This window comes from Chenopodium quinoa, unplaced genomic scaffold (genome assembly GCF_001683475.1).
Source record: "Chenopodium quinoa cultivar QQ74 unplaced genomic scaffold, ASM168347v1, whole genome shotgun sequence".
Taxonomy (NCBI): Eukaryota; Viridiplantae; Streptophyta; class Magnoliopsida; order Caryophyllales; family Amaranthaceae; genus Chenopodium; species Chenopodium quinoa.
Genome location: NW_018742904.1, coordinates 324,325 through 396,413, shown reverse-complemented (window position 1 = coordinate 396,413; position 72,089 = coordinate 324,325). Strand labels below are relative to the sequence as shown.

The following is a 72,089-nucleotide window of genomic DNA, read 5'->3' as shown; positions in this document are numbered from 1 at the left end:
TCCGTATATTAGATATCCGAACTATCCGATCCGAAAACTTTTGGATCGGATATGAATATCAAATATAGAAATTTTCGGATTCGGATATTCGATCCGTGATCACCCCTATACATAAATACTAGAGAGTAAAATAATTATTTACTTTATTTACCCATCTTAAACAAACTTAAATGGTCGGATTGAGTTTGACCCACATGTATTCAATTTGTTCATTTTTGGGTTTTGGGTTTTGGTTTTTAATTTCATATACAAGATTCAATAATACTTCGTATATATGTGTTGATATTTGGTTGTGTCAAAATGTGTCCAAGTCCAAGTAAAATGTATGGAAAAAAAACATTACCCATGCAAATGTGGTATGATATGATGGCTAAATTAAAATTAAATCATTTACATAATTTATATCGACAGATGCAAAAAAAAATCTTCAGCATCACATAACAAAATACTTCGTAGAAGGGAGCCAATAGCCAATTCATGGTTCCTACAGGGGTCTGTACGATGCGCCTGTACGATGTGCATCGTACAGACGTTTCATTTAAAAAAAAAAATGGAAAGAACATATTATAGAAATGTAATGAACATATAGGTATAGTGAAAACAACATACTATTAATATGTAATGAACATATACCTAGAGTGAAAAGAATATATTTGCACCAAAAAAGAGTGAAAAGAATTAAAAAACATATGTCCATGTTCTTTGATTGTCAGTGTAATGTACTTTTATTTGTGACATATTATTCATTGCTTATTGTTAAATGTTCTTTGAATTTATTTTTTTATATTATGGTGGTATATATAAATAATGTTCATTACATAATATTATCATGTTCTTTATTAATATTACAGATGTTCTTTAGATATACAAAAAAAAAACATAAAGTTGGATATTCCTTACAAAACAGCTGTATGTTCTTTACAAAACAGCTATATGTTCTTTCCTCTTTTTTTTGTCTGTACCAAGCTTGATATAGACGCTTGTAATATAAAACTGTAACAAACGATAGAGGTGATTTGGTGAATCAAAGTAGTAGAATTATAACTTTTTTAAATTTTAATTTTAAAAGGATGACTATTATTGGCTAAAATTAAGTCTTTAGATTGTACCTTAATGATATGTTATTACTCCGTAATTCTATTTTTTGAAGAATGACCTTGATTGTGTCCCAACCATCACCATTTTTTTTAGTCTGATATCTTTGGGTCAGACACTTGAAAGTGAGGGAAAAGAATAAGATATCCTCACCCCCAAATACCGCAACTGAGGGAATTGATCAAACTTGTGACAAAAAAATTACAAGGTGAATTACTCATAGAGTAAACATGGGTAAGAATTTTCACCCGGGTTTGGGTGCAACTAGGCGCATAGCAGCTATTTATTTGGGATGCATGCATATAGGATGGCTAACTGACAAATTCACATGACACTGGATAATTTTTGTAATATCTTATGGTTATAATAAATTCCTTAGTACCATGAAGTACAATAAATTAGTCTTTTTATCTTTTAAACTTAAATATAATTAAAACCAATATGTCATTTCATATCGCATAGTCTATTTATGTATATATACCTAACTTAATTCCTTGATCTTTTCCACAGTTTCACCTTCACTCTTTTTTTTCTTTTAAGTTTTAGCAACGAACTTCATGCAACCACCACGGTGGTCGTAAAATAACAACTTCGTTCGTATTTTATATCAAAAGTTTCAACTATTTGAAAGCATACCTACATATACGGAGTATTATATTTTATTATCGAAACTCAAACAACTCATTTTTATCTAATGGATTTGTTTAGTCGTCATTCTCAACGGAAGAACAAAGTGTATCAAGTTTTACTTTAATTTTCTTAGTTTGATGGGTATATAATACTTTTATTATTGATGTTACTCATTTCATCACGTTTTCTATGTGGCTGACCACACCGTGTGGCCGGCTAACAGTCTAACACACACCAGAACACTGATCGGGTAACCCCTAATCGACCGAGTAACCCCTGACCGATTGAGTAACCCATGATCGAGTAACCCTAGACCGACCAACCGAGTAACCCCTGATCGAGTAACCCCTAATAAGTAACCCCGGTCACACGGTGTGGTCAGTCATATATGAAATTTTGTATACTTATTTTAATCATATAACTTAAATTTATTTCATTTTTATTCTTCTATATTAGCATAATTTTTTAAATTATTATTATTATTATTATTATTATTATTATTATTATTATTAAATAACTCAACTCTGATATATATATATATATATATATATATATATATATATATAAGTAAAAAAATCAGAAAATTAATTATTATATGAAATTAAATAAATTAAATCAAAAATATTACCAAACACAGTTTAGAGAGTTTTTCATCAAAACCACCAGTATATAACTCCATAACCTTGACTGCATATAGACCGCAATCTTCACCTTCAGTGGTTAATCTCCATTTAAAATTGTGATATACAGTGTCACCCCAATTAGTACAATTAAAGAACTTTATATTTTTGAAAAATTTAAAAGTTTTTTGGACATAATCAGCCTAAAAAAAAATAAAAAAAATTCATGTCAAATTTATTGCTATAAATTAAAACAATATTTAAAATGAAAATATATAAATTACTTACCAAAAATCTTCTCTATTATTAAATTTAATAACGTTATCACTTTGAGTATCTATAATCTCAATTGCTGCCTTTTTATTCTTGTATCTTGCAATTGCATTAAACACTATGATTGCATAATAATTATTCTCATGAATAGGGAAAAACATCTGCATAATAGGAAAATCATTAAAAAAAAGACAAAAAAATTTACAATATCATCCATTAAATGAATTATAACAGCCAACAAGTTAATGATATCATTCATCAAGTAAATGATAACAGCTAACAAGATAATGATATCATTCATCAATTGAATGATAACATACACGTAATATATAATATCATATAAACAATAGATGATATGACATGGCAATAGATGATATCATTCCACTAATAGGTCTTTTGATCCAAGCAATAGATGATATAAATATATAATTTATATAATATAAGCCAAGAATTTATAATGTAGCAACTGATAAATAAGATAGCAAAGGAAACATGTAAAACAAAATAATTGAACCAGACAAAGAACATATAAGCTATCAAATTAATGGTATAAGCCAAGAAAAAATACATATAAATATAAAATATTGATATAAGCCAACAAAATTATAAGAAAAGAAATATCAGGCAAAAAAAAATTACATATGACCCAACAAAATACTTATATAAGCCAAGAGATATTAGGTAACACAGATCATATAAGCCATAATTATGATGATCTCAGAAAACAAAAAAACTTTTCAAATGTAAACACAATAATGATATAAGCCAACGAAAATATCTTATAAGATAATAAAAGATATACATAAGCCATCAGCTGAATTATATCAGCCATTTGTTGAATTATATCAGATAAAATAAAAAAAACATGTAAGCCAGTTAAAGAAACATATAAGATAAAAGATTTAACAAATACAAGAACACAAAAAAACAAATAAGCAACAAAGTAGAGAAAACAATAAATAATATAGAAGATTTAAGAATTTACCAAATCAAGGTTCCTGAAGTTTATATCTGGAAACTTCATGCACCATCCTTTTATGCCTTCCTCAACCTCCTTAGAAGAACAATCTTCTATCTTCCATGTCTTCTCTTCTTGTGCGCAATTTACTTTTGCATCCAGGTAAGCTAAGCTGCATGATCAGTCTTATACATATCATCACATATCTCTTCAACTACTTTTTTCCTTTTATGATATGCTTCTTTGTTTTGTATTCTTTCAGGCTGCTTAACAACATCTTTCTAAAACCAAAAAATTGATTAAATGATTAAATATATATATGTATATATATTCAGATATAGAAGAAAAAATTTAATTATAAACAAATATGTATATAAATATACTCACCCATATATTTGTAGTAAACCAAAATCTCCGAATCCGCTTTTTTCCATCAGGTAATTTCTTGACATCACCAAATTCTTTTTTAAGCTCAGATTCTTTCAAATTGAACAAATATACACAATAATCAATAACATTATTTTCAAACCAATACCTAGGGGCCATGCTTAATATATCACCCTTTGTTATCCAAATTTCAGATTCTGCGACACCAAATTCTGCCAACGTGTCAAAACTTGCCTCTACATCCAACTCCTTATTTTTGGCAATTCCTTCTTGAGATGGATCAATCTACAAAACTTTATCCTCTTGATAAGTATCAAAGAAAAGAAAATCAGCTTGTTGCTTTTCTAATGGGGTTAGAGATTTGTAGTCTTGCTTTCTATACTACAATGCTCTAGACACAAAAAAACTACTTGTGTCAGTAGATACTTCAACTAGTGGCGAAGAAGCAAGATCAACATTCATTTTTTTAACCCTTTTTTCTTGTAATTCTTTTCTCCTCTTTAAACTCTTATCTGATGAAGTATCATATGCAATTTCCTTAGCAAGCCTAGCTATATTTTCATTGGACACAGAAGTTGCAACACATTTTGACACAGGCTGTGATTTACTAACATCATATTTTTCAGGCACAGCTTTAAGAGAAGCAGCTGAAGCACCCGATGTATGTATGGGCATCTGAATAGAAATTGGAATAAGAGTTACAACAGTATCACCAGATGAAACAGTTGGTCACATACTCTTTAAGTCCCTCAATATCTGACTTGGGCGCCTTAACACATCAGGATCCTTCTACAAATAAAGAAATATAAGAAGAAAAAAAATGATACAATGAAAAACAGCATTTCAAACAAAATAAAAAAAAAAATCAACCACCTAGAAATTATATAAAAAAAAACGTATCAGCCAGCCAAATAAAACATGTAAGCTAAACTAAGAAACATATAATGCAACAAAAAGATTGTATAAACAAACAAAATAGATGAAATTATTCATTAGATTTATTATATGATAATAAATCATATCAAAAAAGTATCAGCCATCCAAATAAATCATATCAGCAAACTAACATAACATATCAGCCAACATAATATCAATATAAGCTAACAAAGATAACATTTCAGTTTATAGCATTTGAGATTTAAGCCAACTTAAAAAAGATGTAAGCCAACAAATAGAGTATATCAGCATATAAGACAGAGCATCTCAGCCAATTAAAAAAACTAGGCGAAAAAAAAATGTTATTAAAAGCATATCAGCCAACCAAATAAACCATATAAGCAAACTAAAACAACATATATTAGCCAAAATAAAATCCATATAAGCCAGCAAAGATAACATTTCAGCTAAGCAAGATATGATATCAGGAAACAACATAAATATTTAAGCATACAAAAAAAAATAATAAAAAAAAGAAAAGAAACATATTACAGTACAACATTTCATAAAATAATCAAAACAATTTCCAAAATAAAAAAATATATAGGAAAATTTAACTCCAAATATTTTAATATAATAAAAATATTATTATATAATTTAAAATTACAACTACAAAAATGTTGCAAAATGGAAATAAAAATGTTTCAAGCAAAAATAATATATTGGTAAAATAAAATCTTAACAGCTTTATAAAAATGATAAAAAATTTGTTTGAGATAATTATTTTGAGGATACCTCTTTCTTATTTTCTACAATTTTTATGGAGGATTAAAAGGATGAATAGTAGGAGTCGGAATAGGATTAGAAATAACAGGAGGGGTAGGAGGAGTTTCTTGACTGACAAATAGATTAAAAGAGGGAATTAGAAAATCAATAGTGTTCTTTTTCAATGATGAACCATCCTCAGGAACTTGATTAAGACTGACACTTTCAGCAGCAACATTAGTCGCACTCTTTTTAATATTATCTGGTGAAAAACTAGATATTTTTGAAAGACTTGCATCATCAGCAGTAGAATCATCTTTGCCACTCTTTTCTGGATTGCCTTCACCGATAACATTGTCACCATCAACCTCCTATATATAATAATGAAAATAAATAAATGATTAATAGAATGATTATATATAAAAGAGTATATCCGCCAAATTAAAATCAAATAAGACAACAAAAAATATATAACAAAAATGTATCAGCCAGCCAAAAAAACATATCAGCCAACTAAGTTAACACATCAGCCAAAATAACAATACATTAGCCAAAATAAAATCCATATAAGCTAACAAAGATAACATTTCATCTTAGCATTTTATGGTTTCGGCCAACAAATTTCTGATATAAACAATACCTATTAGACAGCACTGATCATATAAACCTATCATTATGATGAACTCAGAAAATAAAAAAAAAAACTTTTACATATCAAAAAATATCTTATTAGATAGTAAAAGAAATACATCAGCCTAATGTTCAATTAAATCAACCAATTTTATAAGAGCCAACTAATGAATAATATCAGCCAAAATTAAATAATCCAACTAATGAATAATATCAGCCAAAATTTTATATCTATCAGCCAAATGATTACCTGATCGTTAGAAACACCTAATCTGGAGTAAAAATATCATCTTCAGTGATCTTCAGATCATCTTCTTTTTCATTATGTTCATCATCAACCGGACTATCATCTTCAGTCATTTCCGAATCATCCTCTATATAATAGTTTAATTTCTCCAAACTTGTTGTATGCTTCTTAACTTTATCAATTTTCACAGGATAACCTTTGCCTTGATTCTTTCTGTTTCCTAAAATTCTTTTCGACTGTATCCAACATCTCAAAGAATTCTTCATTCATATCAAAATCTAATTCTGGCTGAGAAGCTTCCTGTGATAATTTATCAGAATCTTCCTTAAGCTCTTTAAGTAGATCCAAATTCACAGTACAAGCTATCTACATATTACGTTGAAGAATCAACACTTTCTTATCAACTTCCTGAAACATATTAAGATACAAATTATATCAATATATATAAATTAATGACAATTAATAAAATAGAATATATAAGTAAAATGAAAGAAATTATAATAATATTAACAGAAAAATTAGGTAACGATAACACAACAACTAACATTTCTTGTAATTAAGCAAACATTAAAAACATATCAGGCAACATATCATCCATATAAGAAAACATGAAATCAATATAAGCTGACAAAGCCAACATGAAATCCATATAAGCCAACAAAAATAACATTTCACCTTATATCTTTGAGATTTCAGCCAAATTAAAAAAAAATGTAAGCCAACATATAGAGTATATCAGCAAATAAAACAGATCATATCAACCAAATAAAAAAAATCAGCACACAAAAATTTATCATCAAAAACGTATTAGCCAGCCAAATAAATCATATAAGCTAAGCAAGATAAAAAATCAGCCAACAGAAAATTAATATAAGCCAGCAAAGGTAACATTTCAGCTTATAGCATTTGAGATTTCAGCTAACTTATTAAAGATTTAAGCTAATAAATAGAGTATATCAGCAAATAAAACAGATCATATTAGCCAAATAAAAAAAAAATCAGCACACAAAAATTTATCATCAAAAACGTATCAGCCAACAAAATAAATCATATAAGCAAACAAAAAGAGCATATCAACCAACATGAAATCCATATAAGCCAACAAAGATAATAATTCAGCTTAGCTAGATATGATTTCAGCCTATTTAAAAAACATGTAAGCCAACAAATAAAACATATCAGCAAATAAAAAACAACATTTCAAACAAAGAATAATCAACCACCAAAAAAATATATAAAAAAACGTATCAGCAAGCCAAATAAAACATGTAAGCCAAACTAAGAAACATATAAGGCAAAAACAAGATTGTATAAACAAACGAAATAGATTAAATTATTAACTAAATAAAATTACTAAAATATCCATAGCCTGAATTTCTTTGTCAGTTTTAAGACCTTTTGGAATCTTTTATTGAACATACAACTCTAAATCTTTGTCATATGACACTTGGAATCCATCCTTGTATTTAAGAATTAAATGAACTTCTTTCACAATTTCTTCAGGAGTTGTAGAATCTTCAGGAAATAATACAGTTGAAGATACATGAATATCTTGCTTCACAATTCCTAAACCAAAAACAGAAGTGTCTTTACTCTCTGCCTTGATTCGAGCATTTAAGGACTTAGAATCCCAATTGCTTATGAATGGCAGCTTAACACCCACTTGCCTCTCTTCAAAATGAACTTCTTGAAAAAAAAAGCCACCAGCAAAGCAGGGGGACAACCACCAATATTTTTGACATTTTTTGTAGTTTTTTTGCCCTCAGTTTGCCCTGACTTTTGTCTTTGTTCTTCTTATCAACAAAAAATTTATGAAATTCTTCAATTGAATGACACATAACCTTCATAATGTAGCCACACCAATCAAAATCCTTAATCTTCTGAACATCAGACAAAGATTTAATAGCATTGAGGTTTAGAGACTTGTCAGAAAATTTGTGAGGGCAAAGAGAACAAAAAGCCTCTTAAATTCATCTCCACCATCTTTGAATTCCATAAGCTTCTCCTTCCAAACATCAAGAGAAACATATTTCTTCTTACTCACAGACTTACCTGTTAAATAAGAAAATAATTATAAATTAAATGATAAAATAATTTAAAGTATGAAGGACTATATAAAAAAAAATATATACCATCATTTTCTTTTGGATCTATCTTTTTTCCTCTACAGCAGGTGATTTTTTTGTACTTGTAATATATAAAAAAACACATGAAAGTTATTATTAACCAATATTACAAGCATATAATCAAACCAACAAAACAAATAAGTCAACACTAGAAACAAATCAGCCAAAAAATAAAACAAATAACCAAGAATAATATTCATATCAGCCATGAAAATGGTACTTATCTCCAAAGAAAAAAAAAACATAATATATAAAATAATACCTAACCCCCTTTCAGCTTGATATTGAACTTCTCCAACCTTATAATCAAACTTCTTTTTCCTTGGCTTCTTATCATTAACACAATCAGTTTTTTCAATAGGGCTTAGCCTAAAATAATCCCTCCATTTCTTCATTATATCCTTGTCAGGATTTTTATCATTTTTCAATTTAGACAACTCAATCACAGGAGTTGAAGTGTAAGGAATTCCAAGCACATTATGTATATAAGCACTATTAAATGATATCCTCTGATCTCTAACAAACAATATCATTGTTGTAGGATTGTAATGTAAAACCAAGTATGGACACAATTTTCTGTTGAGATCTTCACATAGATTGATTTTTAATAAACCACAAAAACCAAAGTCAACAACAACTGCTCTTTGTTGATCAGTAAAACTTTTGACCATGTTGGTGATAGTTGAAACACTGGGTTGACTTCCAATAGAAATATCTGACAAATCATCTTTTGTAATATTGCTAAAAAGTCAATAAAAAAATGTTAATTAAAGAACAACACATTTCCATTTTGAATCAGGAATATGAAAAATAAAATACCTAAAATCAAATAGTTCCTTTTCAATTTTTCTCTTCTTTCCAACTTTGTAGAACATTGCTAGTACTTTTACTGAAAAAACAAGTAAAGTATTAAAAAAAACAGGAAAAATATTATCATAAGGCAATAAATAGAAGGATATTTTAGATTTTAACACCTAACAAAAACCCGAAAATGGTTTTTAACACCCCCAAAAAAAAACTTTTATTTTAACACCAGACAAAAACTATAAAAAAAAGTTTTTATCACCACTTAACGGTTTCCGTCCAAAAATTCCGTTAAGTGGGGTCATGAGCCACGTGTCGCTTTATTATTGGCCAAAAAAGAAAAAAAAACCAAAAAAAAAAACCTAAAACTATCCGGCCACCCTAGCCCCACCACCGCCCCACCACTGCCACCTTCTTCTTCACCTTGACCCACAGTCGCCGACGCAACCACCGGCGCACCACCTCCCCCTCCCTCACCGGCCGACCTAAACCCATCTCCACCCTTTTCTTGCAGCCCTAAACCACCCTAGCTCGACCACCGCCATCACCAGCCACGAATTTATGGTCGTTGATTCGGCCACGAATTCGGCCATTGATGGCCGAAATCGGCCGGTTAAGGCCACTCAGCCCCAAAACCGGTCGATTTCAGCCGTTAATAGCCAAATTCGTCGCCGTTTTTGGGGAAGGAAGGTTGCTCAGCCCAAAAACCACCACCCCTAAAATTCGTCGCCGATTTTTGGGCACGATTTTCGGTGGCAGTTCTTGATTTTTGGGCTGCAGGAAGCGAGGGTACGCTGATTTTCGGTGTAGGGCAAGTTCGGTCAAGTTCGACGGCGAAACCTGGTGGCGGGGGGCTAGGAGAGGGTCGTTCGGGAGTTGGCCGGGGAGAAGGGCCACCGCTGGTGGCTGCCTTCTAGTTGTTTTTTTCTTTTTGTTTTATTTTTTTATTTTTTTTAGTTTTTATTAAATACAAGTAAAATGGTGACACGTGTCACTATGGACCGCACTTAACGGAATTTTTGGACGGAAACCGTTAAGTGGTGGTAAAAACTATTTCTATAGTTTTTGTCTGGTGTTAAAATAAAAGTTTTTTTTTGTGGGTGTTAAAAACCATTTTTGGGTTTTTGTCAGGTGTTAAAATCTAATATATCCTAAATAGAACATATGAGCCAAAAAAAAAAAAAAAGCATATCAGCTAAATAAAAAACAAAATCAGCCAACAAAAAATATATATCAAAAACGTATCAGCCAAACTAATAAAACATATCATCAAACAAAGATAATATATCAGACAACTAAAAATCCATATAAAAAAAAATAACATTTTAGCTTAGCAAGTTATGATTTCAGCCAACTTAAAAAACATGTAAGCCAACAAATAGAACATATCAGCAAATAAAAAAGACCATATAAGCCAAATAAAAAACTATATAAACAACAAATAATATATATTAAAATGTATCAGCCAGCCAAATAAATCATATAAGCTAACTAAGATAACAAATCAGCCAACATAAAATCCATATAAGCTAGCAAAGATAACATTTCAACTTATAGCATTTGAGATTTATTATCAAAAACTTATCACCCAGATAAATAAATCATATAAGCAAACTAAAAGAACATATCAGCCAAAATAAAATTAAAAAATAAATAATAATAATAAAAAATAAAATCAGCCTCTTAAATTTAAACAATCATAATGATTATACAAGGCAACACAATAAATATATCGGCCATCAATATCATCATATAAGCCATCAATGTGATTATATAAGGCAACACAATACATATATCATCCATCAATATCACCATATACAAGCCAACAAAAAAAATCTTATCACACGATATAAGAAAAATATAAGCCAACAACAAAAATATATCAGACAATTAAAAAAGCATTTCACACAACAAAAGATGTCAAGTAAAACGATCAAAATATCAAGCAACACAAAAATTAGATAACCTAAATGATCATACGTAGATTCTGTTTGATTTTTTCTTTTTGAAGTACCTTTTCCCGCTTTAGAGTTTCTGTAAATAAAAATAAATGATCAAAAAACAACATAAAATACATAAAAATTTGAACAAAGACCTAATTGAAACTTTCGATACAAAATACGGTATAAACAAATTCTAAGAAACAAAAGCAAATGCTAAAAATAAAAACAGATACATTAAATTTCAATATCGTAAATCGAAAATTCAATTAATTAAATACAAACAAAGCATAAGTGGAATCATAATAATAAAAAAAAAATGACGAAAAACCTAAATCAAAACCATTCAAAGTAAGAAATTAAGAATTCAGGAAAAATTTGAATACCTAATGTTTGAAAGAAGTGAATCATCAGGATGTTCTTCCGTAACATTCAATGGCGGATGATTAGCATTTTTCGACCTCATGTTTTTCGATTTATGAAAATATTGAATTGAGAAATCTTTCATAAAAGAATAAATATATAGACGAAAATGAAGAAAAATAACCAAAAAATGTAGAAATTACAAAAGTGAAGAAGAAAAGAGAGAAAATTAGTAGAAACTATAGTGAAGAAGAAAAGGAAATGGAGTTGAAAATGGCGGTAATTTTGGAATAAGAAAATAGAGTTAAAAATGGCGGAATATAAGCAAATAAATATGGGCTGACAGTTGAGTTCAAACTTATATGGGACTTTTCTCAAAAAAAAAAAAAAAAACAAAAAAAAAATGGGCTGGACCAAGATTTTAACCCAGCCGCACAAACTGTTGGGTGCAGGCAGACGCACCCAATAGTTTGTGATTTGTTTTTAACTTTTAAAGATATTTCTTTTACTTTTCATGTAATAGTTATTTCTTTTACTTTTACTTTTCATGAAATAGAATTTAATATTTGTCTTTAGTTATATATGAGCTTGCTCCAGTTTCTCAAAATGGTAAATAATAACAACTTTATAAATTTTTTATTCTTTTTTGTGATTGACTCAACCACTCCCTCCTCCTTCAAATTTTCTTATCTTCTTCAACCTTTCCCATCATCAATGGTGGACGAATTGTAATACCATAACAAACATCATATCCATCACCACCAACATCATGCCCAAAACCACCCCCACCACAACAAACCCTTTCCCTGCCATCTTTAAATTAAGTGAACTAAAATAGACAGTGAGTGAACCAAAATACATACACAATATAAATATTATTCTCATTTTTATACATTACTTTAATAGATAATCCTTTTACTTTAATATACAATCCTTTTACTTTAACATATATCTCATTTACTTTTCAAAACTTTTTGTTTACTTTTTTATTTATATGCAAATATATTAACAAACATTTTTTTTGCAATATAAGATACTCAATAAAGAAAATGTTTGTTAATATGCAAATATATTAACAAACATTTTTTTTGCAATATAAGATACTCAATAAAGAAAATTAAAATATATATTACTTTAATAGATAATCCTTTTACTTTAGGATATATTTTGTTTACTTTTTAACTTATATGCACATATATAAATGAACTTTTCTATATATATATAATCCTTAGAAACCAACATAAAAAAAATCAGCCAACATAAAATCCATATAAGCCAACAAAGATAACATTTCAACTTATAGCATTTGAGATTTCAGCCAACTTAAAAATGATGTAAACCAACAAATATAGTACATCAGCAAATAAAACAAATCATATCAGCCAAATAAAAAAAAATCAGCAAACAAAAATTTATCATCAAAAACATATCAGCCAGACAAATAAATCATATAAGAAAACTAAAAGAATATATCAGCCAACATAAAAAAAAGCCTCTTAAGTTTAAACAATCATAATGATTATACAAGGCAACACAATAAATATATCAGCCATCAATATCATCATACAAGTCATCAATGTGATTATATAAGGCAACACAATACATATATCATCCATCAATATCACCAAAAATCTTATCACACAATATAAGAAAAATATAAGCCAACAGCAAAAATATATCAGGTAATTAAAAAAACATTTCACACAACAAAAGATGTCAAGTAAAACGATCAAAATATCAGGCAACACAAAAATTAGATAATCTAAAAGATCAAACAATCTTATATGCAATTTTACTTAAAGCCTAACAAACACATAACAAGTAGCAATGTTCTAGCAAAGTAGCATAGCAATAGCAGGAGGAAAAGCAGAAGTAGCATAGCAACAGCAGGAGGCAAAGCAGAAGTAGCATTGCAACAGCAGGCTGCACAGCAGAAGTAGCATAGCAGCAGCAAGCCATGGCAGGGCAGCAGCTGCAACAGTAGCAGCCTTGGCAAGGTAGTAGCGGCAGCCAAAGAAAAGATAATTACATACCAAGGTACATATTCAAAACGAAATAACAATAGATCAAACTCCCAAATAAAAGTATGAGATCAAAGTAAAGGCATTTCATTTTAAAGTAAATAGAATAATACAAAAAGTAAATACAAAAAAACCTAACAAGTCAATAAACAAGAAATCTTTGCAAGCTAGAAAAAATACTCACATCATGTGCAGCCTCATGTATCTCACTATCTGTCATAACACCATCTGGCAGGTTGAAAGAGACTAATCTTCTCTCTCTGTCAGCAAAATTCCTATATGCAGTCTCAATAACATCACCTAAGTATGATTATTGACCTCCTTTTCTACAAACCGGATATACATCTTTCTTAATTTCTCCTTGACCAAATGATGCTTTTGCTTCACTTGCAATTCTTTTTCTTACTTTCTCATCTGTCCAATGTTTGATCAAGGGCAATGTTGTTGGTTCAGGTTGCCCTCTAAATGAAAGGTGATGAAAGTACACAATCTGAAGAATCAGGACACATCCACTGATTCTTGTTCTTGATTCCTTATGCTTGTCTTTCTTGAAGCTCCCCACTGCTTTGCACAAGTTATTGAGTACATAACCACACTAATCTAGGTTACGTATTTCTTTTGCATTGTCTACATAACTGATTATCTTGTAATCTATCACTCTATTTGCAACAGAGGCCAAGAATGTGCTGCAAACATACATCACAAAGAACCTTTTAAAATCGTCACCTCCTTCCTTTAGACTCTTTATTTTGTTCTCCAAATTATTAACAAAGATGTCATCTCTTTCTGGAATTCCTAGATTCTTCTTCTACTCATTCTGAATCATGATGTTTGCTATAGGTTGCTTCCTTAACTGGTAAGTCAACTTGTCCTCTATTACATTTGGAAGCAAGAAATTAAAACATCTTGAACATCATAGAATCTTACAGAAAACTCCTTCATCATGTCAATCTTGAGCATACAACTTTTTTCATTGAAATGATGACAAAGCTATGTAACATTTTTGTTGAAACTTTTGTCAGTTTTAGTACAAGCAAGCCTCCAAATCCAACACTTATAACATCTGATCTCTGTCTCTCACTGAAGTCCTTGATAATATCAAATACTGCATTAGGTTTGCAGTGTGCTTTCTTGATGTCTAGATTACCATCATCATTGTAATTTCCTTCTTTAACCTATGTACTTCTTTATCTGAACTATCAAAGCTTCATTTTCTTCTTCAAATGAGCTTTGTATTTTTTTTCTGTCTTCTTCTGATGATCCATCAGATTCTTCATTGTTATCTTCTTCTGGTTCGTAATTGCTATCTTTAACTTCAGCTTTTGTTCTTTTTTTGGTTCCTATATTTTGTTAAACTAGAAGATATTAAAACATTTACTTTTAAAATTAAAATATTCAAGAATAAACAACCTAATTCACAACATATCAATCTAACTTTAAAACCTAATACAATAAACTTTTATAAACCTTCTGAAGGTTCTAGTTCCTTAAGCATTCTCTTTATCAGTATTTGCTTTTTTGAAATCCTTTGAAGTTTAGCACCTAATACAATTAAGTTAAACAATGAATTTCTGTTAATACAAGGAGTATATAAATACAAAATATGTCAAATAACTTTAAATACATATATATTTACTTTATATGCATTTTTATTTACTTTATTAAACTTATCATTTACTTTTTATATTCAATCATGTAATTGTATGCATTATAATATTTATATTGATAGCATAAACTTATAAAGGCAAATGGTTTACTTTATAATTGTTTCTATTTATTTTATAAATTGAATCTTTTACTTCAAGACAATATACCTTTAATTGGAGATTTCTTTGAATTTGCAGGTTTCTTTGGAGATATATCTTCTGTGCTGCAAGAGCTTTTTTCCCTGCAGGATCTTCCTTTTGAGGTTTCTTTGCTGCATCAGATTGTGTTGGAGGTTTTTTTGCAACATTTTTCTTTGAACTTTTCGACATTTTAATCTGCATGCAATACAAAACAAAAATGAATTATACTTTCTCGATTTATACTTGATGGTTTTATACTGCCTGATATATATACTTTCAAATCAACTCTTGTTATTATAACAACAACAAATGATTTCTATACATGCAACATTTCAAAACAAAAAACCAATCCTCATTTCAACCACATCAATTTCTTAATTTATACACAAGCCATAATAGCTACAGATCATACAGTAATTCATTAATTTTTAATCAATTTAAAGTCACTTTTAGCCAATTTCTATCTACTTGGAAAAATAAACCACTCAAAATTAAAGGAAACTACTGAAACTCAAAGGAAACTACTCCAAATTAATAATATTATTTTATTCATTTTTTATCAACTTTTATTTGATTTCTTTTAACTATTATCAACAATTACTCAAAAATCAACTAAAATTAGTGGAAATTAGTAGCAATAGAACAAAAATTACTCAAATTCGTAAAAATAAACAGATCTAAATTTTTTATCAATATTCTTTACAAAAATCTGATATAAATTTATACCAAAATTCGTAAAAAAAAAATGATCTAAATTTATGGGAAAATTGGTAAAAAAAAATTAATAAATAAATAAATAAACCTTTGATTCAACTTCGAATTAACTTCTAATCAATTGTAAACTAAATCACAACAAATTTAACCATAAATTAAAAGTAAATCAAACGAAATTGGAACAAAAACAAACAAAATTCCGAAAATACCTTAATATCAAGCAAATTGAATTTCAAAACACAAAATTGAACTTCGAACTACTCCGATTCAACTTCTGCTACTTCAAATTCAACAAATTGGCTCTTGTATGATCTGACGCTAGTGATGAAGATGATGATGGTCGTTGCTGATAAAGTCTTCAAATTTGGCTCCATTGATGAGTTTATATTCTCACTTTTTTTTTTCTTTTTTCTTTTTTCAGATTAGGTTTTCCCCTAGTTTTTATGGGTATGAGTTATTAAGAGGCTGATACAGGTATATGTTTTTGTAAATTTTTTTTTTTTTTTTTGGTATCCTCCAATTTTATTAGCAACTGTTGATGAATAATATGTTGATATTACTCATAAACGTTTCAATTCCATCTTTACAAATTCTACTCACCCCAAACATGACTTGGAATTTGACATTCTAGAATTGAAATAATGATGTTTTCCAAACACATCTTTTGGAATTGAATTCTAAAATTTCAAATTCTGAATTTCAATTCAAGCATTTGAAATGAATTACTAGTATCCAAACACAACCTTAATGTATTCACAATGTATTTGTAATGTGTTTCTAATGTATTTGAGGATCTCAGTCTCCACTTTGAATATAATTCTCACAAGATGTTTGAGAGTAGGTGAATGTGGTGATGATGAGATAGATTGTAGGCTTGAATATTGAAAGTTAAATGAGAAACACAAATTGCAAGATTTATATATGGTCATTAAGGTGATTTTTTTTTCTTTTCATTGTACAGCAAGATTACAAAGTTTTTGTTATTTTCGTATGTTGATTGTTGAATTTGAGTTGAGTGGCGAACGAGATTAAATGAGTTTATGTTTCGGTAATAGTGATTGAGGGGATGAGTGTATCTATAGTTACAATTTGTACTCCATGTCAATTTTTAAACGACAAAAATTGATGTATTTGCAATGTTTTTTGAATGTATCTATAGAGTACATGTAATGTATTTGAAGTATATTTTCAATGTATTTGTATTTCTCACACTTCTCACCCTAATTACTCTTCTCACCGCAACCTAACCCTACCCTATATATGTATGATAACCAAGTTATAATGAGAACCAAAGCTAAAATAAGAACTAAGAACTAATCTAGGCCCTTGAATCATGTTAATCGAACGATCCACATGCTTCCCGTGTCATTAATGACATTTTCGTAATATTTCATCTTTACAAAGTGATTTCCAGTTAAATGAAAAGTTAGTAAAAGTAAATAAAATCAGTCATAAAGTAAATGAAATTGGCTTAAAAGTTACAAAACTGGAAAAAAGTTTGTAAAACCGCAAAATTACAAAAATGCCATTAATGAGTGCGGGTGGAACGTGAGTCCTCAGATAGAGCGCAATTAAAGGCTGAGATTGGTTCGTAGTTCTCATTATTCAGGTTCAATGCGATTTTGGACTTGTTTCTTATAGTACTACTCTTTAGGATATTTTTGATTTTAACACCTGACAAAAACCCGAAAATGGTTTTTAATACCCAAAAAAAAAAATGTACTTTAACACTAGACAAAAACTATAAAAATAGTTTTTACCACCACTTAACTGATTCCGTTTAGGAATTCGTTAAGTGGGGTCATGAGCCACGTGCCGCTTTATTATTGGCCAAAAAAGAAAAAAAAAAATAATTAAAAAAAATTAAAAAAACCTAAAACTACCCAGCCACCCTAGCCCCACCACTGCCACCTTCTTCTTCACCTTGACCCACGTAGCCACCGACGCACCACCTCCCCTCCCTCACCGACCGACCTAAACCCATCCTCACCCTTTTCCCGCATCCCTAAACCACCCTAGCCCCACCACCGCTGTTTCGGGGTTTTTTGATGTGTCCTGCGGGAGAGTTACAATTCCAAGAATGCCCTTCGACGCCTGTGCCTGCAAAATCACGAAGACTCCTGGGGGTAGGAGCTCCGCCTCCGACGATCAAGTTAGTAAAGATACGGGAGGTAGAATGCACGTAATGTAGAAGTTACTTCTCGCGTAATGGGAGAATTCTGCAATTAATATTGCTCGGGGTAAGTGTTTTTCTTTTTGAGGAGTATTCAATGTGAACAACAAATGTTCCAGCCCCCCATTAATGAGAGTCCTTCCACTATTTATAGTGGGGAAGGGATGGTTTCCCTTTTAGGGTTTAGAGGACACGTGTCAGCAGAGGATTGGAGCCCTGCTGACCAACGGCTGGATGCCACGTGTCACTAGGCCATTGGGCCACGTGTTTAGGGTATTTTTACCCCAAACATTTGCCCCTCACTGGTGCTGACGTGGCAGGGTGCCACGTGGCGCCGGTGAAAGGTTTTTTTTTTTTTTTTATTTATTTTATTTATTTTTTTTTAACAACTCTTCAGATTCTTTTTGAAGGATGGAAAAGCAGAAGGCGAAGAGTCACGACTTTTCACCTTCTGGGACAAATTCTATAAATAGGAGAAGATGTCCCCCGAGCTCTCATTTACAAACTGCCAAATTTCTGAAAATTTGAGAGCAGCCGGCAATTTGTGAGTTGAGAGCATTCGGAGTTGAGATTCGTTGAGAGAAACCGGTCTACAGACCGTCTGGGTCGTTGCAAGCTAGCCAAAGGTTTTCGAGAGGGTAATCAGAGAAACCCAGCCGGATTTTGAACCGCCTGCGTCTTCGCAAGCATCCCAGAGAATTTCCAGATTTTCTTCTAGGTACCGTCTCTATTCTTTCTAGCTTTTTCATGTATTTCCGTTTGAGTCTTTTACTCGCATTTTTGTTCATTGGTCCCGTAAGTAGATGGACCCCTTATACCCATACCCGGAACCTAGCTGTGAACTCAGCCGGTTTATTAGTACGGCTGAGTCTAGAACTGGGTCTGCCGCCTCTGTTCTTTGGGACAACCCTTTTTCAACACCCATATCGACCGACTCTGTGTCTGTGCAGGACACAATGGCCAGAATCCGGTCTACTGCCAGAGATCCCAACTACAGAAGTGGGAGCTCAGATGAGCAGCCGCCTGAGGTCCCAGCTTCAGGCGGTGAAGTAGAGCAAGGAGAGGTAGAGCAGAGAGGCTCACCCGGGGGCGCTCCTAGCACCCCGGGTGATAGCATTTTAAACGAAGAGACTGCTCCCCTCCAGGAGACCAGAGAGCAGGTAGGCTCTGATAAGGAGGTCTCCAACTCCCCAGCCGGCTCTGATGCCGGTCACGTTCAAAGTAGCAGTAGCAGCTACTTAACCGAATCTGAGGATAGCGAGGAGGCGGAGAGGCCTTCTTGGGATAGTAGGAACGATCCTCTCATGATCGCCGTCTCCTCTAAGGACCGCGAGCTCATGCGGGCTGCGCTGCCAGATTTTATCAAACAGCGGCCGCTGGGGGGTGACTATACAATAAAAATCCCGGCTGCTCTGGGAACAATATGGTGGGAGGATGGACAACCGAACGCGAACGCTTGGTTCGGGTGCTACGAGGCGGCCTTCGTGGCCGGAGTCCGCTTCCCTCTCCACGACACAATAAAAGCCATACTTAGGGGGTATGGCCTAGGTCTCTGGCAATTAACCCCCAACTCATGGGTAAATATTTTAGGGTATATCGCCGCCTGCGAGATGCAGGGCCTCAACCCCGGCTGGGAGGCGTTTGCCCACATGCATTACTTGAGTAGGAGCCCAGGCGGCTGGAGAGCCTGGTATACCTTGACCACCCAGCCCAAATACCTTATGACCTTGGACAAGCCATCCAAATGGTCGGACTGGAAGCACCGGTTCTACTTGGTTAAGGCCCCAACTACGGCAGAGAACAGAGAATTCCGGATCTACAACCGGAAACCAGAACTCTTGGGGACCAAGTGCTGCCTGCCCCCTGTCCCGGAGGATGATAGAGAGACCATCCTTGACTCCGGGTTTTTTGAGTTAGTTCCTGACACCCTCTCATCCGGAGAGATAGTAAGGGTACCTAGAAACTGGGTGCCCAAACATGAATTTTTTAGGGACGAATGATTCTTGTCCGCTTGTGGTCTAAGCAGCATGTTTAAAAAACGTATGTATTCGGAACTCAGCCGGTTTCTTTCGAACCGGATGCTTTTATTTCCTTGCTTATTTATTATTCTAACCGTGTGCCTTCCTCTGCAGAAGAAGCCAAGAAAATGCTGCCCACCGAGAAGACACCGGCTAGATCGGCTGCCGACATCCGGAAAGCCAATCTCGAGAAAAAACTTGCTGCCCAGGCGGCGAAGAAGGTATAACCGTCTGATCCTTCTCGTTTATTTCAATCCTTTAATCCCATAACTTATATTTTTCTCGTTTACAGGACGGGAAGCAGATGCCCCGGTCCCTTCAAAAACAGGTCAGGCCTCCGCCGACCCAACAAGAGTCTGCATCCAAGGTGCAGAAGACAGCCGACCGGCAAACTACTGGCGGCAAATCAATAAAGGTCCCAGACGGGCCTGGATCTGCAGATGTGCTTTCTGCCATCCCATTGAGGACCGCAACCGGTCCCTCTGAAGGCCGTTCGGGCCGCCAAGGTAACTTTGACCTTACACTGCTTGATCTGCCCATGCGGGTCAAGTCTTATTCACAGTCTCGATCGCAGCCGGGGGATTCTCCAATCAGCCGGCAATCTATAGGCAGAGCATATGCGAGTTTCTCACCGTCTGTTTCTGGTGCAGATAATTCTCCCCGCTGGCCGGACGGGGCACAATATGCCCGGGCCATGCTGAAAGCCGTCCCCAGGGACGAGAAGGAGGCGATCCCTGGGATCAAATCCTTTAATGCCGACCGGGTGCTGGTCGACCTGGCCGACGTATGCTCCAACAACCATGCGGTAATTTTCTTGACGTGCATTTTTAAATATGCAGTATTAACCGGCTGTATTTTTGCAGGCTATGCTGCGCGTAGAGGGGCTCAAACGAGCTTATGCCCGCAAGTCTGAAGAGGTAAGGAGAAGCAAACGGGCTGTTGATGACGCCCATAATGTTGCTGACTACTCTTTGTACATGCATGGCTTAGAATCTAAATCTATACGCATGGAACAGGCGGAGAAGGCCAAGGCCCTCCAACAGCAGATTGATCAGCTGAAAAACCAAGTTGACCAACTGCAGGCGTCCCTGGATGATGCCAACAAAAAGTTGGAGGAACAGAAAGAGCCCCTCCAACGGCTGGGCAAGGCGGAGACTGAAAATGGCCGCCTTGCCAAAGAGAATGAGCGCCTGCGCAAAGAGGCGGCTGCTGCCAATGAGAACTTCAAGGCCACCTTGGAGTCGGAGCAGGAGAGGCTCATTGAAGAGAATGACCATGACTGTGCAAACCGGATGCAACGGGCGTTTTCCATCATCCACCCGGAGGCGGACTTCACCGTTTGGGAACTCGCCTTCAAATATTCTAATCTTGCCATTCTGGCCGAGGAGGCGAATGAGCCGGGGCCCGGACCCTGTGACGCTTGGGTTAGGGAGGAGATTGCGCGACGGCAGGCGGAGGCTGCTGAAGAGGAAGAAGTCGTTCCTGAAGCCGACGCAGCCGCTCACCCTGATCCAACCCAGAACCAACCGGAATAGGACCGGTTCACTGTTCGCCTGGAGTAGCAACTACTTCCCGGCCTGCGCGCCTTGCATTATCTTGTAATAGCACCGGATGAGATGGGCTAAGCTGTAATAATTTTTATTTTGAATATTAACATTTTCACCGGCTGAGCCGGCTTTTGAATGCTTTTTATGTTTCTGCACTTCAATACTAGAATTCTTGTTATTTTTTATACATATTTCTGCGAGGATAACCAAAAGAACCCCGCCGGTAACACTACCGCTTGGGTCTTCGCAAACAGCAAAGAAATTTGCAAAGGTTGCCAAGAGGACCCCACCGGTAACACTGTCGTCTGGGTCTTCGCAAACTAGGCGAAGAAATTTGCAAGGGTTGCCAAGAAGACCCCACCGGTAACACTGCCGTCTGGGTCTTCGCAAACTAGGCGAAGAAATTTCGACCCAAAACCAAAGAAATTTGCAAAGGTTGCCAAGAGGACCCCACCGGTAACACTGCCGTCTGGGTCTTCGCAAACTAGGCGAAGAAATTTACTAGGGTTGCCAAGAAGACCCCACCGGGAACACTGCCGTCTGGGTCTTCGCAAACTAGGCGAAGAAATTTGCAAGGGTTGCCAAGAAGACCCCACCGGTAACACTGCCGTCTGGGTCTTCGCAAACTAGGCGAAGAAATTTACTAGGGTTGCCAAGAAGACCCCACCGGTAACACTGCCGTCTGGGTCTTCGCAAACTAGGCGAAGAAATTTGCAAGGGTTGCCAAGAAGACCCCACCGGTAACACTGCCGTCTGGGTCTTCGCAAACTAGGCGAAGAAATTTTGACCCAAAACCAAAGAAATTTGCAAAGGTTGCCAAGAGGACCCCACCGGTAACACTGCCGTCTGGGTCTTCGCAAACTAGGCGAAGAAATTTACTAGGGTTGCCAAGAAGACCCCACCGGGAACACTGCCGTCTGGGTCTTCGCAAACTAGGCAAAGAAATTTGCAAGGGTTGCCAAGAAGACCCCACCGGTAACACTGCCGTCTGGGTCTTCGCAAACTAGGCGAAGAAATTTCGACCCAAAACCAAACCGGATGGCGTCTGGGTAATTGCCCCTGGATAGCGGTCTGGGTCTTTGCAAGCCAGGCGACTATCCATATGATATAGCTCGAATATACACTAAGTGCCAACATTAGATTCGGGAGCCAGTCGGTTTATACTGAATTACCGGTCGGGACTTCGCAAAAGAATCACGCCAGATTAGGATGTCCATTCACCGGTTGGGCTTTTGCAAGCATACCCCTGAATGAATTATGGCCTAGACTAAATGTTTTTAGGCCTGCTCTTAGAGAGTCAGGCGGCGGTATTGAGTACCGGCTGTCCTTCCAAAAAGTGAGCCGGCTGCAAGTTTGGGGTTGCTAGCCTGCCCTTTTTTGGTGCGAAGGATCGTCAGGCGGATTTGTCCGCCTGTGTGATCGCTTAGAACAATTTACCACCCAAATGGGAGATGTTCTCTTCGATGAATTCACCCGTATGGGTGTCACCGGATGAAAAAATTTTTAGGCCTGCTCTTAGAGAGTCAGGCGGCGGTATTGAGTACCGGCTGTCCTTCCAAAAAGTGAGCCGGCTGCAAGTTTGGGGTTGCTAGCCTGGCCTTTTTTTTTTTTTGGTGCGAAGGATCGTCAGGCGGATTTGTCCGCCTGTGTGATCGCTTAGAACAATTTACCACCCAAATGGGAGATGTTCTCTTCGATGAATTCACCCGTATGGGTGTCACCGGATGAAAAAATTAGTTACTGGTGCCGCTTGTGGTAGGCACAAGACATGGCGGCTGTATACAAAATTGAATGTTATTCTCATTAATCATTTGAAAATTTTCAAAAGATGTACAATACTTAGAAGTAGTATTTTTTGAGGTTATCTACATTCCAAGTTCTAGGCAACTTTCTTCCGTCTGGAGTTTCCAGGCGGTAAGTGCCGTCTCGTACTTCTTCAAAGATCCGGTAGGGTCCCTCCCAATTTGGGGTTAATTTGCCTTGTTCATTGGCCCTACCGGTTGCCTCCATTTTGCGAAGCACAAAATCTCCTTCTTTCAAAGGTCTTTTACGAACCCGCTTGTTGTAGGCTCTAGTCATACGCAGACGGTAGATTTCATGACGCAAGGCAGCATTCCCCCTTCGCTCTGGAAGAGCGTCTAATGCCAACCACATGGCTTCCCAGTTAGCCTCCTCATCATATAACATAATGCGTAGAGTAGGCTCATAATGTTCAATGGGAAGAACTGCTTCAGTGTCGTATGTCATGAGAAATGGGGTCTCACCGGTTGCCCCCTTTTCGGTTGTCCGGATAGCCCAAAGGACATGAGGTAATTCCTCTGCCCATAGTCCACCGGCTCTTTCTACTTTCTTCTTTATCCCGTCTGAGATCAACTTGTTAAAAGCCTCAACTTGACCGTTTGCCTGAGGACGGCCAACGGATGCAAAACAATGGGAAATTCCTTGGTCTCCCAACCAGGTCTTCAGGACAGGCGTTTCGAACTGTGGTCCGTTGTCGAAAACCATGGACATTGGAACCCCGAACCGGGTGATGACGTTTCTCCAGATGAAAGAAATCACGTCTTTCGTTTTAATCCCTTTTACCGCCTCTGCCTCAACCCATTTGGTGAAGTAGTCTACTGCTACAAGAATATAGCGGCGGCCGCCTGATGCAGGCGTATAAGGTCCCAAAATGTCCATGCCCCATTTAGCAAACGGAACCGGACTATGGATTGTCGTGAGTTCTGTTGCCGGTTGATGTATCAACTTAGCAAATTTTTGGCACTTGTCGCATCTCTTTACTAGATCCATGGCATCCGCTTCAAGAGTGGGCCAGAAGTACCCTTTGCCGTCTGGTTCTTCTGGCCAGGGACCTGCCGCCAATATGCGAGGCACAAAACCCCGCGTGCAGATCTTCCAAAACTTCTCTCCCCCTATCCGGGGTTACACATTTCAAAAACGGCTGCAGGTATCCCTTCCGGAGGAGTTCCCCTTGATGCATAACAAAACTTGAAGCACGCTTCTTGAGCGCTGATGCTTCTGAAGGGTCATCCGGCAAGGTACCATCCGTCAAAAAGGACCGGATGGGATCCATCCAGGTAGCAGTTCTGTCCAAGACTCCAATGGGATCATTCTGAATACTTCGTTTTTCAATGACTTCCCAAAAGACCGTCCTAGGAGCATCACCGGAGGCTGATGATGCCAACTTTGAGAGGGCATCTGCCTGATTGTTTTCAGACCGGGGCACCTGTCGCAGATGAAATTCATCGAAGGACCCAGCCTCCTCTTTGACCGCCTGCAAATATTTAATCATAGCCGGATGGGTGGCTTCGTAGTCACCAAGGTATTGGCTAACGATCAGCTGTGAATCTGAGCAGGCGTCGACCTTTCTTGCACCGGCTGCCTTACACATGCGCAATCCGGCTAGTAGGGCTTCATACTGTGCCTCATTGTTGGAGGCTTGGAACTTAAACCGTAGTGCATATTCAAACTTATCCCCTTCCGGGGAATGACAGATAACACCTGCACCACAGCCGTTCACCGTAGAGCTGCCGTCTACAAATAACTTCCAGACCTGATCAGGGTTTTCCGGGTGCACCGGCCTAGTCATCTCGACAATAAAGTCGGCAAACGCCTGACCTTTCACTGCCCGCCTGGGTTCAAAAGTTATCTCAAGGCCTTGTATTTCAACAGCCCACTTGATCATTCTACCGGATGACTCTATAGCTGTCATCGTACGCTTGAGCGGCTGATCTGTGTATACCACAACCGGATGTGCCAAAAAATAAGGCTTCAACCGCTTGACTGCTACGAATAAGGCCAACCCAAATTTTTCGATCATGGGGTACCGGAGCTCAGCATTTTTTAAGACATTGCTGATGAAGTACACCGGCAGCTGAATGCCGTCTCTCTCAGCGAGGAGAACGACACTAAGGGCGTGATCAGAGACGGCTAGGTACATGTACAGAACCTCCTGGGGTAGGGGGCTCACTAGCCTTGGCAAAGAATGCAAGTGCTGCTTAAGCCTCTGGAATGCCGCCTCTGCTTCTTCACCCCATTCAAACCTTGACCTCTTCCTGATTGCCTGGAAGAAATAGAGGCACTTGTCACCTGACCGGCTGAGGAACCTCCCCAATGCCGCCAGACAACCGGTCAACTTCTGGACCTCTTTTACAGTGCGGGGAGACTTCATGTCAATTACCGCCTGTATTTTTTCCGGATTAGCTTCGATGCCTCTTTGGTCAATCAAGAATCCGAGAAACTTCCCAGACTCAACACCAAATATGCATTTCTTTGGGTTAAGCATGACCCGGTGCCGCCTGAGTGTGGTGAAGGTTTCTCGCAGGTCTGCTAGGTGATCCGTCTGTAGCTTGGATTTGACTATCATGTCATCGATATACGCCTCTACATTCCTGCCAATCTGGTTGATAAAAACGGTGTTTATCATGCGCTGGAATGTAGCCGGTGCATTCTTCAACCCAAACGGCATCACCGTATAGCAGAATAACCCCTGATCAGTGACAAAAGTCGTCTTCTCCTGATCTTTCTTCCAGAGAGGTATTTGATGGAAGCCGGAATAAGCATCCATAAAGCTCATTAACGCATGGCCGGCTGTTGAGTCGACTAGGCTGTCAATCTTTGGAAGCGGGTAGCTATCTTTTGGGCATGCTTTGTTCAGATCTGTGTAATCCACACACATCCGCCAAGTACCGTTCGGCTTCTTTACTAGAACGACATTTGCCACCCAATCCGGGTAGTAGCATTGCCTAATGAATCCAGCATCCAACAGCTTTTTGACCTCAGCCGCTGCCGCTTGAGATCTTTCTCCACCATGATCCCTCTTTTTCTGCCTAACCGACTGCTTTTTGGGATCTACGGATAGCTTGTGGACAGCAAGATCCGGGCTGACGCCTGGCATCTCTTCCACTTCAAAGGCAAAGATGTCTTTGAATTCCTTCAGCAGCTGGAGCAAGCCTTCTCCCAACCGTTCGAAGGCTACCGTCCCGACCTTGACTGTTCTTTCAGGACGGCTGTCATCTAGGATGACATCAAGGCAGTCACCAGCCGGCTGTGGTCGTTGGTCATCTGACCTTTCCCCGGCTAGTGATTGCTATTTCTCCTTTTTGACGGGTGCCAGTTGGTCCGCCTTTCTTTTCATACCGGCTGCCCTTGGAGCCGGGACTGCTGGGTCGCAGTTATCAATATCTATGGGCTCGCCCTGGCCGGCTGCACCCATAGTTGTCTTGACGTCAGAGAGATAGCACTCTCTTGCCGTCTTCTGGTCCCCGCTTAGGGCACCGACTGTACCATCATCCTTTTGAAATTTGACCAACATGAGGGACGGGATGATGACAGCCTTAGATGCGTTGAGGGTAGGATGGCCAAATATCATGTTGTAGGCGGACAGCTCCTCCACAACTAAAAACTTGACTATCATGTGGCGTCCTTGCCCCTTTTCACCCAGCCGGATCGGAAGATCTATGCTTCCGACCGGATGCACTACTCCACCCCCAAAACCGACTAGTGGGTGAGGAGCCTGGTGCATGTTACCGGATGTGTACTTGAGCTTGGTCAAGCACTGATAACTGATTAGGTCAGACGAGCTCCCGGTGTCTATTAGGATCCGGCCAACCTTCTGGTTGGCAACCTTGCATTCGATGACGATGGGGTCATCATGAGGCCGCCTCACCTTGCCCCGGTCCTTTTCAGAATTAAGGACCTCAGGGAAGATGTCTTTCGACGCCTGGCCCTCATCCACTGAGTTGACCAGCTTCCTGATGTTGTCTTTGGTGCCCCGGATGGTGGGACCTCCTCCGGCGAAACCGCCTGCTATGGTGAAGATGGTCTCTTCATCCGTCTCGGAGTTTACTGGGCCGGTTTTTGCCGCCTGCCCTTTCTTGGCCTGGGTATTACCCTTAGCCTTGGGTAGGTAGGATTTTAGGGCCCCCTCATCTGCCAGACGGTCCAATAGCCGCCTGAGGCTATAGCAGCCATTGGTGTCGTGGCCAACATCCTCGTGGTATTGGCAATACTTGCTATTGTCCCGTTTATTCACGGGGCTTTTCATTTCAGCCGGTTTGTCGAGAGACATCCGGTCTTTGATTTCCAGGAGGATGGTGGAGCAATCTTTTGTGAACTCGTATTTGGGTACATATGGTTCTGACTTCCGCCTGATCTTCTGGGCCGGCTGTCCTGATCGGTCAGCTGCCCAGACCCCTTTTCTCTTTTCTTCCTTTCTTGCCGGCTGATGCTGTTGCCGGCTCTCTTTTTTATCAGACTTTTTAGAATCTGACGGCTGCTTAACAGCACAAAGCTCCGTCGCCTGTATATAGGCTTCAGCTTCAATTAATGCCTCTTGGAGGGTAGCAACCCTCTTCCGGACGAGGTCAAACTTAAAAGTCGACCCATCCTTCAGACCTCGAAAGAAGTCTGTATAGGCCACTTCGTCTGATAGTCCTGGAATCTGAATTCTCATCAGATTGAACCGTCTGACGTACGACCGGAGGCCCTCCCGGTCGCCCTGCTGTATTGCCCCTAGGTCGAGGCTAGTCTTTTTGGCAGGAATATTCATTGAGAAATTTGACGTAAACAAGTACGCCAAAGTTCGAAAGCTATTGATGCAACCGGCTGGTAGGTTACCAAACCACCGTTGGGCTATGCCCTTGAGGGTAGCCGGGAAGCATCGACACCAGACGGCATCATCTAACCCCTGGAGGTACATGAGGTTAGAGTAGGCCATTAGATGGTCTTCTGGGTTGGTGGTGCCGTCATAGGCCCCCACCAAAACATTCTTGATCTTAGGCGGCTGTGCCGCCTGGGTTATCTCTGGTGAGAACGCCGTTGGCTGTTCCCCCAAATTTAGCAGGCGCAGCTGCCAGTCCGTGGGTTGGAACGGCTGCTGCGCTTGCCCACCGAAAAGACCCGGTGACATAAAAGGGGATCCACCTAACCCATTCGGTGTGCCGAATAGGCCAGGCTGGATCACTTTGGGTCCAGACCGGGCAGAAGCTTCGCCCGTCTGGCTCCCAAGGTTCGTTCCCGTACGCCTGTGTGAGACGTCATGGAAACTGTCCGGGAAGGTCGACGTTGAGGCCGACGCAGACGCCTGACCTCGCTTCTCTTGGAGAAATGTGCGGGCGTCTGAGAATGTTTTCTTGGAGCCATCCGGCTGTACGTGCCGGATGGCCTTTCGCAGCTCCCCTTGAGGAAAACGGAGTCTGCTTGGATCAAACCTTAAGCCCTCCCCCTCCTTTGGCTTGGGATGAGGGGTAGGAACTCGTTCTTTGACCGCCTTCTTTCCAGAAGGCTTCTTGGCCGGCTGACCCTTCTTTGGAGTAGCTGACCGGATGAGGCTCTTGATCTCACCCTTGAAACTATTCATGAAAGACATGAGTTCGTTTCTTGTAACGGGGGCTGAGCCCTCCACCGTTTGGGCAATTCCAGCCGGTTGCCCGGCTGGGTTGCTGGGAGCAGCTTGGCTGATTTCCCGTTCTCTTCTATCTTTAGCACGAGGGTGCTTCGTTCTGAAAGACCCATCCGGGGCCACATATGTTTCAATTTCGTCGCCACTTTCATGGTCCATCTGGACCTCAGGCTCGACCACAGGCCGTTTGCCCTGATTCGGTGACACAGTATCAGAAGTCATCTTAGAAGTACTCTCCCCACAGACGGCGCCAAATGTTTCGGGGTTTTTTGATGTGTCCTGCGGGAAAGTTACAATTCCAAGAATGCCCTTCGACGCCTGTGCCTGCAAAATCACGAAGACTCCTGGGGGTAGGAGCTCCGCCTCCGACGATCAAGTTAGTAAAGATACGGGAGGTAAAATGCACGTAATGTAGAAGTTACTTCTCGCGTAATGGGAGAATTCTGCAATTAATATTGCTCGGGGTAAGTGTTTTTCTTTTTGAGGAGTATTCAATGTGAACAACAAATGTTCCAGCCCCCCATTAATGAGGGTCCTTCCACTATTTATAGTGGGGAAGGGATGGTTTCCCTTTTAGGGTTTAGAGGACACGTGTCAGCAGAGGATTGGAGCCCTGCTGACCAACGGCTGGATGCCACGTGTCACTAGGCCATTGGGCCACGTGTTTAGGGTATTTTTACCCCAAACAACCGCCATCACCAGCCACGAATTTCGATTTGCTCTGATTTTTTATGTGCTCTGATTTTATGGCTGTTGCTCCAAGAACGACCACGAATTCGGCCATTGATGGCCGAAATCGGCCGGTTAAGGCCACTCAGCCCCAAAACCGGCCGATTTCAGCCATTAATGGCCGAATTCGTCGCCGTTTTTGGGGAAGGAAGGTTGCGGAAACGGCCAACCCCACCACCCGGAATCGGAAACGGCCAACCCCACCTAAACCACTAACCCGATACCCAACCTCACCTTCAGCACCCAAACTTCACCGGATCCCGAAGCCCACCCCAACCTAGCCCCAAAATTGTACTTGTGGGGACCGATTTCGAAGGTGGGGGAATGGTTCAACGTTGGTGGCGGTTCCTGATTTCTGGGTTGCGGGAAGGGGGGAGGAATCGGTTTTGGTTATTTGGGAAGCGAGGGTACGCCGATTTCCGGTGTTAGGGCTGGTTCGGTGGCAAAACTCGGTGGCGGGGGGCTGGGAGGGGGTGGTTCGGGAGTTGGCTGGGGAGAAGGGCCACCGTTGGTGGCTGCCTGCTGGTTGTTTGAGTTTTTATTTTTTATTTTTTCTTTTTATTTATTTTTAATTTTTTTCTCTCTTTTTTAAATTTTTTATTTTTTTGAAAACAAGTAAAATGGTGACACGTGTCACTGTGGACCCCACTTGACGAAATTGTTGGACGGAGACCGTTAAGTGGTGGTAAAAACCATTTTTGTAACATTTGTCTGGTGTTAAAATACATTTTTTTTGGGGTATTAAAACCCATTTTTGGATTTTTGTCAGGTGTTAAAATAAAAAATATCCTACTTTTTATTATTTTGTAGGCCTGTAAGAAAGAGAAATACTAAAGTATTACTCCTTTTGTCCCTAATTATTTGCTCCATACTCATATTTCACTTTTTAAAGTTTTAGCTGAATGAAATTGATGATAGAAAAAAGTGGTTGGACCTAAAATAATTGTGTGAGAATAAAGTTGTGGCCCACATGGCTATATATGGTATTTAAATTAATTTAGCAATGTTTAAGGGATACCCTTTTAAGAAAAATACGGAGTAATATAATAGTGGAATTGGTGGGGGAGAGAAACAATAAAATAATAGTGGGCCCTTACCACATAAGGAAGTGTTCAATTATTATTTTCTTTGTTCTTGAATAATTGACACAGTTAAAATGTATTAGTTTGACCTTAGACATACAAGTATATAATGAAATATTAATAAAATAATTAGACATTATGAAACTTTATATTAATACCTATTTAGTGTATGGATTGTGAAAATAAGCCAAACGAGTCAATTATTCAGGATGGAGTATGAAACAAATGTAAAAAAAGTTTGCAATTATCATAAAATGTAGTGAGTACTCCGTATTTGTTCTTATCCCATCCATCAATGGTCTATCCTTTATTTCTTACTATGTAGGCTCTGCTCTTTTGAGTTGTTCTGCTCTGCTATGCTGATACCTGCTCTGTCTGCTCTGCCCTACTCTGCTCTACTTAAAAATAATAATTAATATTTAATAAAATAATAATAATAATAATAATAATTAATATTTAATAATAATAACTAATATTTATATATAATAATAATTAATATTTAATAATAATAATAATTAATATACAATATTAATTGATAATAATAACTAATATTTAATAATAATAATTAATATTTTATATTATTTAACCACATTTTCTAATGTTATAAAAAGAGTAAAAATCTAAAAAAAATCAAATAATAATAATAATAATAAAATAATGCATTAATTATAATAGTAATAATAGTAATAATAATTATAATAATAATATTATTATTATTATTATTATTAATAATATTAATAATAATAATAATAATAATAATAATAGTAATACTACTACTAATAATAATAATAGTAATACTACTACTACTAATAATAATAATAATAATAAATAATAATAATAATAATAATGCGATAATAATAATAATAATGCTATTAATGATAATAATAGAGGTGAACAGCTACAAACGTCTCCTTACCAAACACCCCAAGGATTTTGGATCAAAACTGGATAGAGGTGAATCAGCTACACGGATGCTTAATTTGGAAACTTGAAGGCATCAACTAGCTAAACATGTGCTGGCTCAGCTGACACTTTTCCACATCATCATCATAATCATGTATTAATATCATCACAATCATGTATTTAGTTTCTAAATAAAACCAAATACAATAAGTCATTTTATATTATTGCATGCACTAAAAAATTCAGAAATTCTGTCTTTTGTTTTTCACCTTGGTTTGACTTTCACTCCATTTTTCGGACTGATCAGCTCCAAGCTTAATACTCTTTTCGCCCTTTTTTCAATTTTGTTTCTGGGTAAGTTACAAATTCAGTTATATTGATCATTTATTTGTGTTAATTTAAGTAGTTTCCATTCTTGAAATCAAATTCCCTATTGTATAATTTAGTTATTTGATTTTTGAATCATGTTTTTTCAAGAAGATTAAACTTAATCATTTCAATAATTCGTTCTTTTTTTTTAATTTTTTTTTATTTTTTTTTTGCTAATGAATAATTATAAGGTTTTTAATTCTGATCGTATATGAAATTTTTGCCGCATTTCGAACAATTGATCATATTACAATCTAATTAATTACTTATATTATTGCAGGAGAAATTTAGACAATTAAATGGGTTCGTCCAAAAATGTGGTGGGTTTTGTGGGATTTGATGATATAAGTTTGGATTTGGCTGCTTCACTTGTTGGCTCTGGTTATGCTGTCCAAGCTTTTGATTCTCAGGTTGTGTTTAATTTTAGTTTTAAATTTTTTTAAATTCATGTATCTTAAAATTGCAGTGCTTGATAGTGCGCGTAAATTGACAAATTATTCATTAATGTTATGGTATTGATCGATCGCCTTTGGTGCGGTTCTAGTTGTCGGCTGCTCAGTTTTTGTAATGTGATGTAGCTCTACAAAATGTTAATTGTGGTGTTGATTGAAAGCTTGCCCATTGTCATCCGTGTTAAGTATGGTAAAGTTTTCAAATAATGTATTGTAGTACTCCATCTGTGTTTTTTTTGTTGTTCTTCGTGTTTTGCCATGCATGTTTGTTAATGCAGATCTTTGACCATTGACTATTAATATCTTTAAGTGTGTATTGTAAAAATTATAAAAACTTGCTATTCTTATAACATTCATTTAGACGAATCAAACAAGACCCACCTTGACTATGGTTTATCATATGTGTTGGGAATAATTAGAATATTCTTTCAAAATGTGTATAAAGACAAGATTTAAACAAGAAGAACTAACAAAAATAAAAATATGGAGGGAGTATAATTGAAGTGCAGGAGCTTGATGCTTTTGCTGGATTTAAAAATTGAATGAAAAGCTAGCTTGAGGTTCGATACTTTGATGTTCTGTGACTAGCTTTCGAGGCCTACGTTGCTTGTATTTCTTGGTGTTAGTGTTTCATAAGACAAGCTCTAAAAAATTTCGACTATGGTTTGATAAAGAAATAACTTTACAAGGATTCTGAAAAAAATATTTTGTCCATAGAAAATATGTTAATTGTTAAGATTGTAGTCCATATGTATCCTTCTATCCATGTATATTAACCGTGCCACAATAGACATTGTTTTGTTTCCCTTTTGGCTGCTCCTTTGAAGCTATTGGTTGGTAACACTTTTTAATTTTATCTATTGCTATTAGGCATAAATGTGTCAAATTCATAGGCTAAGGAATAATAATGGATGCCCATGTCATTTGAAGATTGAACATGTCTTTATCAACTCTATCACCATGTCAGTGACCACTTGGATGAGTAACACCTACTTGATTCTCCCCTGTAGTCAATGTGAAAACTTTTCTTCATTCTACTGTTCATATATCATGTTGTCTCCTTTTTTACAGGCTAATATAAGATTGCTAGCTTATATTGCCAAGATGAAGATCTGAATAAGCAGAGACCTTGACTAACACTTGCAAGAACTTTTGGTCCAGCGATAGATATACATCATTCTTACACCCCATATTATAAAGATTTTGTTACAATTATAAAAAAAAAAAACATAAAATATGGTCGTTTGCAGCTTTATATTCTAAACAAAATACTCACTTTCTTAATTAGCTTATTTTCCCAAAATTTTAATGTTCATAGGTTTAGGGTCTAGTTGAATGATATGATTATAGTTGTAGGTTAAATTATGCCAATTTCGTATTGTAGTTAAATGGAAGAATGTGGTGACTGAAACTAGAGCAAAGTAATAATTTGATTACATTTTGGATAAAGTTTATTACTTCATATATGAGTAGCTTGTCGGAATGTTAATTTTACTCAATTTAATCTTGTGCTGTCTTTCTTTTTTCTTTCAGCTTGATAGTCCCTTAATGGTTGAATTTTCAAAGAGGCTTGGGGGAACTAGATGTGCAAATGCAGTGGAGGCTACTAAAGGTAAAATTTTAAGAAATCAACTATTGTCCTTACCTTTCACAACCTACTTGTCAAGGTCTTAATATACATATCTGAATACGAAGTTCAAAAGATTGATAAGATGGATTATTTTTAACTAGATATTTGTCATGAAGGTTTCCTCATAAATAAAAATTCTAGGAAATAGTGCTACTTTATGTGTTGTGTTGAAGTGGAATGCAGTTGAAGTTATTACAATATTGCCTTTAGATGGATGGAGGCAAGGTGATTGGCTTGGATTAGTTTGAGCTGTAGGCAACAATAGGTTGCTGGTTTAACCTTTTTTGTATTACATGGATTAGGATGGTAATATTTATTCTATCGTATCAAGATTGAAGTAGTTTGAGTAACTAGTGGTATTTTTTGGTGAGAAGGGGTGTCAAAAGTCCACTTTTAGTATGACATATGTTGTAAAGAATCCTAAAATTTTCTTTGGAATACTCATTTCCAAGTTTATTTGCAATGATATCTTATACAAGACCAAGAACAACCAATTTAAGAAATAGCTTCTTATAGTGCTATTCTCAGGAAAAAAGGAGCTTGTTGTTCTCTGTCCTGATTTTGCATGTGAGTACTTGATGTTCAAGCATTATGGTCATGCTATGGTCTCAACGCCCGACCGCGGGAACCGAATTGATGTGTTGATTACGGGCCGTGTTGTGGTTGTTTAATACAAATTAGACGTCAAAGTTTTTTTTTTTTTTCTTTTTGGAGTTGAACTGTCTTGTCGAGTACGTGATTATTCATGATTAGGAGTTGGGTGAGTTTGTTAACTTATTGTGAATCCTTTCTCTATCAGCTTCTGTAGTAAAGAGCCTGGGTTGGCAAACTATTCAGGGTCATATTTCAGTATTTCTTTTTACAGTTACACAAAAAAATCTAAATTGACTCTCTTTCTACCTTCCTTTGGGAGGCAAAGGATCTGAATTAGGTAAAAGCTTTTGCTTTGGTAGCTAGTTTGTGGAAGCTTAGGTATAATAATCTCATTTGTGTACTTTCTACCCTGTTAGTTAAGAGAGGAATTCATTTGTATTTGGGTTGTTGGGATCAATTGCATTGATCCTTTTACTTCTAGGTCATCTGCTTAGCAAAATATGAAATTCAGAAGGCTAAAAGGGGCATAATTTGGTGGTAGGATGTATTTTGACTTTTGGTCAATTTGTGCCTTCTGTGGTAGCTTTGTTTGGAGAAAAATGATAGGGTTTTCCATGGTTAAGAGTCTACTTTTGTTGGTTTGTGGGAGAAAGTGGTGTATTTAGCTTTTCTTTGTTCCCACACACATGGGAGATATTCTTAAAGTTTCCCTTTTTACGATATTGCAAGATTTGATATCTTTTCTTTTGCCTAGATTGTTGGTGGAATATTGACCCCTCTTCTTTGTATCATTTCTTTTGTTGTTGAATGATGGTTATGAACAAAAAGGACACGAATGTTCTTATAGGTTGGAGCAACACTTGTCATTTCTTGAGATTGTTCATAAGCTCATGAGTGATTTGCTAGCTTGAGGGCATTATCGCATGTATTTCTTGCTCTACCCTTTAAGTGTCATTCAACTTTGAGGTGGAGAGCTTCTTAATATTGTCCTTATCTCTCTATTGTGGGGGAATTCCTCTGGATGTCTTTTTGTTAGAATTCCTTAGGCTTAGAGCATGTTTATTGGGGCTCTTAGTAACTTTTCAAGCGACTCTCCAAGGAGAGAGAGAATCAAGAGCCAACTCTATCCCAATAATGGGGATCTTGGGTGGCTTTTGAGTAGCTTTTTATGGAGAGCCACTTGAGGAAGACTCTTGGCCAAGAACTGTTTAATTGTTTTTGGATAGTTAGCTTTATCTCTAATTGTGTGGCATGTGTCCATGAGGGACCATGACTCTCCGATTTGTTTTTGGCCCATACATGGATAATTTTTTATGAAGAGACAATCACCAATTTTGGGTGGGTATCGTGTAGAGAGATAATGGTAGAGAGGGAGGGAAGAGCTGTTTGGAGAGTCATGTACCAATGTACATACTCTTATTATTTAGGTTTTTTTTTTTTTTTTTTTTTTATTTTTTTTTTTTTATGGGGGGGGGGGGGGTTGTCTAGGGCTTTGTGGAAAGAAAGTGTTGGTTTAAAAATTTATTAGTTTTGTTTGGTGTTTTAGTTTCTGTTTGCTCTGTGCTTAGCTGAGATTGGTTTTCTTGGCTATTCTTGAATTTTCTCTGATATTTAATCTCTTCTTCTATGAAAGAAAAGATATTACAGTTTAAATTAATCTTGAAATTATTATGTGATTCGTTTCACACCGAATATAGCTTAAATTGAAGTATCACAGAAATTGTGAAATTAAATTCTTGTCTTGCTTTTAACTGTTACTTGCAGGCGTTTCAGCTATAATCCTCCTGATACCGCATCCAGCTCAAATTGCTGACATGATATTTGGCCAAGAGGGTATTTTGGAAGGTCAAGCTCATTACACTTGTTGGACTATGTTTCATATTAATTTGTGTTCACTGTTATATTTACTCATGTCAATGTCTTCAGGTTTGAAGAAAAATGTGGTGGTAGTTCTTCATACAGTCACAGTGTCTGCTGAAGTTCAGAAACTAGAAAAATGTCTTACGGGTGAATCAATTATCTTTATCTAATGACATTTGCTTTTATAACAGGAACCTTCTTATATTATTTTTATCAGATGCAATATTATTTATGTATGATTTTTGTTATTGGTTGTTGATGCATTTTACTGCAAGACCTCTAAAAAGTACTTGAATTTTTAAGAAAATAAACAGTCTGACATAGTATCATGACTAATGAATGCGGTATTCTGTAAAATGACACGCTCAACAGATAGTTGTACTACTATAACAATCTTTGATCTGGGGTACAAATTTACGAGAAAACATGACAATATTGACACACATTTAAAATATAAGTGGAAAACCTTTCACTCACAAGTCCGGATAAACAACCACCAATCCTGTTTTATAGTCAACAATTATTAACAATACCTCATAAATCCACACAATATCCCTATAACACATAAACCCAACCCAGGAACTCTTTTAAGGTGATGAGGATTACATCAACAATCCTGGGAACGCTCTCTATCCTAACTTCCTATGATTACATTGACATACCTCGTGAACTCTCTCTACTTCCCAAGATTACATAAAAATCCATAAGAGACACGAACGTCTTTAAATTTCCACAAATATCATAAGACCCATTCTTACACACCCATCCTTAGTACTATTGACACAAATTACCCAATGATTGACTCTGTATGCATATCTACAGGATCCTAAGTAATTTTTTTTTTTCTATCCAATGCATTCTAGATCTACAATAGTGTGATTTAAACAATCTAAAGAAACTTTATTATTATATAATATATCCCACTGCAGCCATGTGAAAACAAGAAACAAAAATCTTTATGGAGAAATGCTATGAAATAATACATTTAAAAAAAAAAGCGGCTAGAGGGTACATAGTATCGTTGTGCCTTGCCTAGCAGTCTTGCACAGTTGTGTCTTGGCACAACTCAAATTCTTCTTTGTTTCATTTGGTGGCCATCTGTAATTCACTTGATGTTGCTTGTGCTCTCCTCGGACTACTCTATATTGCCCGAAGAGTTTTATTTCAAATATCTAGAAGGAAGATACAAATTTTACTCGAGTAATTTAGCTTTGAATTTTATTTCAAATCTTAGTCACCAATGTCATATTAGATGTTGATTGAGTGTATATGAAATTTTTTGAGTATGTGAAATGTTTGTAAAAAGTTACCCACTTGGATTTTATGTGGATCATGAAGATGTCCTTCTCTTCTGGAATAGAAAGGTAGCTTGATTTGAGTGCATGTTGCTGCTCTCGAAATGTAATTGATGAGTGAATTTATATAGGATTTTGTGGAGTAATAGAGTCTCTAGGACATGTGGCCGATTTCTCCTTGTGTAGATTCAATTGAAGGACTATACTTATGTGAGGTTGCTTTCCAAAAGCTTTGGGCTGTGTGTTCATTAGATTTATGACTAAGACTAATATACAGCCACACCTGTTTACGATGAAGTGCGTATTCTGCTAGTGTGTGGAAGAAAGTCCTTTTGCTTGGTTTATAGAGATCTGTTACTAATTTGAATGGAGCACTAACTTGTGTGCTCATAGTTGCAAGGAAAACCACTTTTAAGCATTTTCTGCATTGATCTTATTGATGATTTAGTTGCGAAGGAACTCCACAGTATCTAATCATAATTGCAAAGTTAAAGCAGTAGTGTTTATAAAATATTATATGCATATAACGAATGACGATCTTCAACTTTATTGAAAATTGGAAGTGTGTCATACTGATCAATGCAATTGTGATATTTTTAGCTAGTGAGGATATTTGATTTACTCTGCTTGTGGAGTGGTGGTTGTTATAAAGGTTGCATTATGTCTATAAAATGCTAGACGCGAACTTTATCCATAATTACATTGCCCAGTTTAGATTCAAACCAAAATCTACCAATGTGAAAGCTAATGTTTCTCATATTGATTATCATCATTATTAAGCTAATTGACATTAGACCTGAATATGACCCAAATCGACCCACTTTATCTCCTATATTTGACTTAGTTCGATTTCATACTGAACTTGACCTGATTTCCACGTCTTCCTTCTTAAGGGTATTAAGGGCTGTGGTATAGTGTTACTATAGTAACATTACATGTTTTTTATAAGACTTGTAAACTCTACGAGATTAAGAGGATGATTTGTTAAATTAAATCGTGGCATTGCCATTTTAAATCAGGCAATTAATTTATTCTATCGTTTTGCAGAGGAATATGAGATAAATGCAGTGGTTGATGCTCATATCTATAGGGGTACTTCTGAAGATCTGAACGGGAAAATCATGGTTTATATTTCATCCCTCAAACCGAAAGATTTCTCTCTTTCTTAAGAACTACAGTTTCATCTTTATTCACATTGTAGATGCTCTGCTGTATCTAATCATGTTTTCTTCTCAATTTTGCAGGTAATTTCATCAGGGAAATCTAGTGCAATCAATGTAGCGCATCCTGTGCTTTCTGGTAGCCATTAGTTATCTTTTTATTAATTTTTTTTTTAATTTTATTTTTTTATCAGTAATAAAAAGTGTGTAAGTTATTTTGTTACCACAAATGAAATTGTGCAAACCAGAAAGCCTGTTCATTGACTGTATGACTTGATTATTTTGTGACAGCTATGTCTGAAAAACTATTTGTTCTGGAAGGTGAAATTGGTGCTGGAAGGTAAATATCTGTCTTGTATAGTTTAATGCGTATTTTGTATTTTTTTATGTAATCATATAAACAAGCTTTGGGTTTGGTTGAATGGTTATTAATATGGATTTGGTTTTTCCTAGTATATTGGGATCAACTTTGACTCTCACGTTCCTCAGAAAGGCATTAACATTTACTTTAGGAAACAACCATCTTTTACTTTCATTGGTACTTTAAATGGTGTATAATTTTGACTTGTAGTTCAGGACAGTAGTTTACAGATTGCAATATAACAATTGCTGTATACAAATTAGATCCTGATATCTATCTTTTAAGTATCTATTTTTAGTCTGTTGATGTTTGTTTGCATTGTAAAATTTATATTTTTATTTTTTCAAGCCATTACGAAACATGTATTATGTGTTACATGTTATTTGCACCTGTGGCTGTCGAGGATATTAGGTTTCACTTGTCAATATTATGTGTTGCATGAATTTGCGATGGCTTAATGAATTATTCTATTTCATTTTTCATTCTGCAGTAAAGTAAAAATGGTTACAGAGCTACTTGAAGCCATCCATCTTGTTGCTTCAGTTGAGGCAATTTGTCTTGGAGTGCAAGCAAAAATTCATCCTTGGATACTTTACGACATTATCTCTAATGCTGCCGGTAATTCATGGTAACTATCTCAGTACCACTAATGTCTTTTGTTGATGTAATTATCAGTGGTGAAAGACCATGGTTTTAAGTCTAGGATCTGGATGAGATCATGGTAACAGGCACAGAACCTCTTTCGCGTGCAATGCAGATGGTTTGTGGCTGTTGCAGCCTAAAAAAGCTGTCGTGGTTCAAAAACTTTTACAATCCTGATGATGCGGTTGCGACTTAATATCATGGCGAAGATTATTTAAGCATAACATGAAAATGATTGAATATAATAGCATAATTAGACACAGGGCTTGAAAAAGGCAGAATGCCATGACATTTAGACATGTTTATTATTTAGTTATTCATTTATAAATGTCAATTAGTGTCGGGGCAGGCTATTCTGCAAGTTTGCAACTATACCGTTGCAGTTGATTCACACTTAAATGGGTTTATGACTGGAGATTTGGAAATAAAATAAGTTATGCTTACTTCAAAGCCAATTAGTCGAAGAATGTTTTAATATTAAAAATTTAAGTAAATTATCCTGGTTAAAAATATTCTGAAATTTGATATACTTGACCTTCATCTTGAATACAATCCTGCTTGTGATCAAGCAAGGAGAACTAGTTGGACAAAGATGAAGTTGAACAAAAAAAAAAATAAATTCCCAGATTTAGCAATCTGTGCAACAATATGAAATGAATTATTTGCTCCCATTTTATCTGAAGCCAGACCTTGCATATATGCAGGGTTTTCAAGCATCATGTTCAACAGTGGTTAAGGGCTGACCATATGAAGGATCAAACTTTAAGTACCCTAGTAGAGAATTTGGTAAGACTGTTAGATGTCATAATGTTTTTTTGGAAGCAGTTAGATGAATTATTGTTGTTATACTTGTCATTGTCCAGCTATACTGGGTGACATGATGTGGTGTGCTGCATCTGTGCAACTTTTTAATTCAATCTATAAATGCCTTCTTTATCCATACATAAGAATCCAACTTTGATTTGGAGGAAAAAAAAGGCATTGATACTGTGAAGCATTTAATTACATGACACATTCCCAAATCCATGGCCATGTTAAAGGATATCTTACCGATCAAACAATTGAACCAGCCACCATTCTAGTTTTGACAGATTAGGGTTAAATAGGGTTTACCACTGGGTAGTTTATGCTGTTTTTATAGTTAATTTAACATGGATAATTTGTTATCCCTGTGTGATGTTCCCAAATTTTTACTGTGAGGCATAGATGATTATTTTTCCTGATCTTTTGAAAATAAATTCACAAGGGGATTTTCTTTATCTTTGGCGTTGGAAATTAGAGGTAACATGAAGTGGCTCAATCAGATGAGACATCCTGGAGTGGATCCTGATATATAGGAATATAGGATTAGCATTCAGATCAGTGATATATATAAGTTGAAAAAGGGTCTTAGAGAATAACCATATGGAAATCCTAGCATTCTCTAGCCAAATGCTGAAAGTTCGTAAATGTATCCAATCATAAACCTTGCAAGCGATTTTCTAAGTTTCTTTATTTTATCTGCTGAAATAATCTTGCAAGGATTCCCATGCAATGCAAGTCCTTGACCTATTTGTAATGCCTAGACAATGTCAACAAACTTATGTGCCCTTTCACATACTTAATTCCTGATTTATGAAGCGTATTTTATGGACTTGTAAGAGAGTATCCAATGATGGACTCTTCGACTTTGTTGTAGACAGTAGAAATCCAACGAGTGCTAATTTTTTTATTCTTATTGATCTTCCCCACTCCCCCCCCCCAAATTACCCTTTTTCATATTTTTTGAGAGATCATTTTTTTTTTTTTTTTTATTGAATTACTTTCTTTTTTTTACTTTAAATTAAATTAAGAAGTGCCAACAAGAGAATTTGCTCTGTTTATTGGATTATATACTCTAGTTATGTGAATCATCGTCAAGTAAATGATTTATTTCAAAAGATCTGCTGCTGTTATAATTTCATTTGCATTATTTTTGTACTTTCTTATTTACTCAATGTCTGACATGTATTTGAACTGGTATAGTTATGCGGTGTTTAAAATGTTGCTAATATATACTGCAAATAAAGGGAGTTATTTTAGGTTTGGCAAAATCTCTTCCATTTCCATTGCCACTTCTTGGAGTTTCTCATCAACAACTTCTTGGTACAAAAAGCCAAATCTTTTTCCTTTTGGCTTATGTATTGCCTTCACCTGCAAAAAATTTTATTCTTTGTTGGTTGTTTTTGGTTGCTTTCAAAGGGTGTTCTCATGTGGGCGGAGAGGAAGGCAATGCACCATTGTTTAAGGTGATTCTGGCTTTGTAATATCTATTTAAAAGATGCTGCTCCTGTTGCGCTGGACTTCAGCCTATAGCTAGCAGTGTCCATACAATGTGGTTGTTACACAACTGGTGCTTGCCATTTTTTAATATAGGTATGGGAGAAAGTTCTAGGAATCAAACTCGACGAAGCTGCCAATGAAGAAACATACAACCCTTTGGAACTAGCAAGAGAGCTGGAGTCTAGGTCAAAATTGGTAAACCGAGTTGGTTTCATTGGTCTTGGAGCAATGGGGTTCGGCATGGCAACTCACCTACTGAAGTCAAATTTGACTGTCGTTGGCTATGATGTAATTCCACTTTCTCTTTCTGCATTTCCTTTTTATCTTAAATGGGCTAGAAGAGACCATGGTTTCCATATATTATTGTTATTAATTTTTTAAATCTATCTATAATATTCTGTTTTTTTAAAAGTTCCTGCTGTTGCTATCCTTATCCTACCTTTGGTTTGGGCTATGCTGTTAGGCCAAATATCTTTCCACAGAGATCTGTTTTCTGTGAAGGTACTAAAGGATATTGTAAGGGTGAAATATTGATCTAACCCATTAGGGAACTTCTTGTCTAAATATCTATACCTATCTGTTGTTACTAACCCAAAGCTTGTCACTGGATACTCACACAAACCTTTCCAAAAATGACATAGAAAGTGTCCAGGCAGAATGTAGTATGATCTGGAGAAGCTCCAGCAAAGGCAACACCTAATGTTAATTTTACTAACTTATTGCCTCTAAAAAAGCTTCTGTTCAACTTGTGCTTCTTTTAATGTATCATCGACTTTAGCTATCTATCTTCTTGGTCTTTTTCTTTTCCCTGAATGAATTTGAATATAATGAATGTAATCTATTTTATTGTAGTTAGATATAAAGAACTCAAGTATTGAAGGAGTTTGAGAACAATTTTCTTTATGGTTCCAAAAGTAAACTGAGGAGGTGGGCCTGAAAGAATCCTGGCATTTGCATCATCATTTGCTGGTGATCAGTCCACATAATTGGCTGTCTTCTAGGGTTGCCTTAGTTCTGTTTGCTTGGAAGGCTCCATGCCTCCACGTCAGGCTTCTTCCTGACAAAACAGTTGGGAGAATTCTTAGAGGGCCTGGAGCTATGTACAACAGAAAATTAATTTATTTTTTAAATGGCTACTTTGAGTCACGTTGAAAAATAAGTAATGCCAGTTTACATGTTGACGGTGAATGGACAAACCAGGATTTAATTAACTATATCTCAGTTTAATTTAGGTAATTTAGCGAATGACGTTTTTACACCCTGGAAAAACTCTAGTTCTTAAATATAGACAAATGATGTAATTTTTCTTGACTAAGGTTGCTTATTGATGCCATCTTTAACTGTGCTGATGACGGCACTAAAGGATATAAAACCCACAAATATATTATAGCAGCACAGTAGTCTTTTCCTCTTGTTGTCCCCCCCCCTCCCCCTCTTTCTTTCTTTTTTTTTTTTTATTTTTTTTTTATTGGTCTTCAGCAGACTGGTTATTGTTGCTGTCAAAATCTTCTACTCATCTGATGATGCTCCTATGTAATTTAGTTATGTCTGCTTATAAATGGTTTGTATGTTGCATTCAAGAAAAACACTTTACTGTTATTATAATATATAATATTATATAATGCATGGCAGGTGTATAAACCAACACTTTGTCGATTTATTGAAGCGGGTGGATTAGTGGGTAACTCTCCTCTAGAAGTAGCGGAAGGTATATTATTTTTTTTCACCCCCCACTGTTGGGACTTTGGATGCTAGATTTGCATGTCGTGTGGAAGAAATCAGTGTAGGACTGTTGGTTTTCCTGGTTGTATTGTTAATATTATGCATCCGTGATGGTTTGATACTTTGTTGTTTCCTGAATTTAATCGCACACAATATAACAGTAGGGCTTTACCCTATAACCCCAGGTGGATCCGATGAGGTTGCAAAAGGGCTTGTTCATCTCCTGCCTCATCTTGTCTCTGTATTTTTCTACAGTTGTCATGTTACAAACTATAAAACATGTATAAAATTTATTAAGATGACCTTAACTTGTAAATTAACTGCCTTATTGCAGCACTGTATTACTTGAAATTTTAAAAGACATTTTTTCATTGGAAGCATCTGATCCAGACATGTCAAGTTTATCTATGTTTAAGTATTGGATTTTTCTCAATATATCAAATGTTATTTGAGAGTCATATAGCAGAGTTACAAAGCTTCGTTTTGGGCAGTTGTCAAATGGAATATTTTATGCCATCTTGATCCAATCTGAATGTTTATCTTCAGGTGCTGATGTGCTTGTAATAATGGTTACGAATGAAGCTCAAGCAGAAAGTGTCCTTTTTGGAGATCTAGGCGCAGTCCAGGGTATGTGCCAGCAGCTTGTCTGCCTGGAGGATTAATATTACTGCATTGGTTTATACAAAGCTTAAAAGAATATTTTTTTTTATTATTTTTTTTATTTTTTATTTTTATTATTTTTATTTTTTTTTTATATTTGCTGGATATGAAAGACATTGAAAATTTTATGTTAGAAGAAACATCAGAATCTTTTCTTTGTTATTTAAGTGGCTTGTGGATTTCTTTATTTAGTTCTCCATGGAGATTATATTATGTGTAACTGCTCAGAAAAAGGAGTACAAACAAAGGGTATAGTAAATTACAGGTCAACCCAGTTTCTCTGAATCTCCCCAATTGGGTAATATCCTTGAAAGCCGCCGCCGCCTTAGTCCATATGCTGGATAAGCCTTTTTGGCCTACAATAAATTAGAACACAAATGAACACGTGCAATGACCTGGATGTTTCTCTCCAGCAACACATACTGACACACCACAAAATTGTCATGAAAGCATGTTATGGAGACAGTATTAACATGATGTTTTCTGATTTTTGCTCATGTATTTCAGCTCTTTCAGCGGGAGCAACTATTATTTTGTCATCCACGGTTTCTCCAGCATACGTGAACCAACTGGATCAACGTTTAAAAGGTATGTATATTATTGTTTATATCTCCCTAATTTTTTATTTTTCTCTTGGAAAAGAGAGTTGTCTAACTCAAAAACTCAAAATACTGTGAAGTTGTTCTGGATGTTGCATATATGTATTATTAGAACACCTGTCTAGTTCCCTATATTAAGATGTTGTCTTAACGTTTCCCTATATAAGTAATATTGTAATCTTCTTACAGCCATCTACCCATGTAAACTAATATTCGATTGTAAGTTTAAGCTGAAAGTGTGCAGTAGTCTAAGCTGAATGACATTGAAATTTATTATAGATGGATTCACATTTCACAGAATATTACTTCATGTATCTTCAGCTCTCCATCCTCAACATGCATCTTTTAGATGTTCCAAAATTTTTGAGTAACGGATAAAATATCTTCATTTGTTAAATCTTCTAGCATGGGAATTCCATCAAACAAGCTACACAGTTTGTAAAAATCTGATTTTTAATATGGATGGAAGTTGTATAACTATAGTTCACCTCTACTGCGTCACAGCATGTAAAGATACTCGGTTAGGTCCTACAAGGCTACAAGGGCAGGCTGGCAGCATGAATGTGAAATTACAACTTTGAGGGTAGAAAGTGGGGTGGGGGGGGGATTTGGGTGGGTGGGGAATGTGTTATGAGAGAAGGAAGAGGTGGAAAGAAGTGTAATTCTGGCCTTTATATGATTCATCTTGTCTCTTCTTCACCCACATGTCTGATGGAGCAGGTGAGTGGAAGAATTTATTCTATTTAGTGGCAGATCAATCATGGTAACAGCCGTAATGGTGTTTTTCTTTCTTCATAAAGAACTTTCTCCCTCCCACACTGGCACATGGCCTGCTGCCGCTTCCCTTCTGCAAGAGGCCTTCTGGATTTCCATTTGCCTCTATCTCCCTACTTAGATTTTGTAATGCCTTTCATCTTCTTATTATTTAGAGTTAACATAATTGTCTCTCAATATCCTTTCTAAGCAAAACCTGGAATTACATTTTGCATCTGGGGCATGAAGCTCTGTGCGCCCATGCTAATGCTTTTATGACATGCACTGTGCATATTGTTCATATACCATCTACGTGGACTCTCGTGCCACCATTGGACTTACCTTGGAGGAGTGATTAGTTGACGATCTAATAACCACACGAAATTGTGGGAATCGAAACAAGCTAATGGGCCATGGTAGGACCTAGTTAACTGATAGTCTGAGCTATCACTTTTTGTTATGAAGAAACCATCAGTTATCACATTGACACTTCGAACAAAGGAAGGTTGTCCAATTTGAGTTCTGAACTTTACCCTAAAATGGCCCTTACCTCTATGTGGTGATAGCGTGTAGATTGTGTTACCTTTTTATCTTGTTGAAATCATTACTTCATGTTCTGCTTCCCCTACATCGAAGATCATAGATGTGGGAAAGTCTCTATAATGTATGGTATTCATAATATGTCATGTTGCACTTTCTTTGAACTCCTGTACATCGTCAAATTTGTGACCAGCTGTCCTGTTAAATTAATCCCCTATGTTGATTGAGTGCAGGCAAGAACTTAAAACTGGTGGATGCCCCTGTTTCTGGTGGTGTGAAAAGAGCATCCTCAGGAACTCTTACGGTGTGTGAATAACTTTCGGCTTGACGCTCCATTTACTGGATTAAAAAATCGTAACTATTTTTTTTAGCTGCGTGAAGTCATATAAAATGAATAATTAAGATCTTTGATTCTTTGCAAATCAATCACTGTGCATGAAAAAAAAAGGCACCTCCACAATTTTATATCAGGACAAAATACATGCATAAAGAACAAGAAATTGTATAATTTCAGAATCCATTTAAATATAGCATCCATGGTGTTATTGGTGGTGAAGCACTTTTGCATTAGTTGCAAAGATCTCATTTATTTGGCCTTGAACTATAAGTTAATAGTCATGAATATATGGCACTTTTCTGCGCTTTTAGTCTGTTAGATCATTTGGTGACTACTATAACTGACAATTGCAGTACATATTTATCAGGTAATGGCATCTGGAACTGATGAAGCTCTGGAACAGTGTATTTCAGTGCTTTCTGGTAATGGGCACTAATCCATCTGTTCATAATATTTTTTCTTCAGCTATATAATGATCAAACTGATTGGAACTTGCATGTCTTGTTCATAGCATTGAGTGAGAAGCTATACATCATTAAAGGAGGATGTGGAGCTGGAAGGTAGCTTTGGAACTTTTCATTTTTTTTTGGAGAATATGTACTTATCTGACTGTGTTATTTTGCTAATTGCTGGTGGTGACAGGCTGACAGCATAAAATCATGTTATCTTTTCATATAAAATAATGTGATCCGTCATGTTTTTGCTTATATTTTCTACTTTTCATTTGGAAAGTAATGTTGAATGCATTTTTCACTCAAAGTTCAGTCATACTAATCCTAAACAAGAAGAAAATCATTTTGGTTGGTTTGTTTTCATTTCCCCATCTGTACTGGACCATTAGACTGTAAAGTGTCATTTCATCTACACTTTTCTCTACATTTAATCTGAATGGAAGAAGGAAAAATGTAACTGGCTACTGCATCTATTGAAACTTATCATTGCAATGATGAAATTTTACGGTTATAGTCATTTCATCTACACTTTATCTCTGATTAATTTCTGAAATAATGGAGGGAGACCAAGCATTATGTGACGAACCCTTTTTATGATATGTAGCTGTGTTAAGATGGTTAATCAACTACTTGCTGGAGTTCATATAGCATCTGCAGCTGAGGCATTAGCCTTTGGTGCTCGCTTGGGTCTGCCAACAAGAAACTTATTTCAAATTATGACCACCACCAGCGGAACATCCTGGTAATTATTGACATTTGCAATTGCAAATTTGATATTGGGTTTTTGCCCTATGTAACATGTAGTGCATTTTGTTAAAAAGCTTCTTTCATTTCTTTGATTGATGTTCGCAAGTGCTTTGTCTGTTATTTCTTCGGTACTCTTTTTTATGTAAAAAAAATCAAAAGGTATGCTTGTTTGTAATACTATTCTGGAGTACGTAAATCTTCAGCATACTAGGGTTTCTATTTCATGAATAAAACAGTAGTAGCCATCGTGTTATATTTCACTATCTTAGGAAATATTCTTGATCCAGATCATGTGAGCCCATCATGGTTGATAGTTGTACTGTATTGCAAAAAGTCTAACTTTATGTTAAATTTTACAGTTTGTTTAAGTTTTTTTACTTAATTTCCCTCTCTTGATGTTTATACAATTTTAATCTGTACAATATGAAACACTCAACAACAACAACAACAACAAAGCCTTAGTCCCAAATTGATTTGAGGTTGGCTAACATGAATTGTCATAAAGAACTGTCCAAATTTGAAATACTCGAATGATAAAAGGCCCTTTCTTGACTTGTGACAATATTTATGATCAGATTCAGTGGTTTTGGAGGTCATAAGGAAGTACTCTATGTACTCTTTCTTTGCTCAATATAAGTCTTATTTTTATCTTATTATTTTTTAAAAATTTTGACAGGATACTAGGCAGTAGCTATTGTAAATGTTATTTCTTGGTGTGATTGATAAGGAAAGTTGGTAGTTGAATCTGAACCTCTCAATGTGATTACATCAAAGGTGTTTATTGCAGAATAAATTAGGATGTGGAAGGTTATAGTGATGCCTTGTCGGTTTTACTTCATTTTCAATTTAATCAAACACTAAAATCTTTTTGCCTTTTCTTAGAAGACAACTTAATATTGATAATAATTTTGTTGGAGCTCTTTGCAATTGAGAGCAATTTATTACATTTTATTTCCAGTCATCCTACCACAGAAGATTCAGTTGCGTTTATTGTATGGCCTTCAAGCTTCAGCAACATACCAAACTCTTCATCTTCCCATAAGATAACTAATATTTTATTGTGATTTTTATATTATGTGGGATTTGCTCGGGAAGCTGGTGTGGGTTTGGAATGAAGTTAGATCTTGAAATTCAATTCCATGATTTTGGTTCAGTTATATGTATAGTGTGTTTTAAAGATAGTAATATATTTTTACAAAAATTTCCATTATGAGTGAGATAGATGATATACATATGTACGCGTATAAATCTGTTAGAGGCTTACACTCCTCATTCTGGTCTTGTTGCACAACTGGATTCCTTATTCGTCAAAATATTCATGTTGCTAAAGACCATTCAGTTCACTGTTAATGCCATGGTTATCAATTTTATCATTATGCTTACCTGCTTCCTTTTGCAGGATGTTAGAAAACCGAGGTCCACACATGGTGGACAATGATTTTACTCCTTATTCTGCACTTAACATATTTGTCAAAGACCTGGTTAGCTAAAGTCACTTACACACTACCAATTTATATGCCTTCAAATGTAAGTTTGTTATAATATAGTTATCATTATTTATTTCAGGGAATTGTTTCTCATGAATGCTCATCTCGGAAAATTCCACTTCATGTAGCCGTCACAGCACACCAATTATTTTTAGCAGGTATGTATACTGGATTTTTATCTCTCTATATGACATCATTGTACACATTTTTTTCCAATTTATTCAATCGATAATTTTGCTATGCTCTTTTCCTTTTTGGACAGTTCGTTATGATGATTCATGTTAGCCGACCCCAAACCATTTTGGGACTAAGGCTAGGTTGTTGCTGTTGTTGTTGTTGTTGTTGTTGTTGCTGTTGTTGTATATGACAACAGTATGTACTGCATTCCAATTCAGTTCTTGCATTAATAAGCAATCTAGAAACCAAGTACAGCTTTTCTGTTGCACAGACTTGGAATGTAACTTTGTTGGTGTTTAATGAAATGGGTCTGAGGCACATTTACCTGATTAGTTTTGACTATTCCATGGAGGAGACAGCTAAAAAGCTGGGTTAACATGCAACATCCAATTTGTCAGAGCTGGTTAATATAGCTGATTATTTTATTTGTAAAGAGTTGAGTCTTGCTTGCTAGTCAGAGTTTTTATTAACTCTTAACGTTTTCCTTGCATGCAAGCAATTTTTAATTGTTCTGGCTGGCAGGTTCTGCTGCTGGCTGGGGTGCCCTTGATGATGCTGCTGTTGTCAAGGTATGTATGATGTATTGATGTGTTCCTTTGACACTATTATAATGTAAAACTCTTTTTGTTATGAAGTCATGTTTGATTGGACCAATAGGTAATATTAAACCTTAAGGAAATTTTTGTTGGAAAGAAGTTGATATGAGGCCATTGTAATTATCTTTACTGATTAGTGTGAATAGGTATACGAACTTTCACATTAAGTTTGATTGGAATCTTTTAACACTGACTTTTTTCATCTGTTTTTAGTTTTATGAGTCTCTGACTGGAGTCAAAGTTGAGGGAAAGCTCCCAGTCCTTAGTAAAGAACATGTGATGAAATCTCTTCCGCCCGAGTGGCCTGTGGATCTTACCAGTGACATAATCAAGCTATGCGAGAACAATAGGAAGCCTTTGGTCGTTCTCGATGATGATCCAACAGGAACACAAACCGTTCATGATATTGAAGTTCTAACAGAATGGTAAGCGACCTATATCTATACTCATGTCTTTTGTTGGAAGACATATATCTTCTGAAAAGTCAAATATAGGGTAAAATTTTTTGCTTGACTTGTAAAAAGAGTACAACAGGTTACTTAATGAGTTTGTATCAAGTTAGTTGCTGCAATAAATATCCATAGTGTACTGCTTATTTTGCTAGAGATAATTGCTGGTGTCAATGCTTCTGTTTCACTTGCAGGAGTATTGATAAACTTGTTGAGCAATTCAGAAAAAATCCCAAGTGCTTTTTTATATTGACAAACTCAAGGGCTCTTAGTTCTAACAAGGTATTGTAGAGGAATTATACTTTTGAGAACAATGTGTTCTCCATGGATGCATGCTTCTATTATGACTAACTTCGTTGATTTTATGTGTTTTTGAATTATGACTTTACACAGGCTAGTGCTCTGGTGGCTGAAATCTGCCGCAATCTTCAGACTGCAGCTAAATCAGCTGATATTGAGTTCACAGTGGTATTAAGAGGTGATTCAACTTTGAGGGGTCACTTTCCCCAGGTAAAGCTCTTCATGCATATACACGATTTATTTCCTTTAGATATATATTTTTTATTCTGTTGGTGTGATGTTTGTTGGATTATCAGGAAGCTGATGCTGTTATTTCGGTCTTGGGGGATATTGATGCATGGATCATTTGCCCATTCTTTCTTCAAGGAGGTCGCTTCACTATAGGAGACGTACATTATGTTGCAGAAGCTGACCGGTAAGCATTTACTTAGGTTACTGTTGATATGTTGATGGACTTTTCTGCCATTTTATACTTGAATATCTTATTTAGGCTTGTTCCTGCTGGAGACACAGAGTTCGCCAAAGATTCCGCTTTTGGCTATAAATCTTCTAATCTGCGACAGGTTTGACTTCATGACCACGTCTCACTCTTAATGAGTTCTGTCTATAAAGAAATTATCCTTATATCTTGGTTTCTGTGAAATAGTGGGTTGAGGAGAAAACAGAAGGGCGTATAGCAGCTAGTAATGTGGTTTCTGTTTCCATCGATCTGTTGCGCAAAGGTGGTCCTAATGCTGTTTGTGAGCATCTATGCAGTTTGGAGAAGGTAATGATTATTTGTTTGAGATAGGCCTTTACTTTTCAGAGGTGTTGCTCACATTTATTACCTTGGAAATGCATGAAATATTGTGCATAGCTGGGCGTGTCATTCAGATTGGGATGGAGAGAGTTATTTTCTGTCTATTCCAATTGTGTTGGTATGTTCACAAAAGAGCATTAAAGCATCAGTGTGGTTCCCATAATTCTGTTGTAGGTAACATCTAGTGGGATTTTAAAACTTGTGCTATACCTGGGTGTAACAGGGGTCAACATGCATAATTAATGCAGCTAGCGAAAGAGATATGGCTGTGTTTGCTGCTGGGATGATACTGGTAAATTTGTATTCCCATTTTACTCAGTGTTGCCTCTGATTTTATCTGGTTAAGTAATGCAAATAGTCTTTATGAAACACTTTTCCTCCTTTGTGGTTGTGTTCTTTCCAGGCAGAGCTGAAGGGGAAGCGTTATTTATGCCGCACTGCTGCTAGTTTTGTTTCTGCTAGAATAGGAATAACTTCAAGACCTCCAATTTCTCCAAAGGATTTAGGAATTCATAAGGAAACCACCGGCGGTCTTATTATTGTCGGATCTTATGTTCCAAAAACTACAAGACAGGTGATAACCATTTAAAGCTTACTACTCCTGCTGCTCTGTTCTGTTGTTCCTTAATATCAATGAATTGTTCGCTTTATTGCTGAGGCCTATTTATTTGAAATCTTCATGGTATGCAGGTTGAGGAACTAAAAGTTCAGCTTGGACATGCATTAAGATGGATTGAGGTAATTCATATTGTTTAATTCACATACCGAAGCATGAAAGTTCTTGTCAAATCCTCTTTCCAAGGAGGAAAACAAATTAAGAGATAGGAAGATTTGAAATTTATGTGTTGCATGACTATTATACCTTTCTGTGTGAGTTTTTGTATCTTATACTTTGACAAGAGATTTGATTGTGATCCTTGTTTTCCCCAGATACCGGTGGACAAGGTTGCAATGAAGTCGCCAGAAGAAAGAGCAAAAGAAATCAATGAGGCTGCCGAATTGGCTGATATATATCTTAAGAACGGCATGGACACAGTAATTATGACCAGTCGAGATCTTATCTCTGGAAGAAGTTAGTTGTCTTGAACCTTCTGCTTTCTTATTTTCTGATGACCTGTTCTGTTGTTCTTAGTTATACGGACCAACTGGTGGCTGGGGGGATTTCTTTCCCTTCAATTTATGTTTTTGTACATGTTCATGTCATTTGCACTTGCATGAGTATCATGTTTGTATCTGTAGGCTGTATGACATTTTTTGGTCTTTACCTCTTGTAAAGTCTTCATTTAACAATTCCTCAAGTCATTCTGTTTTCCAAGCTTAACATATGGCGTGCCATGCTGATTTTGATTAATGTCCTGGAATATTCTGATTTCAATAAGAATCTTGTTTTTCTTACACCATATTTGCTTTCTCTCAAAGCGGTTAAATTTCTCCAAGGAATGCCTGTTGGTTACAGTATCAGGGTTGTTGCAGTCTTGGTTGTTATAATTGTCAATATATTAAATTCTTAGCATTATTGAGTTACATAACTGTGATGCCTTTGTTGATACAAGAAGGATAAAACAAATTTATTTGTGCTTAATTCCTATTGTTCCAATCGTAAAACACAATTGCTGAAAACCATTACACTTTGTTTGGTTATCATTTGTGGAAGGTGAGCGGAATGGAGACTCGAGATAGAGCTTCCATGTTTCTTTTCAAACCTTTCCAACGTTGGAAGGATTTGATTTAAAATGGAGGGAAAATGAATATCTCCTTTACATTTCATTTCTTTCTTTTTTCAGCCCCTTCTGAAAGCCTGGAAATCAATTTCAAAGTAAGCTCTGCCTTGGTGGAAATTGTTAGGCTCATTAGTACAAGACCTCGTTATATTCTTGCTAAGGTACTTTTGTTGATATTAACTTCTTGTGCTTGGCAGGTTTGTAGAATAATTGCATTTTACATTTCCCTCCCTTGTGCTCTGTAAAAGTTAAATAAACCTCAGCTGATAAAGGTCATAATCTCAAATTCATACTTCAGTTGGGTCTAGTCCATTACATTGTGTCAGGTTGGCATATTCAGCTGGTTAAAGCTCTTAAAACGAACTGGGAAGTGTCAGTATTAATGATTGTTACTGTTTAAGCATCTCATTTCAGGTTTTTAGCAACAAAATAATGCTCTGTAAATTATTACACGATCCAGCAGTTAAAATTAGGTCAAGTGACTTTGTATTGAACCTTGACGTAATTTCAAGAATTTGTGAAGGGGCAGTGAAACTGTAAATGAAGTTTTATGATCCATCTAATGAACTGAAGCTGGAATGCATGATTAAATTTTTATTTTTTTTTAATTTTTTTGGGGAGGGGAGGGGGTGTGGCTCTCCTTGTTATTTAATTGAATGGAAGAGTGTTCCTGTTTTTGTTCATATATCTTTCTATCTGAAATTCTGAATCAGGTCTTACAATAATCCTATTAGCTTTCTAAGGGAATTGTATTTATAGGCAGTTCAATCTAAGGTAGTTGCATCAATTTAGATGACTGTGCCTACAGAGTTCATAAAGCAGATTTGTTGCTTTTTTCAGGGTGGAATCACTTCATCGGATATTGCTACCAAAGCTCTTGATACCCGACTGGCTAAAGTAGCTGGACAAGCCTTGGCCGGTGTTCCCTTATGGCAGCTTGGTGGTGAGAGTAGACACCCAGGAGTACCATACATAGTTTTTCCAGGTAAGGGGCGTTTTTGCATTTTCATGTTTGGTCCGTGCAATATTTGTTGCAATTTCTCCCTCTTGCAGCTTGCTGGGTTTTACACCAACTCCGTGAAATTAAGACTTGTGCTCTATATTTGTTAACATATTCTGGACCTCTTATGCTGACTATTACTTCAATAAAACACAGGCAATGTTGGTGACCATAAAGCTCTTGCTGAAGTTGTACAATCTTGGGCTCGTCCTGCGAAAATTATATCAACCAAAGAACTTTTGCTTGTCAGAATTCATACATTTTCTTTTAGATTCAATCATTAAAGGGTTTATTCAATTCTAACTAACTTAATTTTGTTTCGAAGAATGCCGAAAAAGGTGGTTATGCTGTTGGAGCCTTCAATGTTTACAATTTGGAAGGGATTGCTTCTGTTGTAGCTGCTGCTGAAGAAGAATGCAGTCCTGCTATTTTACAGGTTAGAAGTCATTATTCAGAAAGATGACAATTACACTGACAATACTTCAACTCACCAAATTATCAAATAATTCAGAAGGAAATATATCCCAGAATAAACATTTAAGTTTAAAAAGTTATATAAAACATGACCTCAGTGGAACAATCTTAATGGATTCAGCAGATTGAATTGAATAAACGTGGGCCCATAATTCTTAGTTACCATAGTAGTTGAATTGGATACACTTAGATAGCTATAATTTTTTTTTGACAAAAGATAGCTATAATTGAACTCTTAGAAAATGGATAATATGCGAGGATCATTTCTAGGTTTTCTCTATCTGAACCCATGACAGAGCTCTCCTTTTCTAGGATACCATTAAATATATTCAGTTTATTTGTACATTTCTGTTAAAAATCATATGTTATATTCATTTCATTATGCTTAAAAGTTTGTTCATATACACTTTTTTTTTGGATGTTTTGAATCAACATGCTTAAATTACCATAATTACAAACAGCACCAGGGAAAAACCTGCCATTGGAGTCCTGGTATGATGCGTTGTTTTCTGCGTCACATATCATTAAATTAGTTTCTTTTTTAAAATTAATTTTTTTCACAGTAAGGTGGATGGTAGAGATCAGAAATAAAGGCTAAGCCTTAGGTAGACAAGCAGTCTATGTGCATTCCTTCATATGTCTTGTTTACTTTGTCCAAATTACGTAATGCTCTAGTCTTAGATTTATTAGTCAGAGCCAGATGTGATATTATTCAAGTTTTATGCTCTGAAAGAACCCATTTCATAGGAGGCAAGAAGACTCAAATTTCTTTTGTTGATTGTTTATAATGGACAGAGTATGATTGGGGTTCCTTTTAGTTCTTCCAATTCTCTATATAGAGTTGCCATAATCTTGTCATTTGTTTTCTTTTTTCATTTCCATTTTGCATGTCTTGTTCATAGGGTTTCAACAGTTATGATAAATGAACTCCAGATTGATCGTCTGAATAAATGTTGTTTGTGTCTTTCTAATGGTTATACTAATCAACTCTTCTTGCACTGTAAGCTGGCTTGTCTTTTTTGGAATATATTATTTTAACAAATGCCGTCATCCTACCTACTGTTTTGGGTATGCAAAAAATATAAGCTTGTTTTGGCTATGCCACAGCATTCTCCTAAGCAGATTCTTTAATTCATGAATCTCGATAGCTGATTTGGTTTGTGGCCTTGTGCTGGTGGTTATTTTTAGGGGTGTTCTCTGAGTGATCTTTCATCCTGGTTGGCATGTAAACTGAATAAAGACATATGTAGTTAGTTTTGTTTAGTTGCACTAATGTATGCCTACATACAGTCATACATTGATACACACGATCACCTTTCCCATTTGTTAGCATAGATTAACAAACATGCTATGCAGAATACTACTTTGAACAAAGGAATTTGGCACTTTTACTCTTTAACGTTAATTGTTTGGGAAATTTTGGATGATGGAATATCTTCACGATTATGCCTGTATTATTCACTCAGCATAGAAGGCACTAATTGATGATGTTCACAATCAATGGTACAATAGAAAAATGAAGATGTATTGATGATATCTCAAGAAGAGAAAGCACGCATACATAACAAGTTGTACAGATAATTACATGAATGCGGAGACTTCTGACATGTAATTGTATAAGTGTATAACCAACACCACAACCACCACCCCATATTATTAGTCATGTAATTTTAGATTCTATGTTGCATCAGTATATCTTGCCAATGAAATTGACTATTATTTGCAAGTACTCATCGCTCTATTATGGTTCAGCGATATCCAGTTATTGACTTCTTTTTTTGTTTGTTTGAAAGATTCATCCTGGTGCCTTGAAGCAGGGAGGAATTACTTTGGTTGCTTGTTGTCTGTCAGCTGCTGAGAAAGCCAGTGTAAGTAGTCTTTCATACAGGATCCTAGGCCGATGGTGAAACAAAGTGAGAGAACAAGGTTATTTGAGAGAAATTTGAAAAAAAAATTGTACCAATGAGAATGTGCAATTTTATATAGCTACCATTGAGAATTTCCCTAAATCCTTTCTTAAATATCTAATAATTCTCTTCTGTCAAATTATCTTCCATTATTTAATTCTACGTTTTATAAAAAGAACAAGGTTTCAGAATTGATGATACCATTTGTGTGGGTAGCTAGTTCAATGAACCACTATCCTCAGTCATACGCGTATCTTGTGTCCTGCTAATAGAGAGAGAAAGAGCACTTACTTCGTATTATTGTGTTACTATTTATGATAATTGCTTTTTCACCAAGTGCAAGGTGTTCTAAGGTGTAGTAATTTTTGGGAGCAGCGATGTGAGACACGAGGCTAGTGTGTGTTTGTTATGCCCATGAGACACTGTTTCTCAATATGCTTATGAACTATTTCACATATGCTTCTTTATTTTTCACAATAATGCTCTCCACTTTTCAGCATTTTAGAAGAGAACAGTAATTTATGAAGTAACATGCAAAAATTCAATAAGAACATTATGCTCAAGATTAGTATTTTGAAGTGGAACATTATGCTCAAGATTAGTATTCTGCTTTTGGGCAGTACTTAACTCCCTGTGGAATTTGTATAACAGGTTCCAATTACTGTTCATTTTGACCATGGAACTTCCAAGCCAGAATTAATTGAAATGCTAGAGTTGGTGAGTTTCTTTCAACTGTCAAACTATTAAGGCTACGTTTGGCATCACTGTGGTTTTTAGTTTTTTTTTTGTTTTTATTTTTTTAATTTTGAAAGTCAATACTTTTTTTTTTTTTTTGAAGACATGAAAGTCAATACTTCATATAATGTATTTTAAGTAAAAGAATAAAGATTTTGGCCCTGTTTTGTTCACCTTATTTCCACTTATTTCAGGGTTAATAAGTTCAGATAAGGGTTAATAAGTTCAGATAAGATAAGTTCAGATAAGTTGTGATAAGGGTTAATCAGGGCTACCCAAGTTTAATTTATAACTAAAATAAGTTCTAATAAGAGCTAATAAGTTAAGATAAGTTCAGATAAGATCAGATAAGTTCAGATAAGTAAAAATCAAGTGATTAGAATGCACAGTCAAATTTAATAGAATCATCATATTTTTAAAATTGACAACAAAAAAGTTCAAACCAGTTTTTGTAGCTTCTTGATTTTTGTTTTTAGGTTTAAAACAACAACAGAAAACAAAGAACAAAAATCAAAGACAATCTAGCCCTAATTTAAGGGGTTTTTTTTTTTTCTTTTTTCTTTTTGGGTGAAAAGTTTCTTCCAAGCCTTAACATTCTAAATGCATTGTGGAGTAGATTTTTTTAATGAATTGTCTATTAATGTCTGAGGAAATAATGCCAGGGATTTGATTCAGTAATGGTGGATGGCTCACATCTTCTATTCGAGGAAAATATATTGTATACGAAATACATTGTCGATTTGGCTCATCAGAAAAACATCTGTGTTGAAGCTGAATTAGGCAGATTATCAGGGACTGAAGATGACTTGACTGTTGAAGAGTATGAAGCAAGGCTTACTGACATTAATCAGGTTCGATTTCTAGTTTTCTACTATGTATTTCCACTCTTTTATCTTTTTGTCCACTGTCTTTCTGGCCACTTCACCAAAGGCGTGTCTTTTATATTTCAGGCAGAAGAGTTCATTGACAAAACTGGTATTGATGCTCTGGCAGTGTGCATTGGCAATGTCCATGGGAAATACCCTGCGAATGGCCCAAATCTGAGGCTTGATTTACTTAAGGTAGGGTGTTTCGTTCTTTTATAAATCTTTCATCGAAGAATATGTAACAAAGAACAAAAAAAGAATAAGAGAATAGAGAGAAGTTTAATATGGTTCTCCACAAATTCTTATATGTGGCTAGCCAAACCATCAATTGATAGTTTGGCCACTTCACATATAAGGAAATTAAATGAGTAATAAGGGTTAAAGCGATGATCAAATGTTTAATTACCCTTATGGATGGAAATTACTTCAATAAAAAAAAATTGGGTTACTCTTCTAAACAAGTGGAGTTTTATTTTTCAATTTTTATTTTTTTAATTATTATTAAAACAAAAGAAGAGAGTTACTTGAATGAACAAATGGGTTACTTATTTGATATTATTCGTATAATGAATCGGGAATTCTCATGTGGACAAAATAATGTTATCTTTATGCATAGTGAGGTTACTCATATGAAAGGATAATAAGAGTTACTCATATAAAGTGGCCACACACAAGACTTGGTGTTTTTTTCACCTGATATGAACATACCAAAAAATACTTTTTGAGCGTAAGACCATATAAAGGCTACTTCGGCAAAGAAACTACCTTGTTTACTAGGTCATGAATGATCCCCTCATTTCTCTCTTTATCAAATTGCCCTCAATTGCGAAAAACGTTGTTCGTGCCACAATACATTGTGCCCCCCCTTGCTATCTACCACCTTATGCCAGCCATACTTAATTAACTTTTGCAATTAGCTGACTGTATCTGCCTTTCTGCTAGCAAACAACAGTGTTTGCATACATGGGATAAAAGTGCCTTATATGGCTCCCGACCCTACTTTATCTATTGAGTATTAGTGCCTTCAGACTTTGTTCTTTTCTGGTGGAACTAAGATTCATTACACTACGGATGATGACTGACTGAAGTACAGTGGATAATCAAATTATTTGCACTTATTTTTATTCTCAAATGGCTGATGGTTCTTTAATTCTAGATCAAGTGTAATTTTGAAACATCATTTCTGTTATCACAAGTCACAAATTTAAGGCTTAATGTATACAACTGCAACTCTACATACTGATGGTGGAACTTCATTTAAGGCATTGAGGCTGATCACTAATGTTGAAATAAATGTTGATCATATTCTTTAGGCGTAGAATTATCATACATATCTTTGATCCAGAGCCTTATTTTCTCATCTTTTGGCAGGACTTGCATGTTTTGGCGTCCAAAAAAGGTGTGGTTCTGGTCCTTCATGGAGCTTCTGGTGTACCCAAGGACCTTGTCAAGGTAATCTCTTCTTGAATCATGCAGCATTGATATTGTGTAGCTAGTAGATGAGTCAATTCGGGTAAACAGGTTGGGTTAGTCTGGGTCGGGTCAACTCGGGTCGGGTCAATTCGGGTTAATATCGTAACCTATACGGTCGGGTTCGGGTTGGGTCATTATTGAGTCAAGTCACGTCGGGTCATACATATTATCGGGTTTGGGTCGGGTTTAAGTTGGGTCAATAACAAGTCGGGTTACATTCGGGTCGGGTGAATAATAGGTCGGGTTACATTCGGGTCGGGTGAATAATAGGTCGGGTTTAATTCGAGTTTTAACGGGTTAAAACGAGTTAGGGTTATTCTCGGGTTTGAGTCAGGTTCGGTTCAAGTCAGGTTCAGTTCAAGTCAATAATTTGCGGGTTCTAATCAGGTCTGGTCATTCCAAGTCGAGTCGTGTTTGGGTTCCGGTTTCAAATATTGGGTTAATTTGGGTCTCGGGTTGATTTCAGGTTGGGTCATATCGGGTTCGGGTACATTTTTCGGGTCGGTTTGTTAACAACTCATGTATTGACGTTTACGTTTAATCATTATCAATTTCTTCATTTATTACATTTTTTAGCCTTACTTAGTTACGACTTTACGAGTAGCTTAGAATATATTTAGCATATATTCTCTAATTATTGTATATATTTTTATTTAGCTAGTTAATATCTACAACAATAAAGATGCATACAATAATTAGATAATATATAATAAATATATTCTAACAATTAGAAATGAGCAAACTGTAATTATTAGTCTATGTAAGGAGTCGTATGGATTGAACAATTGACTATTGAACTTACATATTAACTCGTTTGCACAAGCACACAACTACACAAGTGACAACGTATCTACATAACTATATATTAATAAGGTGGTCTAAATTGAATTTAAGGTGATTTGAAATCGGGTCAGGTCAATAACAGGTTAGGTTGAGTTCGAAATGGGTCGAGAACAATTCGGGGTAAATTTGAGTCAGGTTAATAACAAGTCGTGTTGATTTTGCGTTGGGTTAGTAATAGATCGGGTTAAATTTCGGGTTGGGTTAGTTACAGGTTGAGTTAAATTCGGATCGGGTTAGTAACAGGTCGGGTTGAATTCAAGTCGGGTTAGAAACAGGTCGGGCTAAATTCAGGTTTTGAGGGATTAAGACGGGTTTGGGCCTATCTCGGTTTAGGTCGGGTTCGGTTCAGGTCAATAATTTACAGGTTATATTTAGGTCGGGTCATCTCCAGGTCGGTTCATGTTCGGGTTGGTCTCAAATACTCGGGTTAACTCGGGTCTAGGGTTGGTTTCAGGTCGGGTCATATCGGGTTTGGGTCACCATTTTTTTTTCCGATTTACACGTGTTGGTTAATAATCGAGTTCGGGTAAATTTTTGGGTCAGGTCAGCCTTTGACAACTCTAGTAGCTAGTAGTTGTTGTGTGAATTTACTATGATATCTGCCCGAAGTCTGGTAAATTACATGCACACACATCGTGAGTTACATCGACTGATATTGCTTCAGGACAATGACAAGATTGACAACAGCTGCTTTTCTTACTTTCTTGTTCATTTCTTTTCTTACTCATTATACTTTATCATCTTTCCTTTGAAGAGTTGAGAGAGCAGTAGGCCTGTGCTGATTTAGATTCGAACTTAAATTCAATTTGTGTACTGTATGGTTTGAAATCAACTATAATTTGTCAAACCTGCTAAGAGAAAAGATTAAATCTGTAGCTAAGACTGTTTGGTTGGGAGGAAAATCATCTTCTAGGAAAATAAATATTTCCCATTTCTTGTCTGTTTACTCTGTATAGTGAAGACTGAAGAGTACTATTTCTTGGTTCAAAGAAAATTTTTGCAGGGTTGGAAATACTTCTTTCCCTTAACCGAAAAAAAGAATATGAAGGTTGAAACTTTTCCAAGTAAAGCATACTAGTGCTTTCGGTTGGGTGGGAAAAAAAAGTTTATTATCGAACCAAACATACCAATGAGAAGACGATGAGTATACTTGTTTGTTAAACTTTGTCATATAATTGAACTGAGTTTGCTAAAGACTTCCACTCGGATATTCATAAAATTGTTAACATATTGATTTATAGTCTGGATATGATAAAATGTAAATTGAAGAATGTCGTCTTTTCTCTCACTTTCAAAAACATTTATGGTATGAGCAGAGCTGCATAGATTTTGGTGTGCGAAAGTTCAATGTGAATACTGAAGTAAGGAAGGCATACATGGATTCATTAACCAATCCTGGAAAAGATCTTGTAAATGTATTGGCTTCTGCAAAGGATGCAATGAAAGCTGTTGTTGTGGAGAAGATGCGTCTGTTTGGATCCAGCGGAAAAGCTTAAGGATATTGGAAAACAGTAAAAGGACAAAGAGGCAAAAACTCGTGCTTGAGTTATGGTAAAATCACCGAGCATGCATCAGCAGAAAAACTTGAAAATATTGTGAGAGGCCAAAAACCCCGTGTTTGATTTGAAGATTGCCCAACACACAGAGTTACACATTATTTAAGATAGTGAAAAACCGATATCTATGTAACTATGTTCCATTCTATAATAATTGTCACATTGATAATGTAATTCGAAATACTAGTGTGACAACTTAATACAGATAGAAATGACTAAACATTCTATCATCTCCTAATTTATGAGAAAGCCCCTTTTAATCATCTTGATAAACAACATCCAAAATTGGCATATTATAGGGCAAAATTAGGTAAAATCGCAAATGGCTTTAGTGATTTTACCCTTGAATGGTGGAATTTTAGCCCTTTTTTTACAAGTTTGTCATTTGATAAATAACTAATGTTTATCAAGATGATAAACTTGTATTTTCTCTTTATTATCCTTTTTGTTTTCTCGTTGGATGTATAATGTATGCAATAGCAAGGTTCAAAACGAAGAGGCAACTGACTAGAAAGTTATATCTCTATAAATTCTTCTCAGACCTTGTTTGGTTGACATGGGAATTAAATTTCTATAGGAAATTGCATTTCATGGGAAGTTATTTCCCTAATAAAATTCCTAGGAATTTCATAAACTTGTTTGAATGATAATTTAGGAATTCAAAACTCCCATGAATTTTGATTTACCGGGGGGGTTAGGTAATTTACTTCCCTTGTTTTGTGAGAAGTTGAAATTCCTATTAATTTTCTCTTCTCCCATTTTTGCTTTTACGTGTCAACTAAACTTCTCAATTTATCAAATCCCATGAATTTACACTTTTTCCATTTGAAGTTGTCAACCAAACAAGACTAAATTTTGTTTTCTAACTTTACATATCATGGCAAATATCTCTCATGAATAGTGGAACTTTAGCAATTTTTTGCGTGCACTCCCCCAATATGCAAAATTAATCTCGAGGAAGTATAAGGGGTCGTGATGTTTAAGCAATGTATATATACATGATTATTAGTGTTATCGGAATGTACAAATGATCGCAATGCACAAATGTGTTATCATTTGTGATGGTTTTAATTAGAATGTGGTGATTTTGTTGTGTTCATTATTGATTATGAGGAATTTTGATTTCGGGCGTCTTTCTTGATTGCATTATATTGGTGGAAATATCATATTAGAGTACCTAGTAATTTACTGAAATCTATTAATTGATTGAGTTTAAATGTAAATTTGAATCGATCTACTACATTGTTTAAGTTATCTTTTCAATTTGAATATCCAAAGAAAGAAAAGAACCCTAAAGGTAATTTTAGTCATGGTTGATTTTATTTTTACAAAAAACAAGGCATCATAATTTTGGTTAATTAAAAGGAAGATTTATATTAAAATATATATATTAACTATTATTTTTATTATTAGTAGTAATAATGTTCATTTTTTTATTGAAGATTGATTCATAAATAAAAGATCATACGACATCTACAAAAAGGTTTAGATAATCTAATAAATACATGACAATTGAATTAAAAAAAAAAAAACATTCTTTCAGCAAAGCTATAATCGTTGTTGCAAATCATACGTTCTTCATATCCTCTTTCATATCGCTACGTTTTATAGCCTTTTTCGACAAGGGGGTCTACTGATCTGTTGTAGTCGTGAAGAAAATTTTCGTCTGATTGTAATTGAAGAATTAACCTCTTTATCGATCTCGTACCTATCTTTACCCATACATGAAACAACTTGTATCAAACTACACTTAAAAACAAAAACAAAACTGAAACAAAGCCCACCATAAGGGCACTTATTACACTTAAACCCACTTTCTTTTTTTAGGAACACCATAGGGGTACTTAATACCTTCAAAGAGTGTATTTTTATTAAATTTGATAACAAAAAATAAAGAAACTAAAGGAAAAGGGTCGAAAATAGCCAAATTTCCGGAGAAATTTAATTATTTCCGACCTATAATTCATAAATACTTATTTTTTTTAAGAACCCTCACTAGGCGAAAAATGATAATGAGCACCGGTTCAAACCCCCTATTTAGCACCAGTTTTGAACCGGTCCAGATTTGAGGGATGCCAAAAACCTGAAGATTTCGCACCGGTTCAAAACCGGTGCCAATTCCTATATTTCGCACCGGTTAACCTGTGCGAATTACACTCTATGGCACCAGTTAACCGGTGTTAAAAGTATTTGGCGCCTTTTTTTTATAACATATAATTGGCACCGTTTCAAGCCTTAACCGGTGCCTTCAATTGTTTTTTTTGGCAATACATAATAATATTAATACTAATAATAATAATAATAAAACATGTACATCCTGCATTAATTCTACCATTATTATAATATATTATAATAAAAATAATAATTATAATTATTATTATTATTATTATATTAAAAATAATAATAATAATAATTTCTAAATTGAAATAATAACAACAATACATAGATATTAATTAATAATCCCAAATGCAATACAATGAAGGGTCATATTTACAATTCCTCAAAAAAAAGAAGTGTCATATTCACAAACAATACTAATTAATAATGTAGTTAAATAGTTAACAAAATACAAATTCCAATAGAAATGACATTTACAAATTAAAGGTGATGAAAGACGCCAACATGTCTCGAACTTCATTAAGTTCCTAACTTGTCAACGGACCTCCCTTTTGTACCTTGCAAAATTTGGAATAAACAAAAATTATGTTAGAATTAATTACTTCAGTTATGCATGTAGAATACATTTACAAGTTCACTTAGGCAAAAATTTATTACTTAGGCTTATATGACTACTACTTCGCTTATTTTCTACATTTCTTATCAAATGAACTCATTTTTTCTCATAACATGTCAATATGCTTAGTTATAGACGGCTAAGGCTTGAAATTTCATGAAAAGAGCAATTTAAGTGTTTTAGGACGCATTTTTGATCCAAAATGACCCAAATAAGGCCTATATGACTACTAGGATGCCTATTTCCTACATTTCTTATCAAATCAGCTCATTCTTTCTCATAACATGTCAATATTACTTAGTTATAGGCGGCTAAGGCTTGAAATCACATGAAAAGAGCAATTCAAGGGTTTTAGGACGCATTTTGATCCAAAATGGCCCAAATAAGGCCTATATGACTACTATGATGCCTATTTCCTACATTTCTTATCAAATCAACTCATACTTTCTCATAACATGTCATTATTACTTAGTTATAGGCGACCAAGGTTTGAAATCACATGAAAAGAGCATTTTAACGGTTTTAGGACGCATTTTGATCCAAAATGGCCCAAATAAGGCATATACGACTACTAGGATGCCTATTTCCTACATTTCTTATCAAATCAACTCATTCTTTCTCATAACATGTCATTATTACTTTGTTATAGGCGGCTAAGGCTTGAAATCACATGAAAAGAGCATTTTAACGGGCTAGAGAGAAAAAAGGGGAGGAGCAGCTAGTTTTTTTGTATTGTTTTTTGTTTGTTTTTTTTTTTTTTAAATTAATGATTTTAGTAGTGTTTATTAATAATGATTAATAACATTATATTTAATATTAACTATTAATAGTAAATATAATAATAATAATATATTATTATTAATAATATTAATTAATATTTTTATTAATGTATTTATAATTACACTTATTAATAAATATAATAATACATAATACTAACAGTAATAACATAACTTTTTATATGTGGTTGGCCACACCATGTGGTTGGTCAAACTGTGTGGCAGGGGTTACTTATTTAAAGGTTACTTATTCTGAGGTGACTCGGTCGGTCAAGGGTTACTTAATATTCAGGGGTTACTCGGTCGGTCAGGGGTTACTCGGTCGATTAGGGATTACTCTCACATCGAAAACGCGCTAAACGACTTAGTAACCCCAGAATAAGTAACCCTTGACGACTGAGTAACCCCTAAATCAGTAACCCCTGAATAAGTAACCCCAGTGAAAACGCGCTAACCGATTGAGTTACTCCAGAATAAGTAACTCTTGACTGACTGAGTAACCTCCGAATAAGTAACCTCTATAAGTAACCCCAGCAAAAATGCGCTAATCGACTAAGTAACTCCAGATAATAAGTAACCATTGAATGACCAAGTAACCCTTGAATAAGTAACCCTTGCCACACGGTGTGGCCAGCCACACAAAAAAAGCACCGTATAATAATATATATAAATATAATAATGATAATAATTAATAAACTTATAATACATAATAATAATAATTAGTAATATATTATTTATCATAATAATTACTAATTTAATAATAATAATACTAATTTATATAGTAATAAAATATTAGTAATAAATATATGTGTTAATTAATATTTATTAATAATATAAATATAATAATAATTATTATTATAGTAATTATATATTAATATTGTTTATTAATCTAATATTCATAATAATTATTAATAATAGTTATTACTAATGTAACAATAATAACAATTTAAAAATATTAATTTATAATAATAATAATAATAATAATAATAATAATGTTTCGGCACCGTGCTCTACTTGTTGTAGGGTATTCGTCGGGGATATTTTTCGGGATCATGCGGTTGTTTATATTTTTCGGGATCATGCGGTTGTTTAGGGTAAAAAATACCCCTACACGTGGTCCAATCCCATAGCGACACACGGCCCAATAAAAGGGCGACACATGTCCTATAAATTAAATACCCCAATCATTTATGATGGGAGGGGTGGATTAAGACATATCATTCAAGAGCACAAAATAGTTTCAACTTCTCTCTACTTTCTCTCTCTACATTACTTCGCTTTCCGGTCACTAACTTGATCGTTGGAGGCGAATATTTCGTCAACCGGAATATTCGTTGTTTTACAGGTGTCCAAGACCGTCCGACTATATTCAAGACCTGTGTCCCGAGGAATTCTAAATAACTCCAAAACATTAGGCGCTGTCTGTGGGGATACACGTCTAAAATGGGTAAAGATGGTCAGACACCTGGTCCTGGTGAGGACAGGCACGTAGAGAACATCATCGTAACAATCAACACTAGCGATTCTCTCACGCTTCATCCAATGAGGCGGAGGATCCCCCGGTCACGGCTGCTTCATTGAAGGTCGCCTTGCAAAAGCTTTAGAAGGAGCTTGAGGGTAAGATTCCCTCTTCTTCTAGAAAGTCGTCCAGAAGAGAAGGAGAGGGTTTCCGTAAGAAACCTCAGGCCAAGATGGCCAATACTGAGGATGTTGGGAATACCCCATTCAGACAACATGCAAGGTCGCCAAGGGTGCCCCGGATGAACTGGTCCAGACTACTTGAGAAAACACAGTCGGCTGGGGGGCGGACCAAGCAGCCTCAGAGGTAGCCGAACAAATTGTCCCAGCGCTGGAAGGATGCTAGAGACTATCTCCGGCACAAGCGACGTGAGCAGGCACACTACTCTTACACTGCCTCCTCTCCCACCATGACAGATGATTTCTCTAGCCACACTCTCTCCTAGCATACCAGCTCGGATAGGACCAGTAGGAGTCAAGCTCACCACACTCCAACTCCAATTCCTTTAACTCAGCCACTTTAGTTTTAGATGCCCCAGAATTATGGTGCAATTTTGCCGCCTACTCCCCCTATCTGTGGGCAGTACGGACAGTATGGCCAGCCGTACGACCAGGCAGCTTAAATGGGTGGACCGGCCGCACAACCGCAATCCAGTGATTGGAAAATGTGCTTGTTGAATCTTGGTGACAAGCCGCCTCCGTTTTCTCAAGAAATTCTCAGCTCTCCTCATCCAGCTAAAGTGAAGAGCGTACTTGTGGGTGCCTATGATGGTATGGGCAACCCGAAGGAGCATGTTACCTCGTATAGAAATTTGATGTACTTGCAACGTGCGGATGATGTCACCCGGTGTAAATGCTTCCCGGCCACCCTCAAGGGTGTGGCACAAGACTGATTCAATAGTCTGTCGGTCGGATGCATCAATTGCTTCCCAACTCTCAGCTTATTATTTGTTGGAAATTTCTCCTACAATATTCCACCCCGGAAGACTAGTCTTAACTTGGCAACCATCGTCCAAGGAAAGAAAGACGCTCGTACGTTCAAAGGTTCAACTTGGAGAATGCTCAAATTTAGAATCTGTCGGATGAAAAGGCCTACTCGGAATTCCTTCGAGGGTTAAGCACAATGGTTTCAAATTTGATCTGATTAGGAAAAAGATTCAGACTTACGCAGGTGTTCTACGGGAGGCCGAATCATATATTGAGGCAACTGATTTTTGTTCTCTTACAAAATAAGAAGAGCTGGCCAAGGGGGCCGAGAAGAAACAATCTTCTCAGCAAGACTCGACCGGCAAAAAGAAGGAAGGAAACAACAAATGAAAAGAAGTCTGGGTGGCCGATTGCCAACAGAAAAATTCAAAGAAAGCCAAGACGTACGAGTCGGAGTATAAGCACAACAAAGATTATTATTCAATTTTGATGGAAATCAAAGATAAGTTCGAGTTTGAGAAGCCTCAGCCTTTGAGAGGGTCGACCTAGTATAGAAACAATAACAAGTACTGCCATTACCACAAGGATGTGGGGCATGACACGAACGACTGCAACAATTTGAAGAGGTTGCTGGATAAGCTGGCCGAGAAGGCCATGCTCAACTCGTACGTTCTGAAGTCCAAGTTCATATACTCTCGGACAGACAACAAATCCGAGAAGAAGAAAGAAAAAGAAAAGGATGATGATGGAAATAGCACGGATTCAGGGTTTGTGGCCTCTATATCAGGTGGTTTTGCTGCAGGCGGCCTGACCATGAAGGGAATCAAGCAGGATGCTTGGAATTTTGAAAATGTGATGCACACCAAAGGGATAAAGGCCGAGCCCTTTCTAGAAGTGACGGTTTGTGAGGCAGACTGAGGTAGAATCAAGGCCCCCCGTAATGATCCCATGGTGTTCATCTTGAAAGTTGCCAATTTGAAGGTCGGACGAGAGCTAATATACACAGGCAGCTCGTCCGACATAATCAGTCTAGCTTGTTTGAAGAATCTGAAGTTTCCAGAGGATGCCCTAAAGGATATCTCCCACTTGTTGTTTCAGTTCGGGGGGGAGCATTATCCACCTAGTCGGATGGATACACTTGCTCGTCCAATTTGGGCAGAAGGGAGAAGGAAGGGACATGGTTGTTCGCTTCCTAGTTGTTAAGGAGCTCACCGGCTATCATGTTATCATCAGCCGCCCAACTTTGACATCAGCAAAGGCAGTAATCGTCCCTTATTTGATGCTGATAAAGTTTAAGCGGTCAGATGGGAAGATAGGTTCCATTCAGGGAAACGGGAAGATGGCAAAAGAATGCAATTAGCTGGTCGTGAAGCCAACAGCACACGGACATGGAAAAGTGTTCGAGCAAAATTCTGACCGTCAGTCGGCTAGAAAAGTTGAGGCCACAGCGGGCCGCTGATCATACGGACATAATGCTTGACCCAGACCAGCCTGGTCGGATGGCCAAAGTGGGCACTATGGCCATGGGCTTGCTTGGAGATGACTTGGTGAACATGTTAAGAGAATTCAGAGATGTATTTGCATTTGAAGTTCATGAAATGCCGGGTATCAGCCCAGACTTAGCAGTTCATAAGCTTTGTTGTGAATCCGGCCGTAAGGCCCGTTCATTAAGAAAAGAGGAATCATGGAGATGAGAGGAATCAAATGGCCGCAGCCGAAGTTAAAAAGCTGCTGAACACCGGTTTCATTCGGCATTGTTACTGGCAATGTTACTACCCAGACTGGGTTGCCAATGTAGTTCTTGTCAAGAAGCCAAATGGAACTTGGAGGATGTGCGTGGATTACACTGACCTCAACAAGGCATGCCCTAAGGATAGCTTTCCCTTGCCTAAAATTGACCGTCTGGTTGATTCAACGGCCGGACATGCCCTGATGAGCTTTATGGACGCATACTCCGAATTCCATTAAATCCCTTTGTGGGAGGAAGATCAATAAAAAACAGCATTTGTGACCAAGTAGGGGCTATACTGCTACAAAGTCATGCCGTTCAACCTGAAGAACGCCCCTGCCACATTTCAGAGACTTGTGAATACGGCCTTCAGAGATCAGATCGGCTGGAACATGGAGGCTTATATTAATGATATGATTGTTAAATCAAAGAGGCCACTCAATCATCTGAAAGACCTCTAAGAAACATTTACCAAACTTAGGCGGCATGAGATGATGTTAAATCCAAAGAAGTGTGTCTTTAGTTTTGAGTCCGACAAATTTCTTGGATTTTTAATTGATCAGTGCGGCATTGAGGCCAATCCTGAAAAGATCCAGAAGGTCTTAGACATGAAATTGCCCAGGACCATAAAAGAAGTCCAAAGATTGACCGGCTGCTTAGTCGCACTCCGGCGATTTCTGTCAAGGTCACGGGATAAGTGCCGCTAATTTTTCCAGACTATCAAGAAGAAAGCAATGTTCGAGTTGACAGAGGAGGCCGAGGAAGCCTTCGTACAGTTGAAAAATCATTTTCATACCCTTCCTCGGCTCGTCATTCCACTCAAAGATGAGAAGCTATACATGGATTTGGCATTAAAAAAGCTAAGGCCATACTTTCTTTCTCACTCGATTGTGGTCTACACGGACCAATAATTGAAGAAGTCGTTCACGACTTTGGAGGTCAGTGGCCGAATGCTTAAATGGGCTTTAGAGTTAAGAGGATTTGATATCATACTTGAACCCAAAAAAGCAATCAAGGTCCAAGCCTTTGCATATTTCTTGGCTGAAATGACACAGTCGGATCTATAGCCGGCAGGGGATCAGATCTGGAAGGTTTTTGTGGATGGAAGTGCAATAGCGACCGGGTGCGGCGCTGGTATCATATATTTATCTCCCGAAGGAGATAAGTTTGAGTATGCTTTGAGATTTCAGTTTCAAGCCTTTAACAACGAGGCCGAGTATGAATCCCTTCTGGTCGGCCTTAGAATGTGTATGGCGGCTTGGGCAACAAAAATTGATGCCTGTTCGGGCTCTCAGCTGATAGTCAGCCAAGTGAATGGTGACTACGAGGCTAGGGAGCCGGCAATGATGAATTATTTACAAATGGTGAAGGATGAAGCCGAGAGCCTAGAGCATTTCACGCTGCAACAAGTCCCTGAGTCCGAGAATCATCAGGCGGACGCCCTCTCCAAGCTAGCCT

At 36.3% G+C, this 72,089-nt stretch overlaps 2 protein-coding genes across 2 annotated transcripts; both read left to right on the top strand.

The window, feature by feature from the left end:
• Positions 1 to 21,293: 21,293 nt before the first annotated feature.
• LOC110727391 (tropomyosin-2-like) lies at positions 21,294 to 21,962 on the top strand. The gene has a single exon (XM_021906953.1). The coding sequence runs from the start codon at positions 21,294 to 21,296 to the stop codon at positions 21,960 to 21,962; it is 669 nt and encodes a 222-aa protein (XP_021762645.1).
• Positions 21,963 to 32,129: 10,167 nt separating this feature from the next.
• LOC110727308 lies at positions 32,130 to 63,223 on the top strand. Its single transcript, XM_021906872.1, has 43 exons — positions 32,130 to 32,444; positions 32,740 to 32,869; positions 34,445 to 34,523; positions 36,900 to 36,980; positions 37,062 to 37,142; positions 39,338 to 39,414; positions 39,535 to 39,589; positions 39,742 to 39,790; positions 40,302 to 40,439; positions 41,158 to 41,239; positions 42,502 to 42,577; positions 42,674 to 42,720; positions 42,848 to 43,042; positions 44,387 to 44,462; positions 45,023 to 45,103; positions 45,644 to 45,724; positions 47,262 to 47,332; positions 47,733 to 47,787; positions 47,877 to 47,925; positions 48,422 to 48,559; positions 49,964 to 50,045; positions 50,131 to 50,209; positions 50,751 to 50,797; positions 51,038 to 51,249; positions 51,468 to 51,555; positions 51,667 to 51,783; positions 51,870 to 51,988; positions 52,064 to 52,136; positions 52,220 to 52,339; positions 52,596 to 52,664; positions 52,776 to 52,946; positions 53,063 to 53,110; positions 53,303 to 53,444; positions 54,157 to 54,254; positions 54,934 to 55,078; positions 55,250 to 55,338; positions 55,419 to 55,529; positions 57,361 to 57,435; positions 58,126 to 58,191; positions 58,872 to 59,060; positions 59,160 to 59,270; positions 60,447 to 60,527; positions 62,708 to 63,223. The coding sequence occupies exons 2-43, from the start codon at positions 32,759 to 32,761 to the stop codon at positions 62,885 to 62,887; spliced, it is 4,134 nt and encodes a 1,377-aa protein (XP_021762564.1). The 5' UTR covers positions 32,130 to 32,444; positions 32,740 to 32,758; the 3' UTR covers positions 62,888 to 63,223.
• Positions 63,224 to 72,089: the final 8,866 nt, after the last annotated feature.

Coding starts and splice junctions, on each gene's coding strand:
- LOC110727391 (XM_021906953.1), top strand. CDS start 21,294: ATGCTGCGCGTAGAGGGGCTCAAACGAGCTTATGCCCGCAAGTCTGAA.
- LOC110727308 (XM_021906872.1), top strand. CDS start 32,759: ATGGGTTCGTCCAAAAATGTGGTGGGTTTTGTGGGATTTGATGATATA. Junction 45,104..45,643: donor AGATCTAGGCGCAGTCCAGG/GTATGTGCCAGC, acceptor CATGTATTTCAG/CTCTTTCAGCGGGAGCAACT. Junction 45,725..47,261: donor ACTGGATCAACGTTTAAAAG/GTATGTATATTA, acceptor GATTGAGTGCAG/GCAAGAACTTAAAACTGGTG.